The 71,932-nt window shown below is 46.0% G+C and overlaps 2 protein-coding genes across 2 annotated transcripts; both read right to left on the bottom strand.

Annotated features, from left to right (window-relative positions):
* Nucleotides 1–14,073: 14,073 nt before the first annotated feature.
* LOC140459829 (homeobox protein zampogna-like) lies at nt 14,074–17,402 on the bottom strand. Its single transcript, XM_072554365.1, has 2 exons — nt 17,207–17,402; nt 14,074–14,693 (listed from the first exon to the last, which is right to left on the bottom strand). The coding sequence occupies exons 1-2, from the start codon at nt 17,400–17,402 to the stop codon at nt 14,290–14,292; spliced, it is 600 nt and encodes a 199-aa protein (XP_072410466.1). The 3' UTR covers nt 14,074–14,289.
* Nucleotides 17,403–30,574: 13,172 nt separating this feature from the next.
* On the bottom strand, nt 30,575–48,922 carry LOC140459633 (stanniocalcin-1-like). The gene is made up of 4 exons (XM_072553940.1): nt 48,684–48,922; nt 42,812–42,954; nt 37,908–38,119; nt 30,575–35,274 (listed from the first exon to the last, which is right to left on the bottom strand). Exons 1-4 carry the CDS (start codon nt 48,814–48,816, stop codon nt 35,007–35,009), a joined length of 756 nt encoding a protein of 251 aa, XP_072410041.1. The 5' UTR covers nt 48,817–48,922; the 3' UTR covers nt 30,575–35,006.
* Nucleotides 48,923–71,932: the final 23,010 nt, after the last annotated feature.

The following is a 71,932-nucleotide window of genomic DNA, read 5'->3' as shown; positions in this document are numbered from 1 at the left end:
ATTTTTCTCAACTCCTCAGACTATAGGCCCAATTGACTCAATCTCTTCTCATAAAATCCCTCCATGCTTGGGATCAACGCAGTGAACCTTCTCTGGCCTGCCTCCAAAGCCAGTGTATCTTTCCTTTAGATAAGGGGACGAGAGAAAGTGAGGACTGCAAATGCTGGAGCTCAGAGATAAGAGTGTGGCACTGGAACAGCACAGCAAGTCAGGCAGCATCCAAGGTGCAGGAGAATTGACATTTCAGGCATAAGACCTTAATCAGGAATCTAAGGGGATTAAGGGGAATAAGGGGACTAGATCTATTCATAGTTTTCTTGGTGTGATCTAACTCGTTCCTTGTATAATTATTGCAGGACCTTGCTATTTTATACTTAATTTCCTTTGAAATAATGACTAACATTTAATTTGCCTGCCCTCTTACCACCTGAACTTGCCAGCCTGGTGTGATTTCTGCATGAGGACCCTCAATCCCCTCTGTAACTTGAAGAATAGATGAGTAAAATATCATATAAATTGAGAAAGATTTCAGTAAGAAACAGCCAAGTGCATAACTTGCCATTTTCCCACCTTTTATATTCCATGTGACAAGTTCTGACCCACTATTTATAAAATCATGAGGGGTTTGCATAGTTTGAAAAGCCAAGGTCTTTTTTCCGAGGATGGGGGATTCCAAAAGTAAAGGACATAGTTTAAGATGAGAGGGGAAAGATTTAAAGGGACCTGAGGGACAGAAGGTGGTGCAGCTATGGAGTGAACTGCTGGAGGAAGTGGTGGAGGTGGGTACAATTCCAACATTAGAAAGGAGTCTGGATGGGAATATGAATAGGAAGGGTTTACAGGGATATGGATCAAGTGCTGGCAAATGGGACTAGGTCAGATTGGATGTTTTGTTCAGCACAGATGAGTTGGACCAAAGGGTTTGTTTCCATGTTGTATGACTCTATGACCTTGTCGAATTTTAGGACATGCCAAGGCTGACATTTACCTCAGCTGACGTACAATAGATAGGGAATAGGACCATCAAGCTTCCACCCCTCTGGACATGAATTTGTCATCCAGGACTTTCTCCCTTGTATGTTTTTCTGAGTCTTCTGAAATGATTTGACTCTGTTCATCTCTACGTGGTTTTGGTGAGCTTCTGATCCCCCGCCCCCCCACTCTGTGGTGAAGAAGGTTTGATAGTCTGTGTCTTTCCTCACAATGATGTGGAGGAGCTAGTGTTGGACTAGGGTGGACAAAGTTCAAAATCACAACACCAACAGGTTTATCCAGAGCACTGCTGCTTCGTCAGGTAGCTGTGGAGCAGGACCATAACACCCACAATTTATAGTAAAAGATGATAATGTCATGCAAATGAAATGATATCTTGAACAAACCTAGATTGCTATAAATTGTGTCTTATGGTCCTGCTCCGCAGCTACCTGGTGAAGGAGCAGCACTGCAAAAGCTAGTGCTTCCATATAAACCTGTTGGACTATAACCTGGTGTTGTGTGATTTTTAACTCTTTCCTCACAATGACAGATAACACTGGCTCCAGATCAAGAAACGTCACAGTTGAGACCCTCCCTGGCTTCAGACCCTCTCTATCTCTGTAACCTCCTCCACCTTCTCCACCAATGTCTACCTCTGTAACTCTCTCCAGCCCCTGCATCCCCCCTTGTTATCTCTGTAAATTCTTTCGACCCCCTATTCCCCCCCATTCTGTAACCTCCTCTAACCCCCAAACCCCTTCCTACCTCTGTAACCTCTTCCAGCCCCTACACCTCTCCCTATCTCTAACTCCCTCCAGCCCCTCTAGCTTTTCCTATCCCTCACTATTTCCGTAACCCCCTCCAGTTCCTCCAGCCATCTCTAGCATTGTAATCTCCTCCAGCCTCATAAAACTCAGACCTCTGGAATTCCTGCTCCCATTAGTTTGTCAGCCTTTGGTGGCTGTACCTTCAGTTATCCTGATCCCATGCACTCTCAATCTCTCTGTCCTCTGCCTGGCTCGCACTCTTTAAAACACTCTGCCATTTGGACATGTCCGTGTGATGTGGGCTGTCATTGTCATTTCTCATTGTCCTGGCACCCACATTGGAGTACATTACTCTGGGAATTATGACAGAACCTAAACACTAATGGCAGTATTCCTCTGTCTGTCCTGCAATGGATCATTCCAATTCCATCTATCCTTTTATTGTATGTGCCTGTCAAATATGTCTCTATTTTGTGTTCTTGGACAATTTTAATGTTCTGATTCCTCTGTACCCTGTGATAGAGTCGTACAGCACAGAAACAGACCCTTCGGTCCAACCAGTCCATACCAAACAATCCCAGGCTAAACTAGTCCCATTGCCTGCTCCTGGTCCATATCCCTCCAAACCTTTCCTATTCAGGTACCTATCCAATTGTCTTTTAAATGTTATAGTTGTACATGCATTCACCACTTTTCTGTAACTTCGTTCCACACGTGAACCAACTTCTGTGTAAAAAAAAATTACCCCTTTTTAAATCTCTCTCCTCTCACCTTAAAAATGTGTCCCCTAGTGTTGAAGTCCTCCATCCTAGGAAAAAGACAACTACCATTAACTCTATCTGTACTCCATTATTTCATAAACTGCTATTGCCAATGCTCCAGTGGAAAAAGTCCCAGCCTATCTTTAGAACTCAAACTTCCCATACCCGGCAACTATTTGGTAAATCTCTGTGAGCCCTCTCCAGCTCAATATCCTTCCTACAACTGAGTGACTAAGGGTGGACACAGTGCTCCAGAATAGGCCTTTCTCCATTGTCTTGTTCTTCCCTCCTGTCCATGTGTGCATTGTCTTTGTTTACCAGCACTTTTTCTTTGGTCAAGTGTTGGATAAGGTGCCAAATTGTGTTTCAGCCCAGTCAACTCACTCAAACTCTAGCCCCTCACCCCCCAATATATTTTGGAAGAAGTCCTTGTGAGGCTTTAATAGCAATCACATACAGACACCATGGGTTCATAAGCTGATTGGTCTCTGTCGATGCTGTCCTGATTTCACTTGTTGCAGTCATCATTAAAGACATGCTATATATGGTGAGTGAGGGGTCACTGCAGACCTTACAAAGGGAAGCTTAGTCACTTCCTCCCTGAGAGGACATTGCTAGTTACAGGGAAGGGAGTTAGTGATTAGTTTAGATTGGGTTTTATCAAGAGGTAGTGTTCTCCTTCCACAAGTCTCAGAGATTGGGGAGAGCGATTATTCTGAACATTTTTCTACATGGTCATCTTTCTTTCTGTGCCAAAAGCATTACTGGAAGATAGGACTTCAGTTTATACTATGTATTGGACAGTGGGCAAGCTTGATGGACCGTGTAAGTCTTTAAGCTTGTAGACACAGATTTAGGATGAACTCTGAGACTTCTGTGACTCAGAGAGGTTTACTCAGTCAGTAGCTGACTGGAGGTCTGAAATAGTCCAGGAAGAAGGCAGATTACCACCTTCACCTCCGAGCAGTTAGGGACAGACAACACAAGCCTTGTCCACAACATCCATTCTATCCATGACCCACACAGAAATCACAAAACGCAGACAGAAAGTTTGTCCAAATTCAATCCACATTTATTTTCAGATTTAATTGGAATAATCAGACTTGAAAGATAATGGAACAAACTTGTCCCAAACAACTTCACTACCCTAATCATCACAACTAATCAACTAACCTCCAATCCAGCCCTGGCCATGTGTGATCTCCAGAGAGAGGCAAAAAACCCGAGTTAAAAACCCAGGGCCAATATAGGGAAAAAAATCTCTGGGAAATTCCGCTCTGACCCCATGTGGCGATCAAAATGTGTCGATTAGTCTGGGCTTTGTCAGCTAAACGCTTCCCAAGGCAATTCCTTTCCTCTACTGACACCAACTGAACACTTTGCCAGGGAGCCTGGTCTCCCAACTGTCTGCAGTCAAGCACTGTGTTGGAAGTCACTCTTCAACACAATGGCTTTGCCAATTCTGGTTTGCTGAAACTATGAGAACACATTGCTTAATGACCTGGTCTCCCAAATGTCTGTTGTCTTGCTCCACACTCATGAATGAAAATTCTTCCTAATCCTTTCTCAGAATTGATTCCAGCAACACCCTTTAATTTGCAGAGAGCTGAACCCATTTCTTCAGTCTGCTAGGGACTCTCACTGATATGGAATGGGAACCGAAAGCCGGAAATGATTGGAACAGTAGCTCTGAAATATATACAAGGCCAAATAAGGTGGTGGTGGGGAGGGAGGGAAAATCTGTTAGCGCATGACCTCCCTTAATAGACATTTATTCCATGTCCTATCTCTGGAAGGCACACCCACATCTTTCCTAGCTCCTGTACAATGTTAAATTGTAACACTAACAGACAACCCAGAATGAGGAAACAACAGACCAAATACTCCCCCAAAATCCAGGTGGGGATTGAAAAAAACTGCATCAGTTGAAGAAACGAAGAATACCTTAAAAGGGAGCAGTTTGTAAAGGATCATTATCTGAGCCTTCTCCATGTACTGCTGATAACAAAACTAAAAGTACTGAAGATGAGGAGGCTAAAGGGAGCCTGTCAGGAAACAGACACTGAAGTGAGCACAGACAGGCATGATAAAAGTCAGCATTACCCATTAATATGCCACACTACTACTTGACCCTAATCTGAAGGACATTGGTGTTATGGCTGTTAAGATGCAATCTGGAGCTAGCAGGATGGAAACCATTTCAGCTTCCTGTTTGGTGGTGCTGGTGCCTGTGAATAACACTCACCTTTATCAGTTTGTCCTTATAGTCAGACTGACTGGATGGACTGGGTCCTCGTCAGTGCTGGTTCAAACTAAATGGAATTGGAGCAGGGTTTGTGCTGAAGGTTATACAAGGACATGAAGGCTGGCTGTCAGTGTCTGGTCTGAGGCTAAGGTCAGGGACATGGTATGGGAGCAAATGTCATAATGTACAATCAAAACTGGTGTCAAAGTAAGTCAAGGAAGAGCTTGTGTCAATCAAGGAAGAGAGAAATAGGTAAAAGGAAGAGTGTTGGTATAATACCATCTCAAGACATTAGACATACATCTAGGAGGTTCACTGGCAGGTTTGATGTTTGCCATAAAATAAAAATAACAATTTTAAAAGGTGCAGTGAGGAGAATTTCAGTTCCACTGTTCTCTCCTTTGTGGAATATCTGCTGACATTGAGTTAGTTTTGTTCAAGATGTGCTGTCTCATTGATATCCACTTGTCCTTTTGTGATATCATTCCTGACAATTTGAATCTGTGGATAGTTTATCAAAAACTGACCTGTTGCTCCTCATACCAATCATGTCGATGTATAACAGGAGGGAAAAGAACAGATAGTTATTGGAAAATAGCAATCCATCATGTGACATATCCTCACTCCTGGTCACTGTTAAAACTACAATAATGACCTTATGGTTTTGAGCAGGGAACCTCTATGTTACAATGGTCCTTTTAAGAACCAGATGAAGCACCTGGCTTCCAGGAATCAGTCATGATCAATTGTCCAGTTTGTCTGGGACATAAGGCACACAATGGGGAATGAGTAACAAGAGGTGAATAAGACGTGTTACTTGATTCTGTTTGAAGAGGAAGTGAAATTAATTTACAATAGTTCTGGACAAAGAAAATGTTCCAAACACTGAGTTCAACATCTGCAGGATTTAAGCTGAGAAGTGAGTTGTCTGTGTAGCAGTGTTGAGAAACATTAAAAACAGGAGAGTGCAGTGGTGGCTCCACTTTAGAAATGAACAAGGACCCAACAATCGTGGCACTGTTGGAGGAAGGTTCAAGGGTTGACATTAGTAATGGGGCAAAAGATCCAAAACATCAAAAATCTTGGATGAATCATTGGACTTGTCCCCAGATCATGAATTCCAATCAGCTTTTCATTTGACATAAGTTTGGTTTCAATTCTAGTGTACTTCTGCATTTTACTTTAAGTATCTCTTATGTAACTTGACTATCAACGATGCAAAGGGTAGGCTAGATCAGAAAGGAGTGATATTTCTGATTAAAGTTTTTGACATTAAGAATCAGTTCTGGATGTTTTATGAGATTAAAAATAAGCTCTAAATTTCTCAGGATAAATCTTCAGAGCATTAATTCCCATTTCACCCCAACCCTCAATCAGTGCAAGAAAATAATTTTAAACTAATTTTTCAAGCCTCACTATCTTCTGTCTGAGCACCGTGCAGATGATCTTCTCACAGCGGTGTGTTCTCTTTGTAAAGTGAAGCTACTTCAATCTTCTCTCTGATCACAATTTCACACTAATGTTTTGAACATCTTCTGTTTAATCTCCTCACTGATGGTCTTTTCATAGTGGTGTGTTCTCTTTGTAAAGTGAAGCTGTTACACTCCTCTCTGATTACATTCAGTCCGAGACAGATGAACCAGATGCACACTCAGCGCAGTGACCTTGACTTCCCAGTGTTTGCTTGGGCAGCCTCATGCCTCAGACTAACCCAGTTGACAAACCTGTTGTGATGGTTGACCTCCCTGTAATGTACAGTGTGAAGGTCATATTTGTTCTGTGAGGTCACGTTTTGACTTCCAGTTTAATGGGTTTCACCATGATCAAACCCTAAGTTCGAACACTCCTCACGTTTCTGAAGTTAGAATACATTGCTGTTCCAGAATGTAGTAACAAACTTTGAGTGTTCACAATTAATTAATATTGCATATCTCTATGATCTGTCTTTTAACCCCATGAAGATCTGAAAACACATAATTGAAGGCTGCTAATGGTTACAAATCAATCATTGTTGCTGAAATATTCAGTTCTAGGAAAGAAGTTCTCAGAAACGTAACATTAACTTTCAAAGATCCTTCCCTGCCATCTTACCACTGTTTCACATTTTCACAATGGTGCTGTTGCCAAAATATCAAACCTCTCACTACCGAGGTTCACTTTCACTTGTCAGTTAGATGCTCGCTCCACAACTTTGTCTTTGTTACTGTTTAGTGCAAGCCCATTTTGTGTTTATGACCCTCTCAAATCCTGTGCTTGCAAACTGAGAAATTCCTTGTTCAGTCCAGAGTGTAAATTGTGATTGGAAATAGTGAAGATTCGCAATCCAAGCAGTGCTGCTTGTGGGAACACCATTTCCCAGTTGGTGCCAATATGTACAAGACCTCTGCTGTTTGTCACTCCCTTTGATTGGGTTGCTGAGGTTCTGTCCCTTGCCTCCCAACTCCATATTCACTGTCTCTCTTCAATTGTGGACTCTGCAATGACTTAACCAAAGGCCTTTCAAAAATGTACTAACTCCGTCTCCTGCTACTTTTTAGATCTTGAAAGAAATTTTCACAAGGCTGATCCAACTTAATTTTCCCTTTGGAAATTCTGTCTGTTTATTCTTGTGTCTTTGGAATCTCAACATTGTTCAGCTTTTTGACAGATTGGGTTTTGTTATTTTTCTCGCTGTGACTGTTACATTAACCACTGGATGTGGATTGCTCTTGGTAGATTGGTACAATGTCATCTAGCTGTCAGTCCTCTAATACTGAAAGTTCCTGTCACGATTAAGCCTGTGCACTCTTATCTCTGCAGTGTCTTCCTGAGATTCTTTTTAAGTCCACATGTCATCTCTCTGGACCAGTCATTCTATCCCTGAAAGCTTTCATCTGTGATCATCCCGTGCAGTTCTCTCATTTCTCCTCACCTGATGTTTGTCAGAACAAGCTCTGCTTTAAGTTTTTTTGGAAAACTATTTGTTATCAGTTCTCGTTTCTATTGTACAAATTCTCAAGACTTTCCATGAAGGAATTTTGATTTCTGAATGTTTTATAAGTCTTTTCTTCCAGGAAAAGCAGACAGTAGTCAGAACGACAAATGTAAAATTGAGAATTGACTGAATCACTTGATGGTATCGAGGAGTTTTGAACTGCCTTTGTGAAAAATTTAAGGCTTCTATTTGTGCTGACGACATTTTATTTCTTGTTGGGCCGATTGCCAGTTTGAAAACTGTTTACATCAATGTGTTTCACATGTCACTTGTGATACAGGGAGTTTAGTTCACAGGCCTGTGTGTGACTCCCTAATGGCGATCCACTGATCAGGGAATCTGGCCTAGCCTTGCTTTCCTTATTTAGTTTTGCATGTAAATGTGCCCATCTCTCCTTATAATTTTAACCTCTTGGTTGGTTTGTTTGCTGTCTGAGGGATCGTTGGTGGACGTCACATCCTGGCATCCTCTCTTTCTCTAACTTACTGTGTGGCAAAGTCCACATCTCAGCCTACTCTGGATTGTCTGACTGGTGATAGTTTTCTGGGAAGCCTTGTTATTTTGGGTGATACAGCACATGTCGAATTCCTTGGATTTCTGCCCATTTCTGATTCGTCTAAGTTTGAATTTTGGGCTAGAAATTGTTCTTTTTGTCTTAGCTCGTTGGGGTCAGTGGAACAACATTTTATCGTTCAATGGTTCATCTCTGATCCCAATCACAAATTTATGCAGCAAGTGACTGAATGCCTCTTCCACACCTCTCCCATGACTGGCCACCTCTCAAACCTGGTATGGTAAGATAGGAAACACAAACAAAAATTGGTGGAAAATCTCAGCAGATCTGGCAGCAGCTTTGGGAAGGAAAACAGAGTTAACATTTTGGCTCCAGTTGCCCTCCTGAGAGGTTCTTGTGTTAAAATCAGACTTTGTTGCTTCAGTGTGACTTGCTGTACCCACCCACCTATCAGCGGCCCATGCAACAAAAGGCAGAAGGCCTTTGAAGGCTGATAACATTCAAAAGGTCAAGACTTAGCTGGAGGACAGGGACTCAGGATGCCTCGATTTGGATGAGGAAAACAAGTCTGTTATTTCCACGTTTGCTAAAAAACACAAGATGAAGTGAAATGTCAGTGGTGAGGAGGGTGTAAATGACCTTCATGGTGATTTAGAGATGTTGATTGAGTGGGCACATGCACGGCTGATGAGTGTCAAGTCCTCTTTGAGAGGAAAAGAAAATACAGACAAGTTATTTATCAAATATTGAAAGATAAGAAAATATTGATGTTCCAAGGGATCTGGGTATCCTTGTACACTTGCTACTGAAAGAAAGCATGCAGGTTCAGCAAGCAGTTCGGAAGGTGATAGTATGTTGTCCTTCCTTGTTACAGTCTGAGTCCAGAGTCAAGGAGGTCTTACTGCAGCTGTACAGGGCTCTGGCAACACCACACATGGAGTATTGTGTACAGTCTTGATCTCCTCGCCTTAAGAATAAGTATACATGTCATGGATGGAGTGTTGCAGAGGTTCACCAGACTGACGACTGGGATGTCAGGTTTGTTCTATGAACAGACATTGGTCTACTGTGCCAATAATTCATGAGAAGTTATGTAAAACTTGTTTTTATTCATGTGATGTGAGTGTTACTGGCTAGGCCAACATTGGTTGCCCAATGCTAGTTGCCCAGCAGATAGTTAAAAGTCAACCACATTGCTGTGGATCTGGAGTCACGTGTAGGCCAGACTAGGTAAGGATGGCAGATTTCCTTGCTTAAGGGATATTTGTGAACTGGATGGGTTTTTGCTGGTACATGGCCATGGATTGATGATCATCATTGTAGTCTTATATCCCGATTATTATTGAAATCAAATTCCAACAACATGGTGAGATTTGAACCCAGGTCCCCAGAACATGAACTGGATCTATGGGTTAATGATCTTGCAATATACCATGAGGCCATCACCTATCCTAAGGAGAGGAAATCTCTTTGGAACACAGAAGATGTTGACAGGGTTAGACAAAGTGGCTGCAGTGATCATGTTACCCCGGCAGAGTGCATGTTGGACGACTTGATTCTGGTGAGGGGTCACTATCTTAAAATGGAGGGTAGACTGTTTTGGATAGAAAGGGAGAGAAATTTCTTCACTCAGAAAGTGTCAGTGCCAGAACAGCACACTCCTTTCAGAGTCACCCAGGACAGCTTCAAAGATGAGAAAGAGGAAGTTTGTGGGACTTCCTATTTAAGAGTTGGCTTCTGGACAAGGAAAGATTCAAGAAAGGAAAGGTGAAGACTGTTGTTTATGCTAAATTATAGATTTACAATAAACCCATGTTAATCAGTCAAAGTCTTGGCTTGCCTCATTCAAGATAAAGATGTTGAACTTTTCAGCAAGTTATGGGGATAGAGGGGAGTGAATTGAGGATCAGCCATGATCACTTTGAATGGTGGAGTAGGCTGGAGAAGCTGAGTGGCCTGCCCCGCTCAAATTTTCCTTGTTGTGTGGAGAGATTGGAGAAACTGAAATTGTCTTGCTGAGAGTGGAGAATGTTCAAGGGAGTGTCAGAGACATTCAGAATGAGGAGCTGGTTCGTGAGTAATTGTCAGGTTTGCCAAATGGCCAGTCCAGAATTCAATCATGAGCACAAGAATGGACAAAGAGGGGGTCAAGGGATAATTTCTAAACACACACGCACACTCGTGCACTCCCTCTGTCTCTCTCTTTCTTGCTCACTCTCTCACTCTCTCGAGTGGGAAGGTGCTGGCAGACAATTAAATTCCATCCAAACCTTCCAAAGGTTGTGTTGACTTGGCCTTGAGAAGAGCTAGTTTGTAGGTTGATGGGCGATAAGTTGGCCTGTGGAGGTAGATTGGGTAGATTTGTTTTCCCAAGAAGTGGGACGGCCTAAAGAGGGTTTGTGTCTGTGTTGGATCTGTTCTGGAATAAACCTGTCTGGCTGTGTGCACTTATCAGGAGAAGAGACATCCTGTATTGCCAGCAGATTTGTTGCTCTGCAAACACACAGTTCTTGTCATGTCCGTGTTGAGCTTTCCAGAGACTAGGCTAATTTTTAAAATGTCATCACCCGCACTCAACATTTTCTGCTGGTTGGCAAGAGGTGCTGTGACAACACACTGGGAGTGATTCCTTTCTTTGGAAGAATGTGGTGCTTTGTCCAAGGCTCCTGTGTGGCAGAAAGGTACTGGAGGAGTGGATTCTAGCAAAACACAAGGATCTTTCTGTGGATACTTTGAGACTTAATTGAGTGGCCAGTTGTTGGGCTCACTGACCCTGAAGGGAGAGGGGAAAGCTCAGGGGCACTGAAGCTGAGTTTTGGGGGGTGATGGAGTCCCTGCCGGTTCTTTGGCCAATCTCCATCTACCAATTGACATCACTGAAGCAAGTGACTGACTCCCGATGGTTTGTGGGATCTTGTATGCTGGAGTTGGCCACCATGGTTGTCCTCAAGGTGTTGATTGGCTTGTGAAGCACTTGGGGCATCGTGTCTTTGTGAAAAATGGTTGCCATGCCATTGTTCTGTGTGTGACAGTGCAGTTTGAGGATGCCAATTGCAGTGCCACTTGCCACCAGAGTGAGGTGGTCTGACATCTAAATGAGTCTTCCTTTTCCCCACTCACTATAATTTATAAGCTTTCTGTGAGCTTGGCTGAACATCTCCTGATGTATTTTCTCAATCGATTGGTGATAACAGACTAATGGACTATTGTGGTGATGGACTGAGTTCTGGTTAGCACATCAACCTTGTTTACTTTGAGACATTATTTGCTGTAATAGGCCTTAACAGAGTGGAGCCTTGACTGTTTGTTTGGACAGGTCTTGGGAGATCACTGTCTGGCTCATTGAACAAGATTGAGAAGCTGCTGTTAATAACTCCTGAATCACGGCCCTCTCCAGTTTGGCCCCAGTGGCATTCTGTTAAACATCAACCACCACCCCTCCCCACCACCACACACACACAGACACACCCGCCCTCCCTCCCTCCTTCCCCCACCTCCCCAGCTGCCGTTTGTCTCTCTTGGTGTTCACTGCCCCTTGGGCTGTAATGGTACCAGGCAGTACAAGGTCAGGTGAATCTCTTCTGGAGAGCTCCAACAGCTATTTGAACAAGATATCAGTGTGCGGTCTGCCTCATCTCACATTGAAGGCACTCAGTCAGCAAGGACTCGCTCACTACTTGTCCAGATAAAGTGACAACAGCCTTCCAAGGCAGCTACAGGCCATTCAGCCTGACTGATTCCTGCTGGGATGTGTGCTCTCCCCTTTCAATCAGCGAGTGACCTTCTCAAGGAGCTGATTGGCTGTGAGCACTCGGGACAGTCTTTAAAAGGGATGGTTCAATGGAAGTCTGCCATTGACTTTGTTTCACACACTGTCAGCATTTCTTGCGATACCTCTCTCCCTTACTTGTTTAGGTCCCCCTCAGTTAGTCCAGAAGACAGAGGAGCTGAAATCGGTCATTGGAGTTTGCTCCCTCATTCAGTCAGCTTGTAGCTGATCTGATCATCGTCGACTCCACTTCCCTGCCCTGTCGCCATAACCCTCGATTCCCTTCCTGAGTAAAAATCTCTTTCAGCTTTGGATGTACTGAGTGACCCAGCCTTGACAGCCCACTGTAGTAAAGGATTCCTCAGATTCACTCTCTTCTTAGAGCAGAAGTTGCTCCTCATCTCTGTCTTAACTGTGTGACCCCCTTATTCTGAGATGATGCCTCTGGTCCTAAACTCTCCCATAAGGGGAAACAACCTCTATACTCCTTCTCCGACACAATGTCCCCTGAGCTGCCCTTTTGTCCCTCAGTGACCCTCCATGTGATAGTACATTTCTCAGTTAACTACCTTGATGAGCTCACCCAGAGAGATCAGCATTGTTCAGTCCACACCTTGGTCCGTGGGTCTTGAACGTACTCCCTGTCGGGAAAGTGGAACATTCTGGAGGGCAACTGGCAATGATGAAAACAGAAATGGTGGGGAAAGTGATGAGAAGAGCATTGTGTGATGATGCTCATTCCGTGCCTGCCACAGACATGATGGGCTGAATGGTCTCCTTCTGCACAACAGCAGTGTTGTGATTTGTAAAGATGGGATTGGCTGATTTGTAGGTGTGATGTGATGCTTCCTGGGATATTTAAGGGAAACAAAGTTATTTTGTGTGAGCCACTCTTGGCCCTTTGAGCTGTTGGGTAAAAACAATGACTGCAGATGCTGAAAACCAAATACTGGATTAGTGGTGCTGGAAGAGCACAGCAGTTCAGGCAGCATCCGACGAGCAGCGAAATCGACGTTTCGGGCAAAAGCCCTTCATCAGGAATAAAGGCAGTGAGCCTGAAGCATGGAGAGATAAGCTAGAGGAGGGTGGGGGTGGGGAGAAAGTAGCATAGAGTACAATGGGTGAGTGGGGGAGGAGATGAAGGTGATAGGTCAAGGAGGAGAGGGTGGAGTGGATAGGTGGAAGAGAAGATAGGCAGGTCAGAGGAAGCAAATGTGGCTGTGATACCGAGTTAGTTTCACAACATGGTTGAGGAGCTTCAGAGCAGAGGAAATGACCTGGGAGTTGCAGTGGGAGAGGGACTCCCTGAGATTCTTGTAGAGAGCTGTTTGATGAGTTCAGGGGTCACCTTTTGAGACTTCTGAGAAATCAGTCTTTTGTGATGTGAATAACTGGGGTGTAGACCTGGGAGCTGCACATTTTTATTCACCTGTTTGTGAATCCCCTTACTCACTTCTCTACCTTACTCCACTGAAGTCACAATTTCTGTTGGAAATGCTCAGCAGCTTCATCTGAGTGACCAGGCTCCTGATATAGAAGACAACAAGCTGGTACAGACAGAATATCATCAGATTTGAAGTCTGGAACTTGCAATTCCCAAGAACACTCCATGAAACAGAATTAACACAAGAATTTCAACTCAGCTGGTACACTAAAACCAACCACACCAGGGGTTTAAATTCCATATACAGAACACTCCCAGGAATCTGTTCAATATATAAACCATCTGAACCACTCCATTAGATTTCAGTCTGTAACTCCCTCCCGGGTATCTGTTATTCGATATATGAATCATCCAAACCCCTTAATTCAATCAGTTTGCTGTCCTGTACACATTATTGTCCCAAGATCTGGTCTGGTTCAGCTTCACGCCGTTGGTTACAGGGGACAGACAGCTATCTGTCCTGGATGTGATGATCCGTGCAGTCACTAGGGCTCTTGGTATGGGTCTTGATCAAGTCCTGTGATGAGCCTCCCCTACAGGCCATGAAAGAATTGTTAAAGAGCCCTTGATGTTTCAGTGGGTGCCTGAAGGCATTACAATTAAACACACTGGGACAAGAATGACTACAAAAAAAAAATTGATTTATTTTATAAAAGTAGCAGAGAAAATATTGAATTACAGTTTTATTCATCTTGAAACCAACAGAGAGATGAGTGGCATGGGCCAGGGCGAGGGGGCTTTTACACCCATTTGCCTGTAAAGGTTGAAAAACTGTTTCCAGCCACCACTGATGAAATAAATAAAGTGCAGAGTCTCTTCAGGCTTTTGGCCATCAGGAGGTCAGCAGACTGTAGCTGGGACAGACGCCAGGCAGTAGAAGTAAGGGTAATAGTGGTAACATGGGTATGGAGATTGGACAGGTACTTGGGAGCTCCCTTCTACTGATGCTGCCTGCTCCTTCACCCCAGCACAGTTCTGCCTGGCAGCCAGCATCTTCCTTTTGGTCTTGTACCTGCGGTTCTGGAACCAGATTTTCACCTGGGTTTCTGTTAGCTTCAGGGCAGTGGCCAGGTTGGCCCTTTCTGGTGCTGACAGGTACCTCTGAGTGTCGAACCTCCTTTCCAATTCGAGGACCTGGGAATGTGAGAAAGCAGCTCGGGAACGCTTCTTCCTGGGGCTTCTCCGAGCCCTGGCTGTGACCATGGTCCTCTGACTGCTGGCACTGCTCACCTCGGTGGAATCTGCTGGGGCCCCAATAAAAACAGAGACATGAGGAAATGACGCAAATCCCAAAGTCAAGGATGTGGCGACATGCAGACTGGCTTAAAAAGAGAAATCCAATGGCATCAACATCTCACTGCCTCCCATTACCAGACAGCAGCTCCTCTCTTATCATAGCCACACATCCCATCTCCACATGCTCACCCATTCACGTACCCCATCTCCACACACTCACCCATTCACGTACACCATCTCCACACACTCACCCATTCACGTACCCCATCTCCACACGCTCACCCATTCACGTACCCCATCTCCACATGCTCACCCATTCACGTACCCCATCTCCACACACTCACCCATTCACGTACACCATCTCCACACACTCACCCATTCACGTACCCCATCTCCACACACTCACCCATTCACGTACACCATCTCCACACACTCACCCATTCACGTACACCATCTCCACACACTCACCCATTCACGTACCCCATCTCCACACACTCACCCATTCACGTACCCCATCTCCACACACTCACCCATTCACGTACACCATCTCCACACACTCACCCATTCACGTACCCCATCTCCACACGCTCACCCATTCACGTACCCCATCTCCACACGCTCACCCATTCACGTACCCCATCTCCACACACTCACCCATTCACGTACACCATCTCCACACACTCACCCATTCACGTACACCATCTCCACACACTCACCCATTCACGTACCCCATCTCCACACACTCACCCATTCACGTACCCCATCTCCACACGCTCACGTCTTCTATACCTCAGATCCTCCCTTTATATCCACATGTCTTGGTTGTTTGTGCCCTCTCAGTTGTCTTTTGTCCTTGTGTCACCCCTGCCCCTCCCTGGCCTTTGGCTGGTCAGTCACACACATTGTGAACATTCTGGTTCTATCCAAACACAAGGTGAGTGTGCTGCAAATTGAGTGTGGGGTAGTGTGAGGAGAGTGAACACGGTTTACGTTGTGTTCCCCTGCTGGATTGCAGTCAAACTTGGCTGAGATATTCTCAGTGGGTGGTGTGGGCTTGGTACAGAGTCTCAGGGACACCTGGGAATGCACTGGTGTAACAGCAAGAGAGGCTCAGTGTGGTCTGAGAGGGGGACAATGACATCCCCAGTCAGAGGGAGCCCACGTTTCTCCAGAGGAGATGGCAGCAGCTGGAACTCCACCCTGCACAACGCACTGTCAATCGAAGCATTTTGGGAGGAATATTCCCAATAGTTTCTCAAACCATTGGGTACATAGCCCAGAAGGAGTCCATTCTGCCAATGTAGACCTGTTGGCTCTGGGCTGAGGAAATGGCAAACTTCAGTCCCAGGCTGGCTCCCTGTGCCAGGATTCATAGCCACAATGACCCACTCTGCAGCACACTCAGTGCGGTCTTACTGTGCAGCCTGGGTCCACTTGGTTCCCAGCTTGAGCAAATGGACACTGCACAGCTTGGCCTGCTCCCCTCAGATGGCAGCATTGCCTCTTGGAGCATGGAGAGGCCATTCAGCCTCCCCCTCTCCGCGGTCTGCTCAGCCAGTCAGTCCTATCCTGCTCCCTTGTGTCACCAGAACCTCAGCATCTCCGTCTTCGCCAGAACCTCTGCCTTCTGCACTTTTTGGCAGAGAGAGAGCTCAGCAGCTCTTGGAGATCAGATTGAACCATTCTCCGTCCTGCTGGCTCAGCCCTTATTTTCAGACAGAAGCAAACAACCTCACACCATCCTGCCTACCACAGCATGAGAGTTACACGTACCACCTTCTGAGTTGCCCCTTAGGTCCTTTTTATATCTTTCCCCTCTCACCCTAAACCTATGCCCTCTAGTTCTGGACTCCCCCACCCCAGGGAAAAGACTCTGTCTATTTATCCTATCCATGCCCCTCATGATTTTATAAACCTCTATAAGGTCACCCCTCAGCCTCTGACACTCCAGGGAGTACAGCCCCAGCCTGTTCAGCCTCTCCCTGTAGCTCAAATCCTCCAACCCTGGCAACATCCTTCTCCAGCCTGACTGATCAAAACTCTCTGTCTCCGCCTTGGAGATACTGAACAGTGCAATCCTTACAACTCTCTGCGGTAATGAATTTCATTGTTTCACTTCCCTCGAGAGAGAGAGAGAGAGAGAAGACACAAACGTTCCTCCTCTCTGTCTGAAATGGGTGACCCGTTCCCCTCTCGTCCCCCCTCAGCCCCAGCCCTGGCTCAGTCACGGACTCCGCACCAATACATTTAAACAGAGGCGGGACTGGGACCTGATCCTATCCGAGCGGCTCCGGGACAAACCTCAGAGAAAGACATCTCCCCCCCCCCCCCCCCCTCCAGCCCATCCACACAGATACAGACAGAGGTCAGGTTCCAGGGAGGGGAAAACCAAACCACAACGTGTTAGGGATGGAGCTGGGGCTGGGGAGTTTGGGTTGGTGGGTCGGGGGGAAGAGTAGAGTAGCGATAGCTGTGAGCACAGTATCCCTATCCCCGTCCCCTTCCCCCGTGCCTCACCTACCTGTCCTGCCCAGAGGCTGAGTTGTGACTCCCAGCTGCGGGCTGTTCTGGGAGCTGGGCTGGAACTGTGCTGCAGCGGCAGAATCGCTGCTCTGTCCTGTCTCCTCCCTCCCCCCTGGCAACTCTCGAGGAAGGCTGCCTGGCGAAGTCTCCTCCAGCGACAGGATGTCCTGGATGCGAAACGGCGTGAAAGCCATGTGTGTGTGTGTGTGTGTCAGACTCACTACCTCCACAGGTTTCAGTTTTGGAAATCGAGGATAAGTAGGAGGGAGGGTGATGCACGTTTGGAATGGGTGAGCTTTTTATAGAAGGAGACTGAGAGGCAGGCATCAGGTGGGAGGGAGGCAGGTACAGTCCCAGCCCTGCCCTAAACAGGAGCTGGGGGACCCTGTCCTGTTGTACCTGAGACAGCTATAGACACTGGCATATATCCATCCTGCTCTCTGCACTGGGCAACTCCAATATCAGCTCTTTGACTGGCAGCTTGAACACTGAGCATTGCTGCTGTGCTGTGCCTGTGTGTGTGAGAGAGAGTCAGGTGGGGAAAACTATCCAACATGTCGTTCTGCAGAGGGAGAGAGAAGCTGTGATCACCTCTTCTGTCACTCCCCTCGGGGAATACAGGGCACCTAGGAGAGGCGGGCTGTCATAAAAAGGGGCCAATGCTTCAGGGTATTGTAGGGAGAAGGGGCTGGAGGAGGCAGGGACAGATTTCAGCCTGTAACTCACACCTGGGTATCTCTTATTCTGTATATAACCTGCTCAAACCCCTCGATTAAATTCTCTCAATGCAGGGCATCTGTTATTCAATATATAAATCAACTGTACCTCTCGATAAGATTCCAATCTGTAACTCCGTCCCTGGTACCTGTTATTCTATATACAGATCTCCTGAACCCCCGCAGTCTGTAACTCCCTCCCAGATATCTGTTATTCTATAAATCACCCTGAATGCCTTGAATATATTCCAGTCTGTAGCTGACTCCTGAGTATCTGCTATTATATGTATGAATCATCTGAACACCATGATTTGATTCCAACCTACAAATCACTCCCAGGATGCTGTTATTCCAAATGTAAACAAACTCAACTCCTCAATTAGAATCCAGTTTCTAACTCACTCCTGGGTATCTGTTGTGTAATGCTGGAAAAGCGCAGCAGGTCAGGCAGCATCAAGGAGCAGGAGAATCGACACTTCGGGCATGAGCCCTTCTTCTCATGCCTGAACCGTCGATTCTCCTGCTCCTTGGATGCTGCCTGACCTGCTGCGCTTTTCCAGCAACACATTTTCAGCTCTGATCTCTAGCATCTGCAGTCCTCACTTTCTCCCATCTGTTGTATAATGCATAGAAATGTATTCCAATTGTTTGGGTAAGGCACAGTGCATGGTAGATAAAGGGGAAACAGTGGATGAAATATATTTGGATTTCCAAAAACCTTTGAATAAGTGACCACACACAAGGCTACTTTGTAAAATGAGACCCTGCTGTGATGGGGTAGTACATTGGCATGGACAGGGGATTGGCCAACTCATAGAAGACAGAGAGTCAGGATAAGACATGATTTTCAGATATGGACAGATTAGTGAGTGGTTAAACAAAGCTTTGTAGGTGGAATGTAATGTGGGGAAATATGAGGTAATGTGCTAGCAGGAAGAATGAATATTATTGAAATTAGATTCCCCACAGTGTGGAAACAGGCCCTTCGGCCCAACAAGTCCACACCGACACCCTCCGAAGAGTAACCCACCCAGAACCATTCCCCTCTGACTAATGCACGTAATACTACAGGCAATTTACAATGGTCAATTCACCTAACCTGCACATCTTTGGACAGTGGGAGGAAACCAGAGTACCCTGAGGAAACCCACGCAGACACGGGGAAAAAGGGCAAATTCTACACAGGCACTCACCCGAGACTGGAATCAAACTTGGGACCCTGGTGTTGTGAGGTAGTAGGACGAACCACTAAGCCACCATGGGAAAGACTATTAGAAAGCTGCAACATAGAGGGATTTGGAAGTCTGTGTGCACAAATCACAAAAAGCTAATATTGAAGTTCAACAGATCATAGTGAGGGCAAATGGAAAGTTGGTATTGATTGAAAAGGGAAGGGTATGGAAAGTTTGAGTTATAAAGAAAGGCTGGGTAAGCTGGGATGTTTGTCACTGGAGTGTAGCAGGTTGAGGGGTGACCTTATAGGCATTTACAAAATAATGAGGTATCGATAGGGTTAATGGTGGGGGGGCTTTCCCTAGGGTGGGGGATTTCAGGACAAGGAGATGTATTTTTAAGGTGAGAGGAGAAAGTTTTAAAAAAGACATGGGGGCAATTTTTTTTCCACAGAGAGTGGTTGATGCATGGAATGAGCTTCCACAGAAAGTGTTGGATGTGGGTACAGTAACATCATTTAAAAGCCATTTGGATAAGGACATGGATAGGAAAGGTTTGGAGGGATATGGGCCAGGAGCAGGCAGGTGGGACAAGTTGAGTTTGGGATTATGGTTAGCATGGATTGGTTGAACTGAAGGGTCTGTTTCCATGCTGTATGACTCTGTGATTCTGAGTATGAAAGTAGAGGTCTTGCTAAACAGGGAAATAAAGAGAAACACAAGCAGAGGGACAACAGATAATGCATAGACACAGGGAGGGATGAAGTAAGAGGTGCACACAAGATAAAGGAAAACAGAGTCAGTGAAAGACAGATTAACTAGCAGTTGAAATTGAAGTGTCAGATACAAGAGGAATATTGTCTGATGGAGATTAAAACAAAATGCTGGTTTGGAGATTCCCAGGTTCAGAATCAAATTGGTAAACACTCTGACACCAGCAAGTAGCAAAAGGAAATCAGAGAGACAAAACTCTGAAAGAATGGATACTGAGAGGCACAGGTACAAGAGATGTGGTTGGAGACAGAGTAAGCCAAGTAAAAAAAATGGCAGGGTGGTCAAACAGTGAGGGAGGGAAAGAGAGAGAGGGAAGTGACAGTGAAGGAGGGAGAGACACTGAGGGAATTCACAGGGCAAGGGGATGAGAGAGACAGAGAGAGAGAGAAAAGTCACACATGGAGAATGAAGAAATATATTGTTCTGGACAGGAAGACAGAGACTGACTCCTCTTTGCAGCAATTCCCCCAGCAACTGTTGCCCACTGTCCCTATTACCAAGACAAGGGCCCCTTCGAGAATTTGCGGCAGACCAGAACTGTCCACACAGGCAGACAGACTTTCCAGGAAAGTGCCCAGCGGTGGGAGTGATACCCATTGTTCATGCTGTGGGAGTAAAACCTCCCTCTCTCAGCCTGACCAGGGGCAATCAGGGCATGTGCTATGTGGACTTCTGAGGGCCAAGTACACTGGAGAATATTACTCCTGTGATATCAGATGCACTCTGGCCCACAGACAACTTTCTCAGCTTGATCTCACTGTTTGTCTGGGCAGAGGAGAAGCTCAGAGGTTGGTACTGCTCGTGTTTTCCATCTGCACATTTATCAAAGAGGAACTAGTGACCACTGTCTGCTGTAGAGGGTTGTCAGCTCCATCATCTTTGGTCCCCCACAGCCCAGTGTCTGAACAGGGGGCAGGATCCACTGACACTCAGAGAGAGGAAAACAAGAGAGAAAACCCAGTCCTGATCAAACACCAGACTATCTGCAATGTTGTGCTGCCACTTAGTGTTCCATAGCAGTACTGCTGGATGACTTGACACCAGGTTCAGTGCCAAACACAGCATCATAGCTGCAGGAGATGGCCCATTCAGCATTCAGTGTGTTCAGGGCTAACTATTGAGCTCAATATCCGTATCCTGCCTTTCTCCCCCATATCCCTTGATCCCTTTAGCCACAAGAGCCATATTTACCTCCTTCTTGAAAACGCACATAGTTTTGGCCTCAACCAGTTCCGGTGGTAGTGAATTCCAGTGAATTTCTTATCCTGGTCTATGCGGCCAGGGGTAAATCAGGCTCCAAAAAAAAACCCCATGTTTTCCCCCATCTGTAGGGATGGTGGCAGCTTTAATGTTTGTCGCAGAGTACTTGTTTCCAAAAGAAATTCATGGGACGTGCTTGACACAGAGAGAGAGAGAGAGAGAGACTCGAGTCCAGCAGGTAGCATCAGACTTGCTGAGTTTCTGCAGCACTCTGTGTGTGTTGTGATTCCAGGTCTCCAATACCCATCAGCAGAGCCCAGAAGAGGGTAGGATTGGTCTGACCTTCTTTCCTCTCTGCTGTCAAAAGGTTGTGTCTGTGTGCATTTGTTTCGAAGAGACATGAAGGATCTAAATGCATAAATCCCACTCGGATGCACGACAAGTCTGAAAGCTGAAGACAGCAAAAGATAATGATTTAGCTATTGGTCTCGGTATAGTTTTAGTGTGAGGGGGAAAGATTTAAAAGGGACCAAAGAGGCAACTTTTTCACACAGAGGGTGGTGTGTGTATGGATTGAGCTGCCAGAGGAAGTCGTGGAGTCGTGGAGTCTGGTACAATTACAATGTTTTCTTTTAGAATTAGAATCCCTTCAGCCCAACAAGTCCACACCGACTGACCACTGAGCCACTGTGCTGCCACCTGAATGGGAATATGAATTGGAAGGGTTTAGAGGAATATGGGCTAAGTACTGGCAAATGGGACTAGATTAATTTAGGATATCTGGTCAGCATGGACGAGTTGGACTGAAGGGTCTGTTTCTGTGCTGTACATCTCTGTTTGACATTAACGATGCAGGAGCAAGTTTAATTAAATTAAAGATGGAGATATGTTCTTGCTGTTGCAGAGGCAGAGGTCTGGACACTTATCTATCAAGTGCCTGTTCTTCTTGGACTCAATGCTGCTGTTGAGCCAACATGAATGATTTGACATCGATTCAGGTCTTTGTCTCAGTTTTAACCTCTTAATTTGGTGCTGGTGTCAGTGGTGGCTCAGTCCCTCTTCTGCCATTCCGAAGCCTGACAACTCAGAGATAGCTGTGCAGATTTGAGAGCATTATCTTGGCCCAGGAGTGAAGCTGAGGCCCTGTCAGCTGAAGAGCCCATGGTACTGGTTCCAAGAAGTGGGCAATCAATTCTCACTGTCCTGGTCAACAGTTCGTCCTCCATTGACTCCAGAAATCCAGGTTAATCTGAACTCCTCTGTTTGCTGGAGAAAGTCAGCAACAGCTCTGACAATATCTGTGGAGAAGAAAAACAGCAGGAATGATTCCAATCCTGGATGAGTTTTTAGGACAGAAAGGCATTGCAAATAAGCTCATGTTTTTTGAGAAAAAGTTTTGAAAATAAACCTCCAAAACCTATAAACATCTTATAAAAAAAGAACCTATTTTCCAACCCCTTTCAGTTCTGAAGAAGCATTGGAAAGAAAGATTAATTGTATGTGTGTGTGTCTCTCTCTCTCTCTCCCCACAGATGCTGTCAGACCTGAGTTTCTCCAGCATTCTCTGTGTTTGTTTCACATTTCCAACATTCGCAGCATTTTGCCTTTGAACTGATTTACTGTTTGTGGGAGCATCCTATGGCTGCTGTATTTCCCACCTTACAAGTTGGAAGTGGTTGCAGCCCTGTTCTGCGACTTTGCAACAAAAGGGATGCTGTGAGTGCAAGTTCCTTGCTTTCACTGAACCTGGCTCCCTTGCAGATGTTTGGGAATCCTCTGAAGGGAATAGGAGAGTTTGTAATATTGGAAACTGGGATCTGTATAAAGCAAATCACAGCACCTTGGAGATTTCATGCATACTTCTTTGATCCCTGTTCCCTCAGAGATTCTGTTCTAAAGCTTTGATATGTCACATTGTCCGTATCCCTAAGAGGCCTGAACATTTCCTGATCTTTGTAGTCTGTTCTGATTACACTAATAAGAGCTGAAAAGGTTCGCAATCATCCTGGAGAAACTCCACAGCTCTAACAGTCTCTGTGGAGAGAGAAACAGCATCTTATTCAGAACTTCATCAATTGTACTGCAGTTCTGAACCATTTCTCTCTGCAGGTGTGGCCAGATCTCCCAAGTTTCTCCAGTGTTTTCTGTTTTATATTTCAGACTGCCAGCATCCACAGTGTTTTGCTTTTCTGAGTTTACCCTAGCTTGTTTAGTGTCGTGTTGTTTAGAATCAGTTCCTTGTGCCCAAACCAGTCACTTTCTGATCACAGGTATGAAGTTGCACACTGTGTCTGGAATACAGGCACTCAGGTTGTCCACACAACATCCTCAGGAGAATTGCAGTGCAGTTGAATCCTGCTGACCAAGACATTGGTTGTTCCATAAGACTTAGCTCATGATATTGCGCATGATATTATTGGGGCGGCACAGTGGCTCAGTGGTTTGCACTGCTGCCTCACAGTACCAGGGACCCGGGTTCAATTCCCGCCTCGGGTGACTGTCTGTGTGGAGTTTACACATTCTCCCTGTGTCTGTGTGGGTTTCCTCCGGGTGCTCTGGTTTCCTCCCACAATCCAAACATGTGCAGGTTTGGTGAATTGGCGACATTAAATTACCCATAGTGTTAGGTGCATTAGTCAGAGGGAAATGAATCTGGATGGTTACTCTACGGAGGGTCGGTGTAGACTTGTTGGGCCGAAGGGCCTGTTTCCATATTGTAAGTAATCTAATCTGAGAGACATGGTGGTCTCTTGTGAGACATTAGGCTCATTTTAATAATGAGTGCCCGTGATGATTTCAGGCCAGATATCTGTGAACACCAAATGACAATCTCCAAAGCACTGGACATTCTCTGATAAAGCTCCTCACAGGAATAGTCCTTTCTACTGTGATCGGTGGAGATGAACTCCTGCTGCCATTGACCCCTTTCAGGGACTGGCTGCTGTGTTACTGCAGGGAGATCGTTGTCTGGGTTGTTGAGAGAAGACAGTCAGAAACACCAACACTCTAACTGACCCTGTGTGCTCTGTTCATACCATGTAAAAGGGGGGGACATCACACACTCAGGTCTTAACCCACCTGGACCTCCTGTGCTCTCTTGGACATGTTGAGTCGCTGTTCTTTCGGTCAAGGTACAGGGAACCCTCCGATCTATCTACATATCTCCTATTATTGCCTCTCGCACATTCCCAGTTCTCATTGCCACATTACTGACAGCTGCCGAGGCCCAATGCCCCAGAATTCCCTCTTTATCCCTCTCTCTTGTTGCTAAGAAAGTCCTTAAAAGCAACCTCTTAGACCAAACATTTTGTCACCTCCCTTAATATTCTCTTATGAGGCTCAAAATCTCACGTCTCATTTGCTCACGGGACAGGTAACAACATGAAGGGTGCTACATGAACGCGAGTTGTTGTTGCTGTGAAATCAAGGCCCACTCTCGGTCAGTAGAGGCTTCTCTGGCTCATCTCAGTGTTTAAACAGTGAAATCAGATGACAGGAAGGAGACAGGCTGCTCACTCGCAATGAAGGCTGTTAGTGAACAGCATTGGCCAGTCTCATGATGGTGGAAACCATAACTGCAAATGTAAAGCCCCTTTTTCATGAATTTTGCCACCGTGTGGCCTTCAGAGTAAAAGACTTTTCAGTCAATCCAAACTTGTTGTCTTACTTGTGGTCTTGTTTACTGATGATCACAGGCCAAAGAGTAAAAGGTGGATTTTAGGTTAGATGAAACATATACCTTTCTGAATTTTGCAAACTGCTTTAGAATTTATTTTGATCAGAACATATAGTGCAGAGAGTGTTCTCTGCAACATCCTAATGGTAGAATCAAAACATTCCATCATCAAGTCAAAGATGTCATTCCTTTCAGTTTTAGTCTTATGTTTGCACAGTCCTGACCCTCCCTATCTTGACAATGTCCTCCAAACCAAGCATTCTCGCAATCCTCTGATACTGGCTTCATATCCACCCTGTGTTTCCAACAGTCCACCATAGAAACCATGCCTTCAGCTGCCTGAGCACCAAGCTTTGGGAATTCCTTGCCCAAATCTCTGCTGCTCTCGAGCTACCTCACCTTCTGGAAGCTGCTTGTTCAAGCCTCTCTGTTTGGCCAAGCTGCTGCTCACTGATTCTGACATCTCCTGTGGTGCCTGAGTGTCATGTTTGTGGTGCTGATGAGGAGGTGTGGTGCTGTGGGCAGGCTTCCAGCCATTTAATGTGCTTCACCAATCTGACTTGGGAAAGGGGAGCTGAGGCCATGTCTCAGCGTGTGACCCCAGCCCAGCAAGCTCTGGTCAGCTCTGCTGATGGGATGTCGGCCTGCTCTCTGAAAGCAGCATTCACAGCTTGCAGCAGCTGGAGAGAGAGTGTGTGAATATCGATTAACCATTATACTATATACACGTCAAGTGGGACTTGGCAAGTACCTTCTTCCATTGAGCTTGATGCCATGTGATCTGACATGACCATGGCATTGCTCCTTCTACACAGTCTCGGGAGCTGTTGAGAGAGTACTGATTCAGTTAACCCTTTTTCCAAACCCCCACTCCCTGTTGTGTCCAAGTCACGGCCCGAAGACCATTCAAGGACATGTTCACGGCACCATCACTGTACCATTGCAAAAAGGTGGTTTTCAGGGAATTAAGAAGGCAAATGGAATATTGTCCTTCATTGTTAGAGGGATGGAGTTTAAAAACAGGGAGTTTATGCTGCAGCTCAGTAAGGGGAGGTTCACTAGATTGATTCCGGAGTTGAGAAGGTTGGCTAATGAGGAGAGATTGAGGAGACCAGGACTATGCTTATTGAAATTTAGAGGAATGAGAGGGGACCTTACAGAAATGTATAAAATGATGAAAGGGATAAATGAGACAGAAGCAGGGAGGTTGTTTCCACTGGGGGGTGTAACTAGAATGAGGGGCAGAGCCTCAAAGTAAGGGGGAGCGGATTTCGGACTGAGTTGAGGAGGGACTTTTTCATCCAAAAGGTTGTGAATCTGTGGAATTCCCTGCCCAGAGAAGCAGCTGAGGCTACCCCATTGAATGTTTTTAAGGTAAAGATAGATTTTTGAACAGTAAAGGAATTAAGGGTTCTGGTGAGCGGGTGGGTAAGTGGAGTTGAGTCCAAGAAAAGGCCAGCCATGATCTTATTGAATGGCAGAGGGGGCTGGATGGGCCAGGTGGCCTACTCCTGCTCAGAGTTCTTATTGCTGTGAGCTGAGAAGATAAAGGATCTCGGACTCCATCTTACTCCAGGATCACTTGAAGCATGACGCTGTAGTGGGAGTGTGCATCTCTGCTGTAACCGAGTAACAGCCTCAGTGTCTGTGAACATGATCATTATATATTGGAAACAACTGAAATGAACTTCCCTTGTCAGAGCCCTCAATACCACACTAGGCATGCTCTGCAATGTTAGATCACAGATCCTGCAATCTGACGGGACCAAAGATCTCAGATTCCATCTTATCCTGGGATCAATTGAAACATGACACTCTCTACTTAGAGGGGATGTTGTACACTGGAGGCAAAGCCCACATCACTGCACTCCCCTCCCCATCCCCCACATACCTCCAAGTCATATCAGATTTGAGATGCTAACAGTATTCTCATTCCACTGCTGGACCTGCATGTTCTGTATTGGTCCCACCTACTTCAAAACATCTTCACATGCTCCCACTGTTTGGTTCATTCCATGGGCTCTCTGTCCTTCCAAACACCAACTGAGACATTGGGCATTGGAATACCCCTTCAGAGAGTAGGTTAGATTCCCTACAGTGTGGAAACAGGCCCTTTGGCCCAACAAGTCCACACTGACACCCTCTGAAAAGTAACCCACCCAGATCCATTCCCCTACTAATGCATTTATCACTACAGGCAATTTAGCATGGCCAATTCACCTAACCTGCACATCTTTGGAATGTGGGAGGAAACCGGAGCACCCGGAGGAAACCCACGCAGACGCGGGGAGGATGTGCAAACTCCATACAGACAGTCACCCAAGGCTGGATTCGAACCTGAGTCCCTGGTGCTGTGAGGCAGCAGTGCTAACCACTGAGCCAGACAGAGTAGGTGGGACTTAGCCTCATGGGACAAAAAGAACTTGCAAGTAAATGAAGTTATGCCTCCATAAAGCCCCTGTCGGACTGAGTGGCCCATCCCACACGCAATTCCAGTTGTTGTCCCCTCCCCCTACCGATGTTAACAAGCCACAGCAGGGTTTGAGGTCTGAACGCCCTCTCATATGTTGGTGTAATCTCTTCACTCTCTGAAGCACCCGAGAGGCACTGGACATTGCAATTTAGGAAGGCTAATGGAATGTTAGCCCTCCTCACAAGAGGTTTGGGTACAGGAGAAGACTGGATTCTATCATTTAGGTGTTTGGTTAGACCAGACCTGAATGACTTTGTGTGGGTTTGGTGGTTTTCTCTCAGGAAAGGTATTATTACCAGAGAGTGAATGAATGAAGGCTTATCTGATTTGTTCCTTGAATAACAGGACTGTCCGATGAAGTAAGGGTGAGCAAACTGGACTGGTACTCTCTGCAGTTCCAAGGACTAGGAGGTGATCTCATTGAAACTTCAAAAATACTAAAAGGGATGGGCAGCATAGATGCAGATCAGATATTCCCCCTGGCTGGGGAGTCCAGAACCAGGGGCATAATTTAAAACACCATTTAGGTGGTGATATGAGGAGATACCACTTAGGTGGGAGATGAGGAGAATTTGGTTTAACTCCAAGGGTTGTGAACCTTTGGATTCTGTACCACAGAGGGCTGTGGGAACTCAGTCTTTGAGTGTGTAGAGACTGATAGATTTCTTGTTCCTGTTGCTGTATAGTACTCTGGAGATGGGGGGCCACGATCATGATGAATGGCGGGGCAGACTCAATGGGCTGAATGGTCTCCTCTATTCCGATGTCTTCTTTGCCGTCCCTTGCTGCTCTGGACCCACCTGGTGAAGGCTACCTTAGACTTTGCACGATATCAAGGATTACACTTGGCTTCTGGCCAGCACCAGCTGTGCTCCTGTCATGAATAACAGAGTAAGTTCATGTGTCTGTAATTGGATTGCACTCTTTCTCCCAGCCTCTAACACCTAGCAGCAAATTACAACTGGCTTGGAGGGCAGGTTACCTCTCTGAGGATTCAGGGCTGGCTAGGAAGTTTAGTTCTTTCCAAAGAGAGAATTCCAAAAAAAGCGCCCTGTGTTAAGTCAGAAGCCAGGCTTTCTTTGTCTCGCTGTCATGCAGTTTGTACCATTTGTCATCAAGCCCCAGAGCATGTGATAGTCGATGCTGCTGCTGCTTTCCTCACTTGTTATTGTACAGGTCCACAAGGGACACCAGTGCATGTCTGCCTCCTCGTCCTCTCTGCCTTTCTTTCAGTCCTTATCTCTGTCTTTCCTCTGTATCCCAACTGTCAGCATCTCCACACCCTCTCGCTAGCTGTGGCACTGTTCCTGTGCTGCTATTGCAGAAATGAGCTGACTGGAGAGAGAAAAGGAAGGGAGAGAGGGGGAAGGAGAAAGAGATAATTTCAGAGGAGCTGTGAATACCATTGCTTCGCTGTTGAAACTCATCAAAGATGCACTGGGACTTTATGCCTGAGCTAGCGCCCACCCCTTGTCTGTGTACGATTCACATCATCACAGCTCCAACAAACCCTGCTGAAACCTTTACATGCACAGGAGCGATTGCTTTTTGTGGGAGTCCAGAGCTAGGTACACTGTTTCAGAAGAGAGAGGTACACTGTTTCAGAAGAGAGAGGTACACTGTTTCAGAAGAGAGAGGTACACTGTTTCAGAAGAGAGGCATCTTCTGTTTCGGATGAAGATGAGGATGAATTTCATCTCTGTGTGAGTTGTTAGAGTTTGGCCTTCCCTTCTCCAGAGACCAGTGGAGACTGGGTCCTTGAATCGGATCAGGAATTGAGTCTGACAGATTGCTAATGGACAAGGGAGTCAATGGTTATGAGGCTGGAGGTGGGAACAGACTGGAATGAGATCTTGGGAAGCCCTGCACATCAGCCATGATCTTACTGAATGGTGGAGCAGGCCTGAGAGGCTGAATAGCCTACTCCTGTTCTTGTTTCTTCTGATCCTGTATCGGGCGGAAGGTCAGATCATAAGGGGGACGTTGTCGCCACCAGTTTGACAAGGAACCTGAGCTGACTTCAGGGTTCATGTTACCTCATTCAGTCTCTCTGGCATCCAGTCGTGACACCCTCCAGCAGAGGAGAAAGCACAACCACAACTTCCCAAAAACTGGCAGGTCATCTCCAGGACCCTGAGTGCTTTGCATTCCCTTTCCTGAAAGCCAGACTCCAGTGGTTCACAGGCGGTGCTCTGCAATTGCAGTGACATCTGTTGAGTTGAGTGGACAAGTTGGTGACAGTCTGACTTGGATGTCATATGAAGAGGCTTCTCTCTCCAGACACTGCCAGTAGAATGAGGGGCAACAGAAAAACACTGACTCTTGTCTTCAAACTACTGAATTGTTCATGGAATTGGCCATGTGATGTTGGATGAGGTGTGTGTATTGCATTGGTAACAAATAGGGATCTCAAACACTGGAGCAGAGCAGCACAGTGACTCAGTGGTTAGCACTGCTGCTTCACAGCACCAGGGACTTGGTTCAATTTCACTCTCAGGAGACTGTATGTGTGGAGTTTGTACATTCTCTCTGCATACGTGTGTCTTTCCTCCGGTTGCTCTGGTTTCCTCCCATAGTCCAAAGATATGCAGGTTAGAGTAGTTGCCATGCTAAATTTCCCATAGAGTCCAGGGATGTGCAGCCATGGGAAATGCAGGTTTATAGGGTCGGGGGGTTTGGGTCCAGGAGAGTTAGTGTGGACTTGATTGGTCAAATGGCCAGTTTTCACGCTGTTGGGGTTCGATGATTGTACAGAGCTCCCATAACAGGCAGTCTGCCTCACCTCATGTTTGTCTCTGTTGTAGGCTGATTGAGCGAGATTGGTCACTGTGGTGAAATTGTGGTCATGTCACTGGGTTAGCAACCCACGCACCAAAGTTCCCAATCCCAATGGAGCAGATAAGTCAGGATTGAAAAGCCATCTGTGATGGTAACCATGAAACTGATTCTTGCAACTACCTGTCAGACTCACAGATATCCTTTAGTGAAGGATATCTGCCGCCCTTATGTAATCTGGCTGAGATATGACTCCAGACCCACAGCAATGTCGTTGACTCTTCATTGTCTCCTTGGCAATTATGGGTGGGTGATAAATTTTGGCCAATAACCCTGAATGTGTTTCTTTAAAAAAAAACCCCATGGTGTGCTTGGGTTTTCTGCGGGAGTGTTTGCACATTGTGTCACTCCCCACAGGGTGGTAAGTAAATGCAGAGAGACACTGGTTGCTTATCTCTGCTGAAACACCACTTTTTCTGTCCTGCTGTGACCCATAGGAAGGAGCTGGGGCAACCTGATGGTCATTAGAATCTCGGGAATTGGTGGAAGGTTTGTGCAAGAGAGACATGAGAACATGAGATTAGTCACCACAACTTTATTTGCCATAGGAATGAACCGGAGTAATGAGAACCTTCTCTTTGTGTTGAAGTCACAAAGTTCCAAAAGCTGACAACATTCAGGAAGTCTTCAGGATGCAAACACTGACCCAGGGGGAGATATGGTGCAGCGGCTGCATCAGGAATCAAGGCATGAGGAGAAACACCGAGGACTCAGTGAGAGCCGCTGGAAAGAGAAAAAAATCGTGCACGATTGGAGAACCATGTCAGCAGTCCACCAGACAACGTTGGTGTCTCAGTGATTGGGAAGGGCAAGGTCGTTCATCATTGTCCCTCCTGCCCCTATTGGAATAGGAGGTTAGGTGGTGTGGTGCTGGCATCTTGCCCATGGTTTAGTTGGGCCAGTGAGCCTGACTGTGAATGGCTCCTCTGTGGTTCCCTGGCATTTGGTCATATTTATTGGTGAGCTGACTGGAGCAACTGAAGCACAAGTGATCAACCAAACCACTGTCTTTTTATTTTCATCAAGAATATGCACCAGTCCTCCTCTCCAGACCCCAGGCTCCCTCCATTCCTCAGTAAAGCTCCTGCCAGTGGAACAGGGGGCCAGAAGATGGGGACTGACAGTGACTCCCTTTTGACCATTGGTTCCAAACTGCTTTGCGACTTGGCTTGGTGTGGTCAGTCAGCTGATAAGTAACCTTCTCAGTGTTTCACAAAGGCACCCACCTTTGTCCCTATGTTCCAGCCAGCAATGTGACACTTGACATAGAAAGGAAGTTTGTCTGGGGGTGGGGTGGAATCCAGCCTGGATTACCCACACTGCCAAGGGTTCAATCACAAAGGGCAGATTACACAGAACAGCAGATCCGTTCCCTGGAGTTGAGGAGGTTAGGGTGTGGGCTTTTTTTTAATCTAAGTGTTTGATATTGAGGAAGCTCTTTTTAAAACTCTTGGGAGGACAATCTACAAATAAGGTCAGGTCTCTCAGCAATGAAAATGTTTGCACATGGAAAAGGAGTGGCAGAAGTTTGGAACTGGGTATTGAATGCTGCACCCATTACTCCTGATTCATCAGAGATCGGCTGACCTTTGTTCGTTCATCTCTGGGATGCTGGATCCTTTGGAGTTCAGTTCTAGAGCAACGAAGATCTCACTGGATGGATTCTTGATGAGTTCAGTGAGCTTCTTTTGGCGCGGTCTTTCAGCATTTTAAAATCAAATGCCTTATCTCTCACCCTCTTAGACTGTCCAAGAGGATTGGGGCAGTGGGACTCAGGTGATGCCTTTTTCTATGTCAAGGACCTTTGGAGGGTGACCACATTTTTAAGGTGAGAGGAGAGAGATCCAAAAAAGAAATGAGGGGCAATTTTTTCATACAGAAGACTGTTTGCATGTGGACTGAACTTTCTGAGGAAGTGGTGGGTGCAGGTACAGAAACAACATTTGAAAGACATTTGGATAAGTCTGTGAATAGGAAAGGTTTGGAAGGATATGGACCAGGAGCAGACAGGTGGAAGTGGTTTAGTGTGGGATTATGTTTGGCATGGACTGGTTGGACTGTTTCCATGATGTATGACTCAATGATAGGTTCCCTCCCTTTGAGATAGAAGACCCAGATTCAAGTCAAAGTGACCAAACAGGTAGATGAGAGTAAACCGGTTGATGTGGTGTATATGGATTTCAGCAAGGCATTCGATAAGGTTCCCCACAGTAGGCTATTATACAAAATGCGGAGGAATGGGATAGTAGGAGATATAACAGTTTGGATCAGTAATTGGCTTACTGAAAGAAAACAGAGGGTTGTAGTTGATGGGAAATGTTCATCCTGGAGTCCATTTACCAGTGGTGTGCCGCAGGGGTCAATGTTAGGTCCACTGCTGTTTGTCATTTTAATAAATGACCTGGATGAGGGCTGAGAAGGGTGGGTTAGTAAATTTGCCGACGACACTAAGGTCGGTGGAGTTGTGGATAGTGACAAAGGATGTAGTAGGTTACAGAGAGACATAGATAGGATGCAGAGCTGGGCTGAGAGGTGGCAAATGGAGTTTAATGTGGACAAGTGTGAGGTGATACACTTTGGACGGAATAATCAGAATGCAAAGTACTGGGCTAATGGTAAGATTCTTGAGAATGCAGATGAGCAGAGAGATCGTGGTGTCCATGTACACAGATCCCTGAAAGTTGCCACCAAGATCGACAGGGTTGTTAAGAAGGCATACAGTGTTTTGGCCTTTATTAACAGAGGGATTGAGTTCTGGAACCAGGAGGTTATGCTGCAGCTGTACAAAGCTCTGGTACGGCCACACTTGGAGTATTGTGTACAGTTCTGGTCACCGCATTATAAGAAGGATGTGGAAGCTTTGGAAAGGGTGCAGAGGAGATTTACTAGGATGTTACCTGGTACGGATGGAATGTCTTACGAGGAAAGGCTGAGGGCCTTGAGGCTGTTCTCGTTGGAGAGAAGAAGGTTGAGAGGTGACTTAATAGAGACATACAAAATAATCAGAGGGTCAGATAGGGTGGACAGGGAGAGCCTTTTTCCAAGTACGGGGACGGCAAACACGAGGGGACACAACTTTCAAGTGAGGGGAGATAGGTATAAGACAGATGTCAGGGGTAGTTTCTTTACTCTTGACTGTAATGCTCTATGTTCTATGTTCTTAAGTCCCCAGTCCCCTCCAGAAGTGTATCATAACATCTCTGAATAGGTGGGTCAGAAAAAAAATCTCTATGTTACCCAGAGAGTGAACATTTCTGAACTGGGAGACACAGAGACCATAGCCATATCCCCCTTCTGCCAATACCTCTTCCAAGTGTGAATGTGACAATGACCTTGGGATGTCAACTGAGGCCTAGCTATTGGTTAGGACACCGTGGTTAAGATCTTTTGTTTTCCTTTGGGATACTGTTGTGCGATCGTTCACATTGAGTGGCGCAGGCAGATGGGGCATGCTCTGAAAGCTAGCTCCCCCGAGCAGCAGTGCAGAGCTCCCTCTGTATTGTGCCTGAAAGCTGGTCTTGGTTGGTCCGAAGAGGTGGGAAATCTCCCTACTAAGCTGTAACTGAGGAACTGCAACTAACAACAGTGCCATAATCAGGGTCATACTAATGCCTGGTTGTAATGGGGACCCACTGGAGACATCTTTCATACAGCCAGAACGGGCCTGATGGGTGGAAGGGGCCTTGGTCTGTCTTGATTTGATGAATTAGATTGAGATAGTCAGCAGAAAGGTGCTGGATTTTTCTTGTTGTTAGGATCTGTGGAGAGATGGGAACACGGAATGAATATTTCAGCTTTGTGACCTCTCACCAAAAGGTGAGAAATCTAGTAGGCTTGGAGCGAAGGGCTGGCCACAGACAAGGGAAAGCACAGGATTCCAGGGGACTGGCGATGGGATAAGTATGTAACATAGGCTGACTGCTCTCTCTCTCTCTCTCTCTCTCTCTCTCTGAAAAGGAAGCTAACCCAGTGACGTCAATGGGAGGCAGAGTTACTGGACTGAAATGGTTGAACTCCATGTGGATCCAGAGGCAGTGCAGTGCTTTATGGAACAGATCCTTGTGTCTCTTTGCCAGCCAGCTCTTGTTCCATTTCTCCCCTTCACCAACTGTGATGAGAGGTCTCAGTGCTGACATATTGTCTCCCCCCACCCCTCCCCCGCAGACATGAGTGACTATTTCCAGCACACTCTATTCCCAGTGGGGGCTTTTCTTCACCTCTTGGGTAGGGTTGGGGTGGGGAATTATTGGTGATGCTGGGGAGTTGAGTTGTATTCCAACTGATGTCTCTGTGCTTGTGGTTCAGGCAGAGACCTGAATCAAATCTGAATGAAGACACTCATTCTCACCATGATGGCTCTGTTGGGTTTGGTCTTCTCTCTCTCTCTCTCTCTCTCCCACCCACCCATTCTGATATAGGCAGAACAGCCACACTTCACAAAGTGAAGGTCACTAGTCTGCTTCCGGGAAGGAAAGCTGCCTGTCCTTACCAAGTCTGGCCTACATGTGACTTCAGAGCCACTGCAGTGTGGTTGACTCTCAGCTGCCCTCTGGGCAATCAGGGATGGGTAATAAATGCTGGCCTAGCACATTGTGAACAAACAAAAACCGACCAGAGAAATGACAGAGGGAGTTCCGAGGGGCATTCAGACATGTTAAGGCTGGTGCTTGACCTGGATAAGATCTGACCTGACTTGAGTTTGGATTGTGTTTTTGCAAGATGAAGGAAGGGTAGATGCACTGGTATTGCCACTTTAAAGAGTTCACACACTGTCACCATTTGGTTTTTGCTGGGCTGAGCTGGATGTGGGCACTTGCTCCATGTCAACTGCCAAGAAATGTGCTGGACCAGATTCATTGAAGACACCTTGGTGCTGTGGATGGGGTCGAGGCCTCCTCTCTCTCTCTCTCTCTCCCCTTCTTTAGCTCTCCACCCCCACCCCAGCTCCGATATCATTCGTTCTCACTCGATGTGAACTCAGAGGCCAGGCGGCTCGTTGCCTTGGAGTTTCGGAGGAAGAGCTGCAGTTTCTGGGATTCAGTGGCAGAGCGTTTATTGCGGGTGGCGCTGTGCGGTGGTGAGGACAAGCAGTGGTCACTCTGCAGCAGGTGGATGAAACCAGACAAGTGTGAGTCCAGGCTCGCCATCACTTTCTCCCTAATTCTGCTCACTGTCCTCTCATCGCAGTCCAGCAGTGTCCTCAGTAGCTTATTGTAATATCTGGAGGCAGAGAAACAGAAATGACAGCTCACCCATGCCATTTTTAAAAAGCTTAATTCAAAACTCATCATTATTACAACAAAAAGCATATCTTTCTCCTTTGACAGCAGGTCTTCTGTTCCCAGTGTTGATATCCACAGCAATGATTGTTTGTTTTTTTATTGGCAGTTCCAGTCAATTCCTAATCTCACTGTGTCTTACGAGGGAAATAAAGACCACCCTAGATCAGTCTAAGAATCTGCTCAACCTCGGATTGGTTCAAAGAGGTGCACAGCCAATGAGTTACTTGCAAGCTGTTGTCACCAGGAATCAGCACAGTGGGGTCCCATAAATAGCCAGGAGACAGACAGAGGAGCAACAGACCAATGTCTTCTCAGTGGATGACTGTAGCCCAGGGCAGCAGGGGGATGCTCCTTGCTCTTGTCGTGGTGGGGGCTTCCGGACAGGGAACTGGGGGCTGAGTTTGACAATCTGCTCGAAGGACGATGCACTGAGATACCTATCCCTGAAACATCCCTTACACGCAGCACAGCCTGCCTGCTCAGGCAAGTGGCTGATTTCTGAGCCACACAACAGGTGGAAATGTCTTTATGCGATATAAGTCATTTTAACTTGGATGTATGAGCGTTGATGAATAAGCTCATGGATAATAGGAAAATTAGTGGGGCAGTGAATGGGGAGAAGGAGAGGTGGAGATTACAGAAGGATGGAGACCAGCTGGTCAGGTGGACTGATGTGGCAAATGGAATTCGATCCAGGTAAATGTGAGGCGATGCACCTGGGTTGGACAAGCAAAGCAAGCAAGGACAGGATGAACAGTCGGACCCCGGGAAGCACAGAGGATCAGCGGGACTGTTCTGTGCATGTCCATCAGTCTCTTAAGATAGTGGGACAGCTGGTTCAGAAGGCTAATAGGTTAACCCAATAGAATTCCTGCCTTTATTAGCCTCGGCATCGAACTTTAAGAATGGAGTGGTGATGCTGGAATGGAATACAATGTTGGTTTGATCACAGCTAGAGTACTGCGTATAGTTCTGGAACCCACATTGTAGGAGGGATGTGATAGCACTAGAGAGAGTGAAGAGGGAGAGTTACAAGGGTGTTGCCTGTCGCTGGAGAGTTCCAGTGATAAAGAGAGATTGGACAGTCTGGAGCTGTTTTCCTCGGAAAGGAAGAGATAAAGAGGGAACATGATTGAGATGGGTAAAAGTATTAGAGGCAGAGTCAAGGCAGATAGGACTGATCAGTGACTAGGGGCATGTGATGAGAATCTTCTTCACCCAAAGGGGGCTGGGGAATGTGGAATTGACTGCTTATCAGGGTGGGAGAGGCAGAAGCCCCCATCAGATTGAGGAAGTATTACGATATGCACTTGCCATGCCAAGGCATACAAGGATGTGGGCCAAGTGCTGGTTGATGGTATTACAATAGTGAGGCAGTTGTTTTGGATCAGCACATAATTGATGAGCCAAATGGCCTTTTTCTGTGCTGTAAACTGCTACGACGGAGTCTTTTTTCTGCCAAAACTGCCAGGCAGTATTTCATCTGTTGGCCTGTTGGGATGATGTGATTGGAAAGGTCATCTTAGTTTGACATTCAAGGTGATCCCCCCCCCCCCAGTGGGGAAGCAAACTTTACCCACCTACCTCAGGCTGGAGGGATAAAGGACGGTCTTTGTCAAGGTTCATCCTGGGCAGCTCTGGGATGCAGTACTCTGTGCTGTCTCCCCTCAACACTCAACACTCCCAACTCTCCCCACAGGCTTATCCCAAGGGTGCACACAGAGAGAGAAGCCTTCACTGATGCTGAAGAACCCTCAACTCCGGGAAAGACCTGCCGGCCTCTCAGTGCAAAGAGCTGTGGATGACCGAGTGTCACAGACTGAGCCATTCCCAGGCGCAGCAATGAGGGGATGCAGTCAGGCTTGGAGCAACCATTGCTGACCTCAGAATGGGGAGAGGTTCCTGTCAAACTCCCTGCTTCTACTGTACACTCAGGGTCTGGAACCTGTGGAGTCTGCCCCCACACCAGGGCTGTGTTTGAAAAGGGAATTGAATATCGTGACTATGTCGCGGAGTTGTGAGTGCAGTGATGTCCCTTGGAATGACACCTACTGCGCTATAAGAAAGGGACCTGAGCAAAGAGTTGATAATGGAGACTTTACGAGTAAAGTATATTTTCAGGGAAAGGGGCCACTGTGATAAAAAATGGGACAGATATTTTGAGAAGCAATGCCTCACAGCTGGAGTCTGACACAGAAAATATTCAGGTCACTAACTGATGGTATAAATGAGTCCAAAGATATTTTCCTTTCATTCACAGGAAGATAGGATTATAAAAGGCTAGGGTCCATCTCATTCAGATTAGGTTCAGGAAATCACCGTGATTTCAGAGGATGCAGAGGTGTGATAAGAGAGCCTTCCCAGTGATGGAGGGGTGGCGGGGGAGAAAATTTGGGGAGCACTGAACTCCAGAGCATGATTAAGATTTATGGTAGGTCTTAGCATTTGGATTTGTCATATATTGGATCCGAACACATTGACAGAAATTGATGAGGTTTGCATTGAAACCAATCCACCTATCAGGAAGTCTGCTTCATATTTGCCTTCTGATTGCCAATCTTTCCAACATACCTGTTCTTGAAATAGTCCGGGAGATGGATGACTTCTGCGATTGCTGCTGTGTTGTGTTTTGCCATTGTACAGATGTCCAGCTTCTTATAACACTCCTCCTGAATGTCTGCAATCATCTTCTGAAAGGCCGAGCACCTCCGGATAGTGAAGAAGGCCTTGGAAGTGATGCCATTAACAATGCACTTCAAACTGTCCTTGACAAAGGCTTTTCCCTGTGTGACATAAAGAAACCTATCAGCTCTACTAATGTTTGTGCAAGATCTTACCTCAGTCTTGGGAACGGGTGCTTCCAGTTCATCGGGCTGGTGAGGCCAGAAACAGGGAGATAATGGACTTGAATGTGTGGCTGGGGAAATGGTGCAGGAAGCAAGGATTTGAATTGTTGGATCACTGGGGTATGTTTTGTGGTAAGCATAAATTATACAAGAGAGACGGTTTGCACCTTAATAGGTTGGGGACCAGCATTCTGGCAGGCAGGTTTGCTACTGCAACACAGCTACATTTAAACTAAGTAGCGGAGGGGAGAGGACAAACTGGATGTTTAAGAAGGAGATTGAAGGGAAAGTTAGAACAAGGGAAGTCAAGTCAATGAAGCAGAAAACTCAAAAAAGGGATCATGCTGAAAGGTTGAATGAAATAGGAGTTGATGGGAAGGGTGAGGGCAGTAACAAATTAAAAATACTATACATGAATGCACAAAGCATTAGAAATAAAATGGATGAGCTTGAGGCTGTTTTGGAAATGGCAGATACGATATTGTGGGGATAACGGAGACGTGGCTTCAGGAATGAAGGGCTTATGCCTGAAACGTCGATTCTCCTGCTCCTTGGATGCTGCCTGACCTGCTGCGCTTTTCCAGCAACACATTTTCAGCTCTGATCTCCAGCATCTGCAGTCCTCACTTTCTCCTGGGAAATGAATATTCAAGGCTACATGTGCTATCGTAAGGACAGAATGACGGGCAGAGGGGGTGGGGTGGCCATGTTGGTAAGGGATGATATTCAGTCCCTTGCACGGGGGGACCTAGAATCAGGGGATGTACAGTCAGTATGGATAGAGCTGACAAATTCGAAGGGTAAAAAAGACCCTCTTGGGAGTTATCTACAGGCCCCCAAACAGTAGTCTGGATGTCGGATGGAAGTTGAATCAGGAGCTGAAATTGGCCTGTCGCAAAGATGTTACTACAGTTGTTATGGGGAATTTCAACATGCAGGTAGACTGGGAGAATCAGGATGGTATTGGACCTCAAGAAAGAGACTTTGTGGAGTGCCTCAGAGATAGATTCTTAGAACAACTGGTGCTGGAGCCTACCAGGGAGAAGGCGATTCTGGATCTGGTATTGTGCAACGAACCAGAATTGATCAGGGACCTCGAAGTGAAGGAGCCATTGGGAAGTAGTGACCATAATACAATAAGCTTCAATCTGCAATTTGAGGGGGAGAGGGTACAATCGGAAGTGACAATATTTCAGTTGAATAAAGGGAACTATGGAGCTATGAGGGAGGAGCTGGCCAAAGTTCAATGGTGCAATACCTTAGCAGGGATGACAGTGGAGGGACAATGGCAGATATTTCTGTGTATAATGCAGAAGATGCAGGATCAGTTCATTCCAAAAAGGAAGAATGGGAGGCAAGGGTGGCCGTGGCTGACGAGGGAAGTTAAGAAACATATAAAGTTAAAAGAGAAAAAGTATAACATAGCAAAGATAAGTGGGAAAACGGAGGTCTGGGAAGCTTTTAAAGAAAAACAGAGGATTACAAAGAAGGAAATATGCAGAGAAAAAAAATGAGGTACGAAGGTAAACGGGCCAAAAATATAAAGGAGGATAGTAAAAGCTTTTTTAGGTAGGTGAAAGACAAAAAATGGTTAAGACTAAAATTGGGCCCTTGAAGACAGAAACAGGGGAATATATTACGGGGAACAAAGAAATGGCAGAAGAATTGAATTGGTACTTCAGATCTGTGTTCACTGGGGAAGACACAAGCAATCTCCCTGAGGTAACAGTGGCTGAAGGACCTGAACTTAAGGGAATTTATATTTGCCAGGAATTGGTGTTGGAGACTGTTAGGTCTGAAGGTTGATAAGTCCCCAGGGCCTGATGGTCTACATCCCAGGGTACTGAAGGCAGTGGCTCGAGAAATCGCGGATGCGTTGGTGATTGTTTTCCAGAGTTCGATAGATTCGGGATCGGTTCCTGTGGATTGGAGGGTGGCTAATGTTGCACCACTTTTTAAGAAAGGCGGGAGAGAGAAAGCAGGAAATTATAGACCAGTTAGTCTGACCTCAGTGGTGGGAAAGGTGCTGGAGTCTATTATAAAGGATGAAATTACGACACATCTGGATAATAGTAACAGGATAGGTCAAAGTCAGCATGGATTTATGAAGGGGAAATCATGCTTGACTAATCTTCTGGAATTTTTTGAGGATGTAACTCTGAAGATGGACGAGGGAGATCCAGTGGATGTAGTGTACCTGGACTTTTAGAAAGCTTTTGATAAAGTCCCACATAGGAGGTTAGTGAGTAGAATTAGGGCACATGGTATTGGGGGCAAAGTACTAACTTGGATTGAAAGTTGGTTGGCTGAGAGGAAACAAAGTCGTGATAAACGGCTCCATTTCGGAATGGCAGGCAGTGACCAGTGGGGTACCGCAGGGACTGGTGCTGGGACTGCAGCTTTTTACAATATATATTAATGATATAGAAGATGGTATTAGTAATAACATTAGCAAATTTGCTGATGATACTAAGCTGGGTGGCAGGGTGAAATGTGAGAAGGATGTTAGGAGATTACAGGTTGACCTGGACAGTTACGTGAGTGGTCAGATGCATGGCAGATGCAGTTTAATGTGGATAAATGTATGGTTATCCACTTTGGTAGCAAAAACAGGAAGGCAGATTACTACCCAATGGAATCAATTTAGGTAAAGGGGCAGTACAAAGAGATCTGGGTGTTCTTGTACACCAATCAATGAAGGTAAGCATGCAGGTACAGCAGGTAGTGAAGAAGGCTAATAGCATGCTGGCCTTCATAACAAGAGGAATTGAGTATAGAAGCAAAGCAGTTCTTCTGCAGCTGTACAGGGCCATGGTGAGACCACACCTGGAGTACTGTGTGCAGTTCTGGTCTCCAAATTGGAGAAAAGGCATTCTGGCTATTGAGGGAGTGCAGCATATGTTCGCGAGGTCAATTCCTGGAATGACGGGTCTACCTTACGCTGAAAGACTGGAGCGACTGGGCTTGTATACCCTTGAGTTTAGAAGACTAAGAGGGGATCTGATTGAGACATAAGATTATTAAAGGATTGGACACTCTGGAGGCAGGAAACATGTTTCTGCTGATGGGTGAGTGCCGAACCAGAGGACACAGCTTAAAAATATGGGGTAGACCATTTAGGACAGAGATGAGGAGAAACCTCTTCACCCAGAGAGTGATGGCTGTGTGGAATGCTCTGCCCCAGAGGGCAGTGGAGGCCCAGCCTCTGGATTCATTTCAGAAAGAGTGGGATAGAGCTCTCAAAGATAGTGGAATCAAGGGTTATGGAGATAAGGCAGGAACAGGATACTGATTAAGGATGATCAGCCATGATCATATTGAATGGTGGTGCAGGCTCGAAGGGCAGAATGGCCTACTGCACCTATTGTCTATTGTCTATTGAAAGGAATCATTTCCCACAAGATTCAAATCAAAAGCTTCAAGAACAGCAAGGTTTGTTTGTGTTCCAAATTCCTTCCTTCCTGTTAATTAACGTTGACAAATAGGTTTTACTCAACTGGGATTCAAGGGTTATGGGGAAAAGGCAGGAAAGTGAAGCTGACGATGTCAGCTCAGACACAATTTTATCGAATGGTATAGTAGACTCAGTGGGCTGCTTCTGCTCCTATAAAAGATAGTCTTCAGGCTCAAGCTATGTTAACGTAGGTCAGCCTGTGTTCTATTGTTTGGATGTATTATCTGAGGACGTACAGAGGGATGTGTTCTTTGATCTGAACGTAGCTTTACTCTGCTTTGATAGAATTTGTTTCCAAGATGTGGGAGTCTCTGGTCGGGGCGTTGCCCATTCGTAATTGCCCTGCAGAGAGTGTCTGAGAGCTCAATGAATAAATACATGTGTAGGGCTGTGAGGTAGGGATGGGGTTTTGCCTTCAGTGCCTGAGTGTTGGGCACCAGCTGAGAGGACACAATCTCAGAGAGAGGATGAGATTCCCAATGGAACCTACTAGACCTCTTTTCCAATGGCAGGGAGCAGGGAAACACCACCTCCCAAATTCGGCACTCTGCACTGAGCTCAAATAATGGTCAAGATGTTGAAAAACTTCAAGGAAGGTTTGTGTTTATACAGTGCCTTTTAGTCAAACAATCTAACAGCTAATGGAACACTTGTGAAATGTTGTAATGCAGGAAAGTGGACAGCCAATTTGGATCCAGCAAGCTCGCAGCAATATTAGCGAGATAATGCACAAATCTTGTGTTTCAGTGATGTTGGCTGACGGATGTATACATGGCCAAGACACTGAAGGTGACCTCATTTAGAACAAGGCCAAGAGATATCCTACTGGGACGTTAGACAGTGTCTTGGTTTAAATTATCATCTAAAAGATGGCACCTTGGACAGTGCAGCATTCCCTCAGAACTGCACTGCAGTGTCAACCTGGACTTTTGTCTGCAGTCCATGGAGTGGGACTTGAATCAACAAACCTCTGACCCCCAGGGGAAAGTGCTCTGTACTGAACCACAGCGGATCTCTCACCACTCTGTGGGCTCACATAGGGTTAAGATTAGAGTGGAGCTGGAAAAGCACAGCAGGTCAGGCAGCATCTGAAGATCAGGAAAATAAACATTCCGGGCAAAAGCCCTTCATCAGGAATCACATAGGGTTACGTCAACTCATCCCTGCCCCCTTACCTGAGTGTCAAACTTGGCAGCGCTGAACAGGAAGGACCTACATATATCGTACATTCCATCGGTGTCACAGGTTGAATTCTCCAGACAGGCAAATGCACCACAGCCCACGTGGAGTGCATTGTTCAAGCACCGGATTATCTCAGCTACAGGGAAAAAGAAGAGACTGGAAGTTAACATGGGAAGATGATCAGAGTTGCTGACTCTCCTGGACTTTTTAGAGATGGGTGATTGAGCTCCACAAGTTAACAACTTGGAACCCAGTTTGCTTGGAGCAATGTCCAGGAGACTGTTGGAAACTCCAGAACATGCTAAGGCACATTGGCAAACTTCCTCCATTGAGAGGGATAGAAACTAGGAGCAGGACGAAGCTATTCAATGTGATCATGTCTGGTCCTCTGTATGTGCCATATTCCTCCTTTCTCCCCATACCCCCCCCAGTTTCCTGTGGTGGGGAATTCCACTGCCTCACCACTCTGAGTGAAGAAATGTTCCCTCATCTCAGTCTGAAATGGTCTACCCCATATCCCCCTGAGACTGTATGTCCCCTGGTTATAGACCCCCACCTACCCAGGGGAACCATCCTCCCTACATTGAGTCTGTCTACCCTGTTAGAGTTGGATACATTTCAGTCAGATCCCCTTCCATCCTTCTGGACTCACATGAATACAGGCCCAGTCGGCTCAATCTGTCATTTAAAATTCAACAGGGAGCAGAGAGGTAAAATACCTAAGGGAAATATACGGCTGGATTTGTTAATTATGTTATTCCCGCCCCATCAAATCCCCCAATTACAGTGATACTTTCATAACATGGCAGCTGAACAATCCTTGCTTCAATCCCAATTTTCCTTGGCTGCATCTCTGCGCCACACATACTAGCAGCTGGCAGAACACAAGCGGAGTCGGAAAGCTGGCAAATGGGAACATTGTGGGTGTACCTGTGTGACTGTATGTCGGTGTTTGTGTGTGTGTGCCTGTGTGATTGTATGTGTCTGTGTCTATGTGTGTGCCTGTGTGTACATGTAAATGTGTGGATGGTCAGGACAGAACTGTAGAGTGTTTCACCATTTATCCCATTATCTGATGGGACCGAAGATGGGAGTGAAGACTGATAAGTTTTCTTCCACTTGTTGACTTGAAACATAAAGGACCAGAGATAATCTCAGCATTTGAGGTAGGCTTAAGATATTCAGTCTTTAATCTGAACTGTTAGAACTCGAACTGAGCTTTTAGCAGGTCAATCTATGGAAGGGTGGATAACTTGAAATCAGTCAGAGAACAGTTGCAATTATTTGTGAATTTCAAGATGCAGATCAATCTTTTAATGCCCCTTTCTTTCAAGAAAGATTCTTTCATAAATGGTGAACACTATGATGGACACATGATATTTGATCAAGTGTAACTCCAGTACTGTCAAGTTGGGTCAGTTATTTTACCAAGGCTAGTTTGCAATCCATCGGACAGTAACCTGCCACTGATGAAAAGAAAGTATTCTTTCATAACCATTTTTATGGTTAGATAGGGTCACTCAGAGCTCGAGTGCTCTTCATTCGACAAGTCAGAGGCCAGGATGAAGTGCCTGGCTTTATTACTTCTTCAGCAAGTGTTTTTGCTCAGGTCCCTCAGATTCGGAATCTCATGTTGATCAAGTTCTGTTCCATTGCCATGTATGATGCCAGCAGTGTGACAGGGTATGTTATTTTAATTCCAGCTAGTCTCTCAGGATGGTGCTGGGACAAATGGCCAGGATGCACAGTATATGGGAACAGCAATACGTCGCACAATTAACAGGCCCCTGTTCTGAAAATGCGATGGAGAATCAAAAGTAAAATAGAAAAGTATTTTGAGGGTGTGAAGTCACACTTATAAAACCAGGGAAACCAGGAGAGTGCATGCAGGTCTGAGAGGTGGACTGTAGATATTCTGGCTCTGGTATTTTGTGTTACTGGAAGTTTCATATGTCTGAAGGTAAAGAAATGGTGGTGAATGTGAAAGCTAAGGTGTGACACACAGGAATCACAAAGATGAATCCTGCCACTTGTTGACATGTTTTTTTCTAAATCTGTTGGTTAATTAAATCCATATGCAGTTCTAATCAGTGTTTACTTTTATTGATTCATCCTGCAGAGTTTCAAAGGGAAGTGCCAAACCTGTAATTATATCTTCCTGCCAGTGGAGACACTACAGCATACGTGTCGAGAGAGAGAGAGAGAGAGAGACAGACAGACAGACGACAGCATGACAGGTTTACATTGGTGGTTGGCCTCTGAGCCAGGAGGCCTGGGTTCAAGTCTCACCTACTCCAGAGGTATGTCATCACGTTTTGGAACAGATTGATGACAACATATCCACAGAGGCAGTTGTCACCATAAACGTGCACCGCAACAATTCTAAAGCATGAAGGACTGACGAGGTGCAGTGTTAAGATGGGGACTTAATCATATCCACTTACCTTAATGTGAATTAGAATTAGCTTTATTGTCACATGTAGTCATATGACTATAGTGTGAAGTTTACAAGTTGCCACTTACGGTGCCATCTTAGGTACCAAGATACCGAGGTACAGATTCTTAAGTACCAATTCTAAAGGAAAAGTAATTTGAAAAATAAAGAAATCAAGAAGTCCTGTATTAGGTCTTAGGTACAAAAGTACAAAATCACAGGAATACATTAGAAAAATCAAGAAATGAAGAGTTCAGAATAACAGTCCTTCCAACTTAGCCTCCAGACTGTGATGGGCCTCACCTGGAGGCTCTTGAGGAAGATCCTTCATGTGAAATCCACCCCCTCTCTAACCTAACATTTGTAGACAACAGTTAGTCTTAACATGAGAAGAAGATCACTGTAGTCAGGCCTGCGCAGTTTCACCCACAGCTTTCTGGAACATGAGCAGCTTCCATTGTAAAATGTGGACAATCTGTGTTGAAACACAATGGGGTTCAGAGGTCAGCTGACCCTCTCTCCTGTCGATCTGTTTCCATCAAAGTGACCAAGCTTGGAAGTTAACCACCTTGTTCACACGTTCCTGCCCCGCTTACCCAGTAGGGCATGAACGTGTGAACAAGGTTGTTGTAAACATGAAAATATAACAGAACTTTCCAGTAAGTTTTCATAACTGCCACTGTCCAAAGACTTTTACTGACACTTGTGCACAATGACATGCAAGCCTGATGAGGTGCAAGTGAAATCCTCATTGTGTATCAATTCCCTGTGTACATTGAAGGTTATGACAAACTTGTTGATGAGCAGGGGAAACAAAGGGAAACACAGAAAATACAGGAAAACAGACAGAAGGAGTGTTGTTTGATCAGTCATTATCTGAGAGCATGGTGGAGAAGGTTAAGGGGCTGAATGCTCAAGTTATCATGAATTAACTGTATTGACAATGGGAAAACACAGGTCCTCTGGTTCCCCCCTGACAGAAATCAGCTTATGATGAAGGCTGTTTGTTCACACATATTGATGAGGACAGCATTGTGTTAGTCAGTCTGGTACATCAAGTTGCAGAGAAAGAAGAGTTCCCACCAAGTAAGTGAAATCACCATGTTGAAAATCTATGAAAGGCTGAGAGGTGACTGGAAGGTCCAAGTCAGATCTGAGGAGCAGTGACATGGTCTGACATGAGCTGGGGAAAGTCTCCTACTCTGCTGCTGCAGCTATAAACCACCAGAAACTTCCTATCTCCCTTTACCTCTGCAAACTAAAACAATCTTCTGATGTCCAGCTTCTACTGAACAAGACTCAAGTGGAACAAAAACATTTTAAAAATCCTCAGTGCATGCTCCCTCTTGTGCAGTCACCGTAATACATCTTGTGTGTGTGAGGTTGCTGTGACAACTACATTCAAGTGTTAAGAAAAAAAATCAACTTTTTTTTCAAACTTGTGGAAGAGTACCTGTTCTTGAGGGTCACAGCAATGAAGGGGTTACAGCACTTCTGAGCACATTTCTTCCTGTAGTCAGTGGAGAAGGCCCTTCTATCTCTCCCCTCTGCAAAGCCCATGAAAGATGAAAGAACACACAAGTGGCAAATTGCCCGCAATGGAATCTGCGATGTAATTTAGGCTGTTGTTCCTTGCTATTGCTATTCACACGTCAACTCTCCTTATCCAAACCATTGCAGTCCACTCCTCACACAACGTCAAAACAGCATACAGTTTCTACAAGGTCCCGATTGCAGTCCACCCCCGAATAATTTCCAGTGAATGACATGAGGATTGAAGTGCAGTGACTGACTGCTGCTCGTCATCCAATAAAACCATTTCTGCCCAGCAAGCTTCCACAAATTGTGAAATGAGATCAATGAACTCATCTCGGCTGTTTTGCCTGGTGTTTAGTGAGGGATAAATACTCACCAGAAAATGGGGACAGCTGCCAAAGTCTTCTGAGCACAGCATCAGGGGAACTCTCTCTCTCTCTTCTCCCTGACCTCTTTCCCTAGCAGCACCAGTTCAGACAACAGGCGTGGTCTCGGGTAAACGTCTGGTTGTGAAGCTGATATCTCCAGCAGTGCAGGACTCCCCCAGTCCTGGAGTTTGAGCTGAGATTCCATGTGGAAGCCGCTGAGGTGCCCTCTCATTAACAGGTTAAAGTGAGCATGGCCCTCACCATGATGACTACATACCGATTAGACTTCATCCTGTCCTAGAGCAGCTACAAGAGCAGCACCACTGTGATCCACTGCAGTGCTACTGAAAGCACCATATTCAAAATGTTTGCTCTGGCTCTCAGGCAGCACCAAAGGAACATTTTGTAGGAAGGATCTTGTCGAAGGAGAGCTCATCTTCCAGTGCCCCCAAACTGGGGCAATACTTTAGGACAGCATTTAATGTCATTTCTCAGACAACTCACAGTCAGGCACTGTGTGGCCTTGACTGGACTTCTCAAATATCAATTCTGATCACTTTCTCTCTGCACCTTTTCTGCAGCTGTAACACTGCTTTGTATTCTGTGCTCTGGTCTGCTACCCTGATGTGCACTTTGTACCATACAATTTGCCTGGGGAGCACCCAAAACAACACTTTTCACTTTATCTCGGTGAAGTCACAACAATCAGTCTTAAGAAGCAGCCACACTGGACTGTCCAGCAACACAAAACAGAACCACACCTCTCAGACACAACTGAAATGCAAGGAGCAAGTTTGAATTTTGGTCTCTAGATTTTTCTCGTGAACAGTCTGACAAAATTTTCAACTGTCAGTGCATATTACACACAGACATATATTTACAGATTCTCACATAGACAGATACACACATACAAACACTGACAGACACAGACAAACAGATGCAGGCATACACACACATACACAGAGGCACTTTCATACAGACTCACCCACACAGGCACAGAAACACACAGACTGATCCACACATGCACATATGCCTTGGTGGTGCAGAAGACAAGTTCCACTGTCCTAATGCTGTGTGCCAGATTGTCAGTCTCAGTATAGACCCCTTTCAAACATAAACACACAGCCTGCAGTGTCAAACAGCTTGGAGCAGGTGATCCCTTGGACGATCCCCTCCCCTCCCCTGCCCCCACGGGCTTTTCTCCCCTGAAAAAAGTCACTATTTTAAAGGAATGAAGCGTCAAGAGACAACATGCCACGGCAGGAGGAAGCACTTTCGCGTTGAGAAAGCTCCCAGTTTGAAAATTCTCTCTGCTCTGGGTTCAGCAGGGAGGCAATGATGAACCGAGTTTCTGTGCTCCGGACCGAGAACCAAGTCCTTCCCCGATTCGCCTGCTCCAGATGCAGAGCAACTGAGACAGATGCAGAAAAGGGGCATGAAACTACAGGTCTGAGCAGAAATAGCTGCAGCTGAAGGCTGGAAACTGCAAGTTCCAGGTGGAGGAAGAAAGGGAGTAACCAAGTTTACCTGAATTTTGTGCAGTCAGTCTCATCCTCCTGGATGTCAGTGAAGTGTTCTTCTCCTCCATGAGCGAGGCCAGTTCATCAGCAGTTGTCCATGCACCGAGCAGAACAGCGAGGAGAGCCAGCCTGGGAAGCATTGCTGCAAAAGATTGCTCACCTTTCTCCTGTCTCTCTCTGTATTACTGCCGGCTAAGGGTAGAGCTGCAACACCATGTGTGTAGAAGTGTGAATGTGAGACATACTCCGCGCTGCATATTTATACAAGTGTTATCCCGGGGAAAATCTTGGAGCAATCGGAAGCTGAGTGCCAGCTACCCAATGACAGGCATCTTCCCGGAACTGTCCACTCAGAATGCGCGGAATGACTGACCTGGAGTCAGTAACGCAAGCGCTCAACCCACTGACATCGAGAGAGAGACACACACACACACAGATTGTGAGTTAGCCCTCTCCCTGAGCTCATTCCCTCTGACCAGGGGTGCAAGATGAGGCGCCCGGACTTCCTGAGACAATCTGACCGGGGTCTATCACATTGCACTGGAATTGACACTTCTGCCTCTCCCGCTGACCACACACACAGGGAGTTGGGAACGTTGGAACAAAGAGCTGAGAGTGCAGCGTTCCTGTGTGTGTGTGTGTGTGTGTGTGAGAGAGAGAGAGATGTGAGGTGATGCATGTGAGCAGGAAAAACAAAACAAGCAAATGCATGCTGAGCACCAGGACCCTGGGAAGCACCAAGACTCAAAGCGAGCAAATTATTGCAGGTGCTGGAATCTGTACTGAAACCAACAACTGCTGAAGATTACAGAGAGTCAGGCAGCATCCATGGAGAGAGAGCACGCTCATGTATCCAGTAGAGATGACTGTTCATCAGGGTTGAAGTGAGGGGTGCAAGGGGCAGCATTTATGCATTAGTGGGGGTGGGAGGGATGTTTGGAATGCTGGGGGAGAGAGGATCTTGAGAGTTCAGATTGATCAGAGGGAGCTTGATGTGCAAGCACACCTATCCCTTAGAGTATCAGGACAGGTCAATGAAGTGGTTAAAGAGGCAGTTGGGACGCTGAGGCGTAGGGTTTAAGAGCAGGGAGTTAATGTTGGAACGGTGGAACTCGAGTGCTGTGTCCAGTTGTGGAATCCACATTCCAGCAGGGAATGTGATAACACTGGAGAGCAGGCAGACAGAGGTTTACCAGGATGTTACCTGGTGCTGAGAGTTTCACTGATGAAGAGAAATTGGACAGACTGGGGTTGTTTTCCCTGGAACAGAGGAGATGGAGTGGGGACATGTCTGAGATGGGAAAAATGGTGAAGGGGATAGACAGCGGAGGCAGGAAGAATGTTTTCCCCTTGGTGGAAGGATCAGTGACCAGGGGGCATAGATTGAAGGTTGGATGTAGGAAGTTTCCAGGAAATGTGATGAAGATCTTTTTCACCCAGAGGATGATGGCAGTCTGAACCTTCCTGCCTGTCAGGGTGGGAGAGGCAGAAACCATTGTAACATTGTGGAAGTATGGAGATCTGCACTTATGGTGCCAAGGATAAAAAAAAATGGACCAAGTGCTGGTAAATTGAATGAGAATAGTGAGGTGGTTGTTTTGGACCAGCAAGACTCAATGGGCCGAAGGACATTTTTCTACGCTGTAAACCTCTATGACGCGATGACTCGTGTGTGTGTGTATGTGTGAGTGTGCATGTGCATGCACAAATGAGAGAGAGAGAGAGAGGGAGAGAGAGAGAGAGAGAGAGAGAGAGGGAGAGCAAGAGACACAGAGCAGGTAATTTATGAGTCCAGCCTGACTTCTCTCAGACTCTTGGCTCCTTGATGGGGTCAGATTGCAAACATTTACATCTCACCTTGCACCCTGACCCAAAGCAGATCCCCAGTAAGATTTGGATGGGATCCTTTGGACCGATCGAAGAATAGAAGCTACCTCAGTCAGGCTGTGTCCATCGTGATTTCCTGCTGTTATTCCCCCTTCACCCTCAGTGGCCACACTGCCATCCCTCATCTTAGAATCACTGCACTGCCCATTCCGAGCTGCACTGTGTCATTCTGAGCATCACAGTTCAACTCTCCCCCACCTGACCCCTCAGAGTGCTCAGAGTTTGTAACCATTTGACAGACACTGTTTTGGGAAGGTTGTAATAAAGGCTCTAATAGCTGTTAATGTGCTACAAGCATGGAGAATGGTGTCCGTTTCCCACTCACCCACACCTATCACTGAGATTATCTGCCCTCTCAAGAGGCTCAGAAAGCCACTGAGTTGCAACAATGAGAGGATAAGCCTTTCCCAAGGGCTGCATCCATTCCCTTCACCACCCACTGACCCTCAGTAGCAGCAGTGTGTATTATCTACAAGATGCATTGCAGCAATTCACCAATCCTCAGACAACACCTTCCAAATCCATGACCGCTTCCATCTAGAAGGACAAGGGCAGCAGATACATGGGAACACCATCCCCTGCCAGTTCCCCTCCAAATCACTCACCATCCAGACTTGGAAATATATCGCCGTTCCCTCACTGTCACTGGGTCACAGTCCTGGAATTCCCTCCCTAAGGGCATTGTGGGGTCTACCTACAGCATATGGGCTGCAGCGGTTCTCGAAGGCAGATCACTCCCACCTTCTTAAGGGGCAACTAGGGGCGGGTAGGAAATGCTGGGCCCAGCCAGTGAGGCCCACAGATGGGACAGATGATAAAAGAAGTGTCTTTTTGTAAGACACTTACTCATGAGCACAAGAATGTGACCTTGACAGACAATTAGGTTGAGATGTTGCAAACTGAGGGCTGGCAATTGATAGCCCCTGTTGGTCACCCCCTGCAAGGTACTCCATTCACTTATAGGTATCCCTTGACCTAATGCTGGTGCATTCTAGTGGGACGAATAGACAGACAAAACAGAAGTAGCATGGTGAATAACCAGTTCACAATGCCATCAGTCTGTGGGAGACCCATTGTGTGCTGCCCAGCTCCCCTTCCAATCCTAGGATAAAGGGAGCCCAGTTTGAAAAGGGGCATTGGTGAATTTGAACATGGGTTCCAGTCTGCAGCAAACAGAGATGCTGGAGAAACTCAGCACATCCAGCAGCATCTGTGGGGAGAGAAAGAGAGCAAGAGAGAGAAATGGAATCAATGTTTCTAGTCCAGTGTTCTGATGAAGCGAGCTTAGTACACTGGTCACACTCAACTGTGAGATTACCTTTCTATACAGAGAACGTCACTGACACCTCACGGGAACAAATAATTCCTGATGATTGGAACTCCATGAGCAGTATGTCACAGAGAGAGAGAGAAAACAAATTGCAGCCACCCAACAGCGTTTGGAAGCAGGAACTTGGTAGACTGCTCCCACAGATACCAACTGGTGAGCAAGTCGCAGGCTGTCTCAAACCATTCTCACTGCAACACCTGCCTTTGCAAGTGTCTGCTTTTCTTGCGCTTTGCAGATCTCCCAAAGTGCATGACAGCCAAATCCCTGCTGCAATGGAGGATAAACAGTGGCCAAGTTGCACCCTGCTAACATTTAGAAACAGCAACGGGGTGGGGAGAGTGGGATCATTGTTTGGGCACAGAACAAGGCTGTTTGGTCCACTTTGTGTGCTCCAGTTCTGTTCCCTAGTGCCAATCTCCTGCCTTTCCCCCATGTCCTTGCACACCATTTCTCATGAAATAACCATCCCATGTCCCACTTCAGTGCCTCCATTGACCCTGCTTCTGTCACATTTCCAGGCAGTGCATTCCTGACCCTAACTACTTGCTCTGTGATAAAGATCTTTTTTTCCTCAGGTCACCATTGCTTCCTTTGCACATTATTTTATGTTTCTTTCATGACCTGTTCTTGCCTCCATGCCACATTGATGGCAGCATGATGGGAGGACAAACCAGCTCAAGAACCTTGCATGCTCCACAATGTGTGTAGGAGGAGCAAGGTGAAAGTGATAGATGGGGAGATAGATTTTGCCTTCAATGCCTTTTGACCTGAAGAAAAAAGTACCCAGAAGACCTGGGATCAGCAGGAGGCCATTCAGCCCATCAGGTCTGCTCTATCGTTAATGAGATCGTGATCATCCTCAACTCCCCTTTCTTGCCTTTTCCCCAGAGCCCTTCATTCCCCCTGTCTGATTAAAAATCTGTCTGTCTCAGCCTTGACTATACTTTAAAATGCAGCCTCTACAGTAAACAAAATCCACAGCCTCACTCCCCTCAGAGAGGAGAAATTCCTCCACATCTCTCTCTTCAGTGGGTGACCCCTTTCTCTGAGATGACACCCTCTGGTCCCAGACTCTCCCACAAGGGGGAACAACCTTTCCATATCCCTAAGGATCTTGTACGTTTCAGCAAGGTCTCCTGTCATTCCTCTGAGCTCCAGTCAGTACAAGCCCACCCTACGCAACCTGTCCTCATCCATCCCCAGGATCAGCCAAGTGAATCTTCTCTGGACTGCGTCCAATGGCCAGTCTATCCTTCCTTAGAGAAGGGGCTGAAAACTGTTCACAGGATCTCAGCTGGAGTCTGACTAGTACTGTTTTTTTTAGCAGTTTATCAGAGAGCCATAGGTTCATAGAGATTCACAGGATGGAAACAGACTCTTCAGTCCAACTCATCCATGCCGACCAGATATCCCAACCCAATCTAGTCCCATTTGCCAGCACATGGCCCATATCCCTCCAAACCCTTCCCATTCATAAACCCATCCAAATGCCTTTTAAATGTTGCAATTGTACCAGCCTCCACCACTTCCTCTGGCAGCTCATTCCATACGCGTACCACCCTCTGAGTGAAAAGTTGCCCCTTAGGTCTCTTTTATATCTTTCCCCTCTCACCCTAAACCTATACCCTCTAGATCTGGACTCCCCAACCCCAGGGAAAAGACTTTGTCTATTTATCCTATCCGTGCCCCTCATAATTTTGTAAATCTCTATAAGGTCACCCCTCAGCCTCGGACTCTCCAGAGAAAACAGCCCCAGCCTGTTCAGCCTCTCCCTGTAGCTCAAATCCTCCAACCCTGGCAACATCCTTGTAAATCTTTTCTGAACCCTTTCAAGTTTCACAACATCTTTCCGATAGGAAGGAGACCAAAATTGCATGCAATATTCCAACAGTGGCCTAACCAATGTCCTATACAGCCGCAACATGACCTCCCAACTCCTGTACTCAATTACTCTGACCAATAAAGGAAAGCATACCAAATGCCTTCTTCACTTTCCGATATACATATGATGTATACATACGTTTCAACAAGGTCTCCTCTCATTCCTCTGAACTCCAATCAGTATAAGCCCACCCGACTCAAACTGTCCTCATACAGAAGTCCTTCCATACATTGGATCAACCAAGTGAATCTTACATGCTTTTGAAAGTTCTTGCCTAATTCCGTCAAAATTGGCCTTCCTCCAATTTAGAACTTCAACTTTTAAATCTGGTCTATACTTTTCCATCACTATTTTAAAACTAATAGAATTATGGTCACTGGTCCCAAAGTGCTCCTCCAGTGACACCTCAGTCACCTGCCCTGCCTTATTTCCCAAGAGTAGGTCACGTTTTGCACCTTCTCTAGTAGGTACAGCCACATACTGAATCAGAAAATTTTCTTGTCCACACTTAACAACTTCCTCTCCATCTACATCCTTAACACTGTGGCAGTCCCAGTATATGTTTGGAAGGTTAAAATCCCCTATCATAGCCACCCTATTATTCTTACAGATAGCTGAGATGTCCTTACAAGTTTGTTTCTCAATTTCCCTCTGACTATTAGAGGGTCTATAATACAATCCCAATAAGGTGATCATCCCTTTCTTATTTCTCAGTTCCATCCAAATAACTTCCCTGGATGTATTTCCGGGAATATCCTCTCTCAGCACAGCTGTAATGCTATCCCTTATAAAAAATGCCACTCCCCCTCCTCTGTTGCCTCCCTTTCTATCTTTCCTGTAGCATTTGTATCCTGGAACATTAAGCTGCCAGTCCCACCCATCCCTGAGCCATGTTTCTGTAATTGCTATGATATCCCAGTCCCATGTTCCTAACCAAGTTCATCTGCCTTCCATGTTTGGCAAAACTTCACTATTCTTTATCCTCTATTCCCTTTGAATGAAAGGCCAGCAGTCCATTGCCTTTCCATATTAGCCGCTGAAGGTGGATGCTCCCAGAGAAGACAGTGTTTCACCACCTGGCTGCCTTTCATTCCTTCATCAATGGAAATGCAAATTTGTTGCAACACAGATGAGACAGTGAGTCAGTCTTTACTGGAAACAAATACATGTAGAGGAACCATTTCATCACACGAGACTGGCAGTCAAACAATCCTTGGGTGTTTCCTTTTGTGTTCCCAGCTTTGTCCTGCTTTTGTCTGACGTTTTCTGTCTGGTCACCTTCTGTTGCCAATCACTGTACCTCTGATCCTTTGCCTGCACTGTTCCTCTATGCCAGTCTCCCTATCTCTCTCTCTCTCTCTCTGTCTCTCTCTCTCTCTTGAGTCTCTGGTCCTGTTTTTGTGGTTTGATATTTGCTGTCATTCCTTACCCTCCAGCCCTGATCTGTCTTGCCTCTCTTTCATCAGGTTTAGTCTTTGTCCTTGATACTCAGTGCTGTTTCGCAGTCCATGGTGGTTGCGAGTCTCTGACAAAATCATTCTAAATTCCCCTCAGGCCTCAGGGTGGTACTGTTCACTCGCAGATCTCTCCCAACATTGCTGGGTCAAAATCCTGCAACCCACAGTAGGTGGACTGCAGCAGTTCATGAAGGTAGCTCACACCACCACCTTCTCAAGGGGGCAACTAAGGACGGTTAACAATGCCCATTTCCCACAAATGTATTTAAAAAATCATTTACTCTCCAGCATTGGCTTTCAACTCTCAGGGAGCACAGCTTGTTCTGTTGGAGATGAATTTTAGATATAGGATTAGCATCGTTGCTCATGAGGATGGGTGAATAAAATGGGAAGACAAGATGAGGTGTTTGAGAAGGCCTGTGGGATACTTGCGTTCATTAGTCAAGGTATTGAATACAAGAGCAGGGAGGATACGATGGAGCTGTATTCTAACAGGTTATCCCTCAACCTCCTCTGATCCAGTGAAAACAAACCCAATCTATCCAACCTTTCCTCACAGCTAACATCCCCCATACCAGGGGAAATCCTGGTAAACCTTTACTGTACCCTCTCCAAAGTATCCACGGTAGCACGGTAGTGTGGTAACCAGAACTGTACGCAATATTCTAAGTGTGGTCTAAGTAAAGTCTGTAAAGCTGCAAAGCTGTAAACATGAGTTAGGCCACAGCTGGATGTCTGTGTGTACTCCTGGTCACCATCATATCGTTTGTACTGAAGAGGGGGCACATGAGATTGACTGCAATGTTCCCTGGGTTGGAGCAATTCAGCTCTAAAGAGTGACAAGATGACTGCGTGCCCCCTTCCATGGTTATGTTTGTGCCCAGGTGTCACCGAGTGCCCACCAATATATCTGATGCTACTGGAGAGAGGTAAACACCGCAGGGGATATGCTGCTTTATGTTCACCTCCAACTCCATTTTGACTGAGACCATTCCTTGCCCTCCCTCACTTTTGATGGCTGGCATTGTCTGTATGTAAATTGCTAATTGGTTGCATGGGTGATTTACTGGTGGCAGCTCGTAACTGCAAAACAATGTCATGGTGATTTGGTGGTGGGAAAGCTGTTCACTTGTGTGTCGGAGCACTTCTGGATGGAAGAAAAATAGATTACAAAAAAGTGAGATCACTGAAGGTGGCAGCTCAGGTAGGTCAAGGAGTGAAAAAGGCCAATGGCATGCTGGTCCTCATTGGAAAGAGCATTGAGTGTGAAAACAGACAAGTTTTGCTGCAGCTTTACAGACTTTACTTAGTCCACACTTAGAATATTGCGTACAGTTCTGGTTACCACACTACCGTGCTACCGTGGATGCTTTGGAGAGGGTACAGTAAAGGTTTACCAGGATGTCCCCTGGTATGGGGGATGTTAGCTGTGAGGAAAGGTTGGATAGATTGGGTTTGTTTTCACTGGATCAGAGGAGGTTGAGGGATAACCTGTTAGAATTTTAAAAGATTGTGAATGGCATGGATAGAGTGGAAGGTGTGAGGCTTTTTCCCAGGCTAGAGGGGTCAATTACTCAGGATGCGGGTTTAATGTACAGTGGTGGAGGGGGGACAAGTTTAAAAGGGATGTGCGAGACAGGTTTTTCACACAAAGGGAGGTGAGTGTCTGGAATGTGCTGCCAGAGGAGATGGTGGAAGCAGACACAATAACAGCATTCAAGAAGCACCTGGACAAGTTCTTGAATAGGAAGGGAATAGAGGGATACGGATCCTGTAAGGGAAGATGGTTTTAGTATAATGTTAAAAATCACACAACACCAGGTTATAGGCCAACAGGTCTCCAGTTACCCATGTGGGACTCAAACACTCCTTCGATCTTGTGACTTGACTTGAGAGTGAGAGAGGGGTCTATGAGCCACAGCTAAACCTCAGCAGCAGATGGAAGAATGCCCAAACCAGCCGAGACGTACAGATGCGTATCACTGTGTGAGTACTGCCTTAGTGAATATGGTGATCTTTCAGAGAACATTCAGCTCCAAGCTCAGCTGAATGAGAATGTTCAGAGGAGAGAAGAGGAACGTTGCTGCTGCTGGGGAATTTGAGAACCTTTTTCCCTTGCATCTCCTTTCCAGCCGTGTCTGTGTAACATTGGTTGGTGCAATTTCCACCATTGCAACAGTGGCACCCGTTGCTTCTTTGGCTTTAGGGACAGTCTAAGATGTTGTGAGGTTTAATAACGATACAAGTTCTCTTTTCAGCAGAGACCCAAAAGTGGTCTCACGAGTTAACTGCTTGCTGGTTTCCTTATCAGCCAGTCAGACCACCCGCAATATCTGCCATTCCTGACATCTCAATTCCAAAGACTTAGCATCCTTCAGTATCAAGAAATTCATGTTGGACTTTCTGAGCAAAAGTTGTCTTCAATGTTTGCGAAACCCACAATGCAGTGCATTTTATGATCTTTAGTCCACATGGATTTATCATGAGGGAAGAGAAGACAACGAGTCCTGTACATTGGTTACGTAGAGGAAATGCTTACTCAATTAACAGACCTTCTGCATCATAAACCTTTATTGCAGTTGGCTTCAATACAAGGTAGCCCTTGTAAAGTGTCTTGTTAATCGCAAGCAATGTCAGTGTGGATGGAGACTGCTCGTTCTGTGACAGAGGATCCCACAGGATTCTGTCGGAGAGCACTGTTGGAATTGCTGTGCTATGCCTACTGGTGTTGTCCACTCTTCTGGGTTCACCTTTGTGGATGAGACCAGGGAGAGGAGACACTTGGAGTCAAGACAAGACCTTCCTCCAGAATCTGCCACTGTCTTGCCAGGCACAGCCTGGGCATGTGTGTTTGTCTCCAGGAGCCTGATGCTGGTTGTTCACTCAGTATTCAACACCCTTTCTGTTCTCAGCATTGCACACCAAACGAGAAAGCAGCATATCCCCTTGGATCACTTCTGTCTGCAAATCTTCAAGCCATCAAACTCCATCTGCCTTCAAACTGACCTCTTCTTATTTTCGACATGTTCACTGTTTGGCACTCAGATTTCACAACAGTCCTGTCTGTTCAGCTTGCAAGTAATTGCAGCTAGAAACAGCAACATGAACTGAACCTACCCCCTCTCAACACACAGGTATAGCAAAAAGGAGAAAACTGTTTGCATTTATGAAGTATATTTAATCCAGACACAGCACTCATCTTCATCTGTCACACACTCAAACCGAAATGGTCCACATGTGGTTGGTTGAGCAGATGGAGCCTGTAGTCCTGTGGTGGTGGATGAGGAGGAGGAAGCTCCACAAATATCCCCATGTCCATGATGGAAGAGCCCAACAGTTCAATGCAAAAGATAAGGCTGAAGTATTTGCAGCAATCTTCAGCCAGATGTACAGTGAGCACAATCCATCTCGGTCTCCTGCAGTGGTCCTCAGCATTACAGGTACCAGGCTTAAGCCAATTCGATTCACTCCACGTGAAATCAAGAAATGGTTGGAGACGCTGGTTACTGCAAAGGCTATGGGCCCTGATGATATTCTGGCAATAGTGCTGAAGACTTGTGCTCCAGATCTTGACGCTCCCCTAGCCAGGCTATTCTAGTAGAATTACAACTCTGCTTTCTACCCAACAATGTGGAAAAGTGTCCTGGTATGTCCTGTGCACAAAAAGCAGAACAAATCCAACTTGGCCAATGACCACCGCATCAGTAAAAAGAGATTATTTGGTGGTGATCGCTTTTCTGTTCAGTGGGAGGATAGATTGGCTGCTACATTTCTGACATAATCATGAGGCTTACTTCAAAACAAAGTTTCGCAGCTGTAAAACACTTTGAGAAGTTGCAAGCCTAACCTTCATTTTCACTGTTTTGTAAAGATTTTTTGCAATGATGCACCAAGCATTCAGTGAGGCTATTTGCCAGACTGGGGTATTTCATTCAACAATTAGGAAACACTGTCGTCTCTTTCATAAAGAGATTGACAGGTCTCACTTTCTGGCCTTTTGCATTGGAGCCATGCCACTGCCAAACCCACTAGGTTCTAGTTGTCTGGTGTAATTTGGTTATCACTGCAAAGCCCACGCATGTTCAGTTCTGCTTGAGAGATTGCCTTTGTGTTCTTGAAAACACCCACTCAGAGACGAAGGATCCTCTTTCATCCCAGAGCACAGAAAGCAATGCCAAAGTGACCAAGGCTGCACTTGCTGACTGTGGCATTGTGCTTGCCCTTTCCTCCTTTGTTGTGTTTCCAAGCTGTGAGAAGCTCAGGACCAATGCAATCGAGGAGTAGTGATATGACAACAGAAACTGTCCTATAAACGTAACTCACCACGGTCGGCTGCCTGATATTTGCTTGAAAGTGTCATCAGACAAGTTGAGCCCTTGCCACTGACATGATTGCCAGTCTACAAACTTGGAATGTTGCTTTAAGAACTGCTCTGCCCCCAGCAGGGCTGACAACACATATGTTGTCTGTGGTTGCAACCAAACAAGGCTGGTTCAAGATGCTTAGGTGACTTTATAGAAGTTTAATAAAATCATGAGGGGCATGGATAGGGTGAGTAGACAAGTCTTTTTTGCCAGAATAGGGGAGTCCAAAAACTAGAGGCCATAGACTTAAGGTGAGAGGCAAAAGATTGAAAAGGGACCTACGCCCAACTTATTTATGCAGAGGGTGGTGTGTGTATGGAATGAGCTTCCAGAGGAAGAGGTGGAGGCTGTTCAATTGCAACATTTAAAAGGCATCCAGATGGGTATATGAATAGGAAGGGTTTGGAGGGATATGGGCCAAGTGGAGCCACTAGATTAGTTTAGGATATCTGGACACATTGGACCGAAGGGTCTGTTTCTGTGCCTTCCATCTTTGTGACAACATGCTGTCTCCCATTTGCAACAAAACAGAGCAAGGGATCTTTGTAGATCTCCATGGAAACCATTAATGACTCACGCTCTCACAAATCTCCTGAAAGGATGCAAGGGGCGGAAGGTGAGGCCTGGGATGGACACAGGGTTCATTGCACAAATAAAAGCAAAACACCTTGGGTGCTGGAAGTTTAAAGCAATAACAGGAACTGCCAGTGAAACTCAGTAGCTCTGGCAGCATCTCTGGAGGAAGAAAGAAAAAGAGACTTCAAGTTCCATTCCAAATTTTCCATTTGGGAAGTCTATAACCTGTGGGCTCAATACCGAGTTCAACAATTTTAGGGTTTAATGCACCTTCCCCCATGTCCTTACCTCAATCCTTAGACACGAGGCCTTGTTATCACATGGTCTGCTGTTACACACATCCCATTGGTCACCCCTTCTAGTCCCCATTAGCAGCTATTCACCTTCCTAGGCTGACTGTTATCCACTCCTTTGTCCAAATGTTTTCTTTCTCTGTCTTTGTGTTCTATGTTCATCTATCGTTTACTCCATACCCCTTCTCCCAGCCCTATCTTCTGCATAACAAACTTCACTTGCAGAACAGGAGCCGACCACTGCAAACAAACGCAAGGAGTTGGACTAAGTTGGTCTTAAGATGCAATACTTGAATCCCTACCTCTGGATCAGAAGCCCTGGGTTCAAGTTTCCATGTTTCTGAGATACGTTATGACATCTCTGCACAGAACATGCTCAGCCAGCCTGCACTTGCAAAGCCCAAAGTGAGCGCTTACCATGAGATATGCTTCAGCAGCACTTGCTGAACAATTCTGAGTGTGCTGATTGCTACGTGAACAAGCTGTTTAAGTGAATCAGTCAAACATGGCTCATTTTTGCTTGCCAGAAATGATTGATTCCAAGATTTAAACAAGACACGAAGCATTGCTGTATAGTGTCAGCAACCATCTTTGCAAAGGGTACCAAATGACTCGTAAAATAATTGGGAGTACGTAGCTGCAGTGCAATTAGTACTGACAAAATGTCGCTTTTAAAAAAATCTAATACTGAAATTCCAATTGCTGTCAATTCCCCTGAAATCTAACATTGGGCATTCAGAACAGACACTTCCCATGAAACTCCTGTTGAAGTTTAGGGGTAGGGGGTGTCTTTTTTTCAGAAATTTGGATGTTTGTCAAGACAGCTCCATGTTGTCCTGGTGAAATGCATTCTCGTTGGTCACCAGTGATGTTTCAGTTTAGGTTAGAATGCTGGAGCTGTCCCAACAATTGGTGGAAATTTCCATTTACATGGAAGCATAATTTGGGTCAAGTACTCATCAGGTCCTCACGGAGTCAAGTCGACTGACAGCTCAGTTCATTGGAATTGCCCTCAGCTTCCTTGAACGAATTACCACTCACACGAGAACTTGTAACATTTGAGAGAAAAAAAGAGCGTGATTTTAAAACTGTACTATAAATAGTTTTCAAAATGTTTCATTTCCTTGCTAGTTCCTTCACAAACCATCTCATGCCAGCCTTATATAGTCAGCATTATTCAAGAATGTTGAGGGAATGTTTGGCAAACTGCCTGGTCACCTCAGCCAACATGCATTTCCAATTAAAGATCCCTCGTAAGGCTTCTTTCTCTCTCTGGGCTGTAGCTTTTCGGAACGGCTCATGGCAAGAATCGGCTTCAAGCTTACTCCTAAGAGAAACCAGCCTGAACAAGCAATAGCCCGGCTTTGGGATTAGTACCGGCGATGCCTTGTTCCCAAAATCGTCCCACCCGAGCTTGGTTCTGCAAGCGAGTGAGGACCCAATTCTCAGTGAAGCACTCAGTTCCTCTCCAATAGGACTCGACCTTTGGGTGAGCGGTGGGAACCAATTCCGAATTTTACAACCTCTGGATCAACCCCTGCAGGAGATTTTGGTCTGTAGCTCACCGCAGGATGTTCATTTCTGTGTTCCACACTGAGGCCACCTGAATTCACCAACCTCCTGCTTCCTTTTGCTGTTCCCCAGCCCTGGTTTCTCTTACTTTTCCCATTTCCAGTACACTTTCTTCCTGGTATGTCTGCTCCAACCCTTTCCCTCTTTACCTTCCCTTGTGATTTTGGATAAGTACCACTGACTTGCACTGCTTCTCGGGATGGTCTCTGGGAGCAGGTCTCTCCACTCCTACTTAAAATGGATAAAGCCCCCCCCAAGTGCTCACACCTGCTGTCTGGCCAGTCTTCAAAGCCAGCCTGCCTAGCAGGGGATAATCTTCCCAGTCTTCTCGTCACCCAGTGTTGATCCTATGGATTGTGCCAGTGGATCAATGAGAATTATGGCTCTCTCTTTATTCTTTGGCAATGTCAAGGGAAGGTAATGACTGAAGGTATTATTGCTGGATTGTTAATCCAAAGACCGAGGTAATGTTCTGGGGACTGGGTTGAAATCTTGCCATGGCAGACGGTGAAATTTGAATTTCTGGATGTGATGGTGGAAAGAACACAAAACGGTGAATGTACCACAAAAGTGTACAGAAAAACCACACTTATGGACCAGATCCTGAACGACAACAGCAATCATCCCAACACACAGAAGAGCAGCTGCATTAGGACCCTGCTCAAAAGAACAACACACTGCGGCACTCCCGACCAACGAAAGGAAGAAGAGCAGAGTCTTCACCAAGAATGGATACACCCGCAACTTCATAGAACATAGAACATTACAGCGCAGTGCAGGCCCTTCGGCCCTCGATGTTGCGCCGCCCTGTCATACTAATCTGAAGCCCATCCCACCTACACTATTCCACGTACGTCCATATGCCTGTCCAATGACAACTTAAATGAACTTAAACTTGGCGAATCTACTACCATTGCAGGCAAAGCATTCCATACCCTTACTACTCTCTGAGTAAAGAAACTACCTCTGACATCTGTCTTATACCTGTCTCCCCTCACTTTAAAGTTGTGTCCCCTTGTGTTTGCCGTTCCCGTACTTGGAAAAAGGCTCTCCCTGTCCACCCTATCTAACCCTCTGATTATCTTGTATGTATCTATTAAGTCACCTCTCAACCTTCTTCTGTCTAACGAGAACAGCCTCAAGGCCCTCAGCCTTTCCTCATAAGACCTTCCCTCCATACCAGGTAACATCCTAGTAAATCTCCTCTGCACCCTTTCCAAAGCTTCCACATCCTTCTTATAATGCAGTGACCAGAACTGTACACAATACTCCAAGTGTGGCCGTACCAGAGCTTTGTACAGCTGCAGCATAACCTCTTGGTTCCAGAACTCAATCCCTCTATTAATAAAGGCCAAAACACTGTATGCCTTCTTAACAACTCTGTCAATCTGGGTGGCAACTTTCAGGGATCTGACAGACAAACAACGCAAAGAGGACATGCCACGACCTAACTCACTAGCCACGCTATCGTAAATAAAAACATCGCGGAACGAGCAGCCAGACTTCTCAGACCACTCGGATCCATGACAGCCCATAAACCGACAGCCACACTCAGACAATAACTCACCAGGACAAAAGACCCTATACACATCATCTGCAAGATAAACGTAATTCACAGGATTTTGTACAAAGACTGCATGACACACTATAACGAGGTCAAACAGGCAGACAACTCACAATCTGCACCCATGAACACCAACATAACCACTAAACACCATAACCAGCTGTTCATAGTAGCCATACGCACAGATGACAAGGACCACAATTTCAACAGTGAGAACACAATGATCATAGGACAAGCTAAACAGAGGACAGCCAGAGAATCTCTGGAAACATGGCACTCAGCCATGGACTCCATCAACAAACACAAATTGACCTGGACCCAATATACCAGTCATTACAACAAGCAACCGGAAACAGCAGAAACAGAACCAAATACATTCCAGAAGATACAGTACAGCAACGCTTCACGGGAGGCTCCAAAGCACTGAAGATGTCACCGAGACAGGGGACGAAACATCATCAAATCAACTTCCCAGCTCAGTGAACATACTCACAACCAAGATAACTGGCAACCGAGCTACAAATCTTTATGTAAACCTTGATCAATACATTCCTGGAATTAAAAGTCCAGTGATGACCATGAATCCATTCCTGATTGTTGGAAAAACCCATCTGGTTCACTAATGTCCTTTAGGGGAGGAAACTGCCATCCTTACCTGGTCTGGTCTCCAGATCCACGGCAACTTGACTGACTCCTAACTGACCTTAAGTTATATGACTGGCCTAAGCAGTGACACCCACATCCTGTGATTGAATTTTTATCCAGAACTTGTTCTGGATAATTATATGTTGTTATTGGCAGAAACTTGGCTGAGGGGTGGTGACCCTTTCCCTCAAACTGAAGCTTCACTGCAGTGCGGCATGTACCAACAAATCTCTCATCCTTCTGCAACCACTCTCCCACCCCACCACCCCAGGCCTCCTTAAGTCTCTGATAACCCCTGCACCTTCAAAAACCTCATCTTTTTCTATTCCTTTTGTCTTTCTTTAAAAACTCTCAGTCTTCATTACTCTCTCCATGTTTCTCATCAACACATGGTTTTTTTGCTTTTGCTGCTTATGCTCTATGGTATCATCTCAGCTGCCCTTCCACCCATGTCCCTCTGAGATCAGGGTCGTAACCCCGAGAGGTTATGTCGTAACCTCTCCCTCCATCTCTGAATGAGATGACTGTCTCCCCCTTCCAACTTCATGTCCTCCATTTCTCCTCTTCTGGGCTCACATTGCTTCTCTGAAATAAAAGCAGAGTACAATGAATGCTGGAGATCTGAAATAAGGACAGCGGGGTGCTGGAGAAACTCAGCAGGTCTGGCAGCCTCTGTGCAACAGATAAACAGAAGGAACATTGCATGTCCAGCATTAAGAAGAGTTGTTACTGACTCCAAAGGATTACTCTGTTTCTCTCTCTTTCTCTGCATAGATGTTGCCAGACCTGCTGAGTTTCTCCAGCATGTTTTTGCCTTTATCTCTGTTCTGGAATGAAGCAGGAATGGTCATTTGGAAGATGAGTTTGAGTCGGAATGTCAGGCTGCCTTGATATCTATTGGATAATGGTGTGGCCATCTGCAGCACTCTGCGCAGTTAGACCCCTGACCTCAGGAAGGTTCTGCCTGCCTTACAGCATATGTTGCAACCCAACTTGGAACGAGAGAATTGGGCTGATTGCTGCCTACCATCTCATACTTTGAGGCTTCATCATGGTGGTCTTTGGATCAGGAGACTGATTCTCGCGCTTCCGCTCTTTGGGCACATGGGGGCAGGATGTCCCAGGAAGGTGTGGAACTCAGAGTGCAGGATCCTAGGTTTTGTGGGAGTTTGGCCTGAATGCATGGTGATTTGGTTTCCAAAAGGAGACTGATCCCCAGTCCCTCCCATTCAACATGAGGAGTGTGGTGGAGACATTGCTGTAAGAAGTTCTCAAACATTTTGCTGACCTACAGTTCAGTTCACACCGTGGTTTGGGCAAGTGCTGACAACAACTGCTCTGTAGACCAGGGCTTGTGTTGAGCTGTGAAATTCCTTGTCATCAAACATGACCTGCTGTCGATGATCTGATCTGGTGTCAGGTGGCATAGTGGACAGCAAAGAAGGTTATCTCAGAGTACAGTGGGACCTTGATCAGATGGGCTGATGGAGTTGAAATGAGGTAAATGTGAGGAAAGACAAACGATGGCAGGACATATACACTGAATAGTAGGATACTGGGGAGTGTTGCTGAATAGAGAGACCTTGGAGTGCAGGTTCATAGGACCTTGAAAGTGGAGTCACAGGTAGGTAGGATAGTGAAGAAGGCATTTGGTACGCTTTCCTTTATTGCACAGAGCATTGAGTGTAGGAATTGGGAGATCATGTTGTGGCTGTACAGGATATTGATTAGATCACTTTAGGAATATTGTGTGCAATTCTGGTCTCCCTCCTATCACAAGGATGTTGTGAAACTTTAAATGGTTCAGAAAAGATTTACAAGAATGTTGCCAGGTTTGGAGGGCCTGAGCTAAAGGGAGAGACTGAATAGGATGGGGCTATTTTCCCTGGAGCGTTGAAGACTGAGGGGTGACTTCATAGAGGTTTATAAAATCATGAGGGGCATGGATCGGGTGAATAGTCAAGGTCTTTGTCCCTCAGCACTGCCCCCGCCCCACCACCCACCACCACCACCCCACATCCCTTTTATGCATTCACAAACACACAGACATGAAAATGGGTGTTGCAGGTGGAGGGACAGACTCCAAAAGCAGTTCTTATGCTGATCAGAGCACTGCTTCTCAATTTTCAGTCTCCAGATGCTTTCACTTATTGGCAGAAGGCACAGGGTGACAGGTTCTCACTTCTAAAGGACTCTAACGTATTACTCAGAAATGATCTAAGTTGTGTCAACCTAGTCTTGATACTGAAGGCATCTCCCAACCAAAACAATTGCAGTCCTACATCTTGAAGCAATTGCAAGGTAGTAGAGAAGACACTTGAACACCTCAGTGATGATGCACATCTCACAGACCATCATCATGACCAGGGACTGTCCTATGATGTGAGGTTGAATAAAGAGGGGTGAAATTCTCTGGAGAGGAGAAGTTGAGAGAAGACTGCATTGATCGATGTACATCATTGAGAGATGTATTGTTCATCAAGCCTTCAGATGCTGCCAAGGAGAGCCTATGAATAGGAGGTGGTATGGGTCTTGGCTAAAGGACTGTGGATGGGGTAAGATTGCCCCATCCCTGAGATTGTGAATCTTGGGAATTGTCCATCCCAAAGAGTTCTGGATGTACACATCTCCAGTAGAGCAGTGAAATCAGTGATTCCCCTGACTCAACCATCCCATTGGGATGTGGTTTCTTCTTCCAGGGTTTGAGAGGAGTCAGTGCTGAGAGGCTGCTTCCCCCCTGGCTTGAGGGGTAGGGGGCAGTGTCTGGAACTAGCAGGCACAGCCTTAGGACCTGACCATTCAGTCGTGACAGGAGTAAGGATTACACTCCTCGGAGAATCTTTGTGGATCTTCGAAATCCCTACCCCCACAGAGCTGTGTCTGCTCACATGTTGAGTGGAGTTACAACAGGGATGGAGAGATCTTTGGGCAGGAGGTAAAACTGAATTGAAGGAGAAGATCAGCTATGATCTTCCTGATGGTGAACCAGACCCCAAGGATCTGATTGTTGGTGCCCACTAGATTCTGTCGATGCAGGTTAAATACTGGTCGTTGAAGGGAACTTGTTATACTATACATAATGATGACCCAGGCAACAGAGAGGGAGGATTGTTCAGAATGGAGATTGAAGCTCTGCAGCTAGTCATGATCAGCCTCCCCCAACACCCAGCAGTTTTGGGGTAGTCTTCCTTCACACACAGACTTGGAGCTTCTCAAGCACCTCACAGACAACAGCTGTCTTCATGTTGCACCTTTCAACCTGTCCTCAGCTGTTTGTATCAATGTCCTTCACCTTCCACAAGCAGGAAGCAGAAACGTTGTGGCAAATATTTTCTATAAGCAAACAAGGAACAGTTTCACTTGTGGGATAAAGAATGTGGTCTATTTGTATCTTGATTTTGAATCTTGCTGCTGAGAGAACAGGTATCAGTTGGTTTGGACCTTTCTGTGAGTATGTATAGGCAGGAGGGTCTAGAAGTGTATGTGCGTGTCTGTGTAGATTTGATGAAGTGCTGCTGCATTGTGAGTTTCTGTACAATAAGAGATTCTGGGAAAGAGTCTTACAGGTTGGAGATGGCACAGTGGCTCAGTGACGAGCACTGCTGCCTCACAGTGCTTGGGACATGAGTTTGATTCCACCCTCGGGCAACTGTGTCTGTCTGTGTAGATCTTATACATTCTTCCCAAGTCTGTGTGAGTTTCCTCTAGGTGTTGCAGTTTGGTCCCACAGTCCAAGGATGTGCAGTTTAGGTGGATTGGCCATGCCAAATTATTCTGTAGCATCTGTGGATGTGTAGTCTGGGTGGATGAGCTGTGGGAAATGTGCGATTATAAGGGAAATGGTCGGGGCTGGGATTAGATTACTTACAGTGTGGAAACAGGCCCTTCGGCCCAACAAGTCCACACCGACCTGCCGAAGCGTAACCCACCCAGACCCATCCTCCTACATTTACCCCTTCACCTAACACTATGGGCAATTTAGCATGGCCAATTCACCTGACCTGCACATTTTTGGATTGTGGCAGGAAACCGGAGCACCCGGAGGAAGCCCATGCAGACACGGGGGGGAATGTGCAAACTCCACACAGAGAGTCGCCTGAGGCGGGAAATGAACCCGGGTCTCTGGCACTGTGAGGCAGCAGTGCTAACCACTGTGCCACCGTGCCGCCCAAGATGAATACCCTCTATTTTCACTGCAGGGATTCTATCATTCTGTAATTACTGATGCCCTCGAAAACAGGATGACAAACTCGGTGTTAGCAAGCTGTAGCGATGACTCCCATTGTGGACTTCTTTCCCTGTGGTGAACATCCCAGATGTAGCAATAGTCAGTCCTCCAAGATAGCCATACACTGGGAAATCCCCTTCACAGCAAGATGCTGTTAGAATTCAACATTTTAGCAAAAAGCAATATTTGCATTCCATTATTCCTCTCGGCTACTTCACTTCATCATTTCCTCTCTAATCTTTTTTTTTGTTAAGAACTGAAAAGCTATTTCCACATTCTTCGCAAACTGATGCTTTGTGTGACCTGCCTGCCACGTGTTGCCTTGTGGACGTGATGCTGAGTGAGTTTCACAGGACAAACACACACACACACACACACACACACAGACACGCACAGACACAGACACACACAGACACATGCACAGACACGCACAGACACAGACACACACAGACACACACACAGACACGCACACACAAGGCACAGAATTCCATGACGAATGGTCCGACACGTTGTAAAGCCCAGTTGTGAGCAGGAGTATAAGTGACCTTGTTGGGCCTGGTTTGGTCAAGGGACCATGCCACATGGGAAGGCTCTTGGGTTTTGCCCTATGATACCATCCCCACTATAGCATCACCAAATCTACTTCCTCATGAAGCTCAGGGAGTCCCTCTCATGGCTAAGTTTGGCTTCCGTTTGGGTGAGAGACATACCCAGGCCTTCTTTGGCCCACCTGGCTATACCCAACCAGTTTCTGCTACCTGCTGCGTTCTGATACTGACACTGCTTTGTCCTCACATTTTGGAGTTCAAATTTGACTGGCTATAAGATAAAACCCAGTCAGTCTATATTGTGTCCACCTTCAGACAAAAGGCCACCTCCCAAGTCACCACATCAGCACTCTCTTCTTCATAAGGGTTAACCCCAAAACCAGTTGACTATAGTCATTGATTTCCCAGTTTTGTTCCTCAAATGTTCCATTCAGTCACTTGGAATTTCCACTTCAGTGACAAACAGTGTTGTGTGCAATGATGATTGAATAACCACTGTCACATGGCCCACGGGGAAATCCAGGTACCAGTAGCTGGTTTTCTGTGTGCCCGTTATCACTCAGCACTTGGGGAGAATTGATAAAGTCTTGAATAAAGGCAAAATACTGTGCATGCTGGAAATCTAAAACAAGCACAGAGTACTGGGTCCAGTTTTGGTAGCTCTGTTACGGGAAGGATGTTATTAAGATGGACGGGGTTCAGACAAGATCTACAAGATGTTGTTGGGAATGGAAAGTCTAAGTTAGAAGGGGGGACTCAGACTTTTTTCACTGGAGCATTGGAGGTTGAGGGCTGAGCTCATAAAGGTTTATAAAGTCATGAGTGGCATAGATAAGGTGAATGGTGTTGTCTTTTCCCTCGGGTGGGGAATTTCAAAACTCTGTGTTTTTTTTTAAGCTCAGAGGAGAAACATTTAAAAAGGACACGAGGGGCAATTTTTTTTTACACAGAGTGGTTCATGTGTGTAATGAACTTTCAGAGGAAGCGGTGGATGGGGTACACTGACAATATTTACAAGGCATTTGGAGAAATACATGAATAAGAAATGTTTGTTAGAATGTGGGACAAGCGCAGTCAGGTGAGACTAGATTAGTTTGGGATAGACTGAAGGGTTTGTTTCCTTGCTGTATAACTCTATGAATAATTGCTGGAGAAACTCAGCAGATCTGACAGCATGGGTGGAGAGAGAGAGAAAGAGAGAGAAACAGAGTTAACGTTGGGAGTGCATGCAACTCTTTGTCAGAACTTTTCATCTCAGCAGCGACAGTTCTTTGGCTTCTCAGGGGGCCGTGGGTTATGAAGAGTGGGCAGGAAGGTTCATTTGAAGCCCAAGATCAGACGTGGTAGCACAGGATGGCTGAGACTCAATGGACTGAATGGTCTATTCCTACTCCTGTTACTTGTGTTCAATTTTTCAACCTTGCTGTTTGTGGGAGTTTGCTATGTACAAACTGGCTGGTCATGTGACAACACTTCATCTCATTGCCTATGAAGCTGTCTCCGGGATGTCCTGAGCTAATACCTAAGTATGAGCCTTTCTTTCTCTCTTGTTATGATATGATCTTTGTCACGTCTGAAAGGCAGATGGAATGGTTGCCTGCATTGCTGAGCATTTGAAGTTGGCTGTGGAGATGGATTTATTGATTTGATTGTCTGAGTAATCTTACTGTATGTTCCCTGTGGAATCACCTCTTTGGAGTTCAGAGGGATTACTTCAGGATGTTGCAGTTCTAACTTGCCTACTCTTGTAAAATCAGTCTTTTCATTCAGCAAAGCCCAACACCACTATCCCAAGGCAAGTTGGAATTGTTTTGTCTTTTGCACGGTGCACAGGGATTTGGGTTGCCAAGGTGACTGAAATATCAAAGAAATGTCTGCCCACCCCCAGATATATTCGATATTTATTGTATATAAGGGTAAGTGATGGCTGAGTGGTATGATGACTAAACTATTAATCCAGAGACTCAGGTACCTGGTTCAAATCCCACAATGGCAAATGGTGGAATTTGAATTCAATATTAATCAGGAAACGAGTCGATTAATGCACGGTGGCTCCAGTTTCCTCCCACGGTCCAAAGATGTGCAGATTAGGTGAATTGGCTATGCTGAATTGCCCATAGTGTCCAGGAATGTGCAGGCTATGTGGGTTAGCCCTGGGAAATACAAGGTTACAGGGATAAGGTGGGTGGTGGGATTGCCTGGGAGGGTCAATGTGGATTCAATGGGCCAAATAGCCTGCTCCCACACTGTTGGGATTCTTTAATGACCATGAAACCATTAGTGGGGAAAACCCATCTGGTTCACTAATGCCCTTTAGGGAAGGAAACTGCCAGCCTTACCTGGCCTGGCCTACTTGTGACACCAGACCCACCCCAATGTGGTTAACTTTCAACAGGCCTCAGAGTAATTAGGGATGGACAATAATCTCTGGCCCAGCCAGAAACACCCACACCCCGTGAATACATTTTAAAAATGCAACAATGGAGCAACCAGCAGCCAGGTCACAGCCAGATAATTCATTTTCATGATTTTGGTTGAGATGTAATTATTGGTCAGTACCTTCTAGGGATACCTGCCTTGCTGTTTACTGACTGGTGCCTGATAGTCACTGTCCCACAGCAAGAATTCAGAGATTGTACATTTCACCTTCACACAAAAAGGCCAATCCTCATCTAAGACCAGCTCCTTGTCCCATCTTGGAACATAAACTTTTCCCTCCTGTCTCACGATAGAGAGCACCAGGAGAAGGTGCATCGTATCAACCCAGCCAAAGAACTGTGTGCAACAGCTCAAACTCATTGAGCAGGTTAATTCATGTACAGACTCACTCAATAGCAGGAGAATCAAATCCAATCAAGCTGAACACTGTGGAAAGAGTTTAAAAGTTGCTCAACTACTCTTAAGCAGTCA

The sequence above is a fragment of the Chiloscyllium punctatum genome, chromosome 35, assembly GCF_047496795.1.
Source record: "Chiloscyllium punctatum isolate Juve2018m chromosome 35, sChiPun1.3, whole genome shotgun sequence".
Lineage (NCBI taxonomy): Eukaryota > Metazoa > Chordata > Chondrichthyes > Orectolobiformes > Hemiscylliidae > Chiloscyllium > Chiloscyllium punctatum.
Note: the sequence above shows the minus strand (reverse complement) of the source record. Positions and strands in the feature narration are given on the sequence as shown.

Bases quoted from the DNA above. Each gene is read 5' to 3' on its own strand.
- LOC140459829 (XM_072554365.1), bottom strand. From the start codon at position 17,402: ATGGCTTTCACGCCGTTTCGCATCCAGGACATCCTGTCGCTGGAGGAG. The intron at 14,694-17,206 runs GTAGGTGAGGCA...TTGGGGCCCCAG, and splicing joins TCAGCCTCTGGGCAGGACAG to CAGATTCCACCGAGGTGAGC.
- LOC140459633 (XM_072553940.1), bottom strand. From the start codon at position 48,816: ATGCTTCCCAGGCTGGCTCTCCTCGCTGTTCTGCTCGGTGCATGGACA. The intron at 38,120-42,811 runs GTAAGGGGGCAG...TATGTCACACAG, and splicing joins CTGCCAAGTTTGACACTCAG to GGAAAAGCCTTTGTCAAGGA. The intron at 35,275-37,907 runs GTATGTTGGAAA...CTCTGCCTCCAG, and splicing joins CCGGACTATTTCAAGAACAG to ATATTACAATAAGCTACTGA.